At 39.0% G+C, this 57,799-nt stretch overlaps 1 protein-coding gene and 1 pseudogene across 7 annotated transcripts; one reads left to right on the top strand and one right to left on the bottom strand.

Annotated features, from left to right (window-relative positions):
* Positions 1–4,818: 4,818 nt before the first annotated feature.
* On the bottom strand, positions 4,819–45,279 carry CMKLR2 (chemerin chemokine-like receptor 2). 7 transcript variants are annotated; one of them, XM_033111485.1, is made up of 7 exons: positions 45,157–45,279; positions 42,822–42,974; positions 41,264–41,304; positions 33,954–34,004; positions 21,497–21,680; positions 16,158–16,228; positions 4,819–7,459 (listed from the first exon to the last, which is right to left on the bottom strand). In XM_033111485.1, exon 7 carries the CDS (start codon positions 7,429–7,431, stop codon positions 6,364–6,366), a length of 1,068 nt encoding a protein of 355 aa, XP_032967376.1. In that variant the 5' UTR covers positions 7,432–7,459; positions 16,158–16,228; positions 21,497–21,680; positions 33,954–34,004; positions 41,264–41,304; positions 42,822–42,974; positions 45,157–45,279; the 3' UTR covers positions 4,819–6,363. The 7 variants fall into 7 exon arrangements, with proteins under 7 accessions (XP_032967376.1, XP_032967375.1, XP_032967379.1 ...); XM_033111484.1 differs by lacking the exon at positions 45,157–45,279 and having other exon boundaries at positions 42,822–43,014; XM_033111488.1 differs by lacking the exons at positions 16,158–16,228; positions 45,157–45,279 and having other exon boundaries at positions 42,822–43,014.
* On the top strand, positions 24,756–27,191 carry LOC117025966 (phosphatidylinositol N-acetylglucosaminyltransferase subunit P-like; annotated as a pseudogene).
* Positions 45,280–57,799: the final 12,520 nt, after the last annotated feature.

Raw genomic sequence — 57,799 nt, 5'->3', positions numbered from 1 at the left:
CTCTCAATCTGATTTTCTTTATATGTGACTACCTTGAATGTGGGATATTGCTTAAATTATAAAGAAAAATTATTTAATCCGGTATGTATGTACTGATGAATAAAATCATCCTCGCTAAACAATTCAGTCCAACAGACCCCATTAAAAAAAAAAATCACTGGAGAAATTTTCAGGTTGTCATCATAAAAGCCAGCAGAGGGCAGCACTTCATTTTCTGGAGAACCAGAGAGCCTGTGGATTCTGGAAATGCTGCTAAGGAAAAAGAAGTAACTAGTGTGAATAGTAGCCCAAAATAATTCACAATCATTGACATGTTAAAGGGACTGCATACTAAACCATTTGACCAAAATGTTAACTATTAACAAATATTAATGACAAAGTAATGATTAAAAATTTACTTAAAAGAGTTGAAATACTGGAATAGTCAGTTCAAACCACAACTGTCTTATAAATCTTAAAAAGATAAATGATGAAACATGACTTTAAAAATCTTGACTCCACGGCCTTGAATAAAAAATAGATTTAATGGTATCTTAATTTTATATTTTAAAAAATAGATATTAACATAGTTCAAAATTCAAGAGGTTATACAGCGAAATCTTCTCCTGTCCCCCAGACCTCTTGTTCACCTCCATAAAAGCAACCAATATCATCAGATTCTTAGGTCTTTTCAGAGCTAGTCTAAGCATGTGCACAGACTAACTGCAGCATGCAACACAAACTGGGCACCTTGCATTTTGTTCATAGAAATGGACTTGGATATCTTGAAGATGATCTATATCTTGGAGGTTCCATATCAGTACATTAAAAAAAACTTTCTCTTTTAGCAGTTACATACCCCATTGTCTCATATCTTATTTAACCAGGCTATTGGATCTTTAGGTTGCTTTCAATTTTTTTGCTATTATGAGCAGTACTCATATCTGCGTGTGAGCCAGTATACTGAATGAACTGCTTTTGAGCCAGCAGACTAGGAAGGCATAGGTATACATAGAGAAAGACATTTTTTCCCCCCATTTCTGGCTTTGGAGTGGAAAACAAATTAAGAAGCCACCTCCTTTTGCAGGCCCCCTAAATGATTACAATTACTGAAACCTTGTTTTATTTTTCATATTCAGCATCCCCAGCAAAGGGCAGAGCACAGTGTGGGAATTCAAAATGATTCATTTTGTATCACTATGTTAGATGCTATAAAAATAGAGTTATGAAAATTACTATAGGGAGGTGGTTCAAACACACAAAACTGTGAAGTATGAGTCATTTTGTGATTGAGCAAGTAATCCAAATGTTCAGCGGGTCGGGAAGGCTAGAATTGAAGAAACATTTTTGAGAGAAATCGGGGCTTAAGCTGGATGGACCTTGATCAGTTTGTTTAAAAAAAAAATGTTCCAGAGAGAGAATGTTCCAGGAGGGTGTTAAAGGCAGAATGATAAAGGCAAGAATGAGAATAGACATTTGGGAGGCAATTCAACCAGTTTGGCTGGATTCTGCAGTGTCTGTGATTTTGTAGGATGGGGCCAGGGTGAATTTATAGGCTGGCTTGTTCTGTGAGGGCAGTATGGAGCCAGCCTTGATGGTTTCCAAGCCAGAGAATGACAAGATAAAGGCAGAGCTCTGATCTGGAGACGGTGTGGTTGGAAGCAGGTAAATAAAACGATTTATAATCCTAACATAAATGGGAATGACTAAATTATGGCATATACACTCAATGAATATTTTATAAGCTTAATATAATCACTTTAAAAAATAATGGAAACTGTAGCAACATTGAACAATGCTTGATGTTTTCATTGACTACTATCAAAAGATAAGCTTATAAACAAAGACAAAAATACAAAAAGTTGTATTAGTGTTTCGGAACATATGTATAATTTTTTTCCCAAACAAATATAATTTGGCAATGGCAATTATTGCCCTTAGGATAAAAAAAGTAAATAAAAAAAATACATACCTCACATACATTGTCTAATTTAAACTCCATTGTAAGTCTAGGAGATAAGGCAGACACTGTTATCACCATTTTTAGATGAGGCAACCCTGAAAGATGACATGCCCGAGTGTTCACCTAGTGAGATAGGAGGAACTCAAACCCAGGTGTTCGTGGGCCAGATGATGTGTTGGTAATAGAATGGGGAAAGTTCTTCATCCCTGAATTTAGTCCTATTTCATCAGTGTAACCCTGGCTTCATAGTTTCAGTTAGGGAGAGTGAGCAGATAATATCACATAAGGGTAAACTTAAAATGGAAATTTGAGACTGAGAAACAGACATTCACTCATGACATACTCTCTCTATGATGATATTAGTTGTGTTCAGGAAATGTGCCAAATGAGAGTGTTGTTTGGAATGTCATTGACCTGAATAGCTTTCAGGAAAGTAAAATCAAAGGAAAGTTTCCATAGACTTCCGAATACTCATCCCCTAAAGAACTACCATCCGTCCGTATGGAAGAATAGTGAAGAACTATGGATAACTCTTCAAGCCCGGCACACACTGAATCTTCTGTCCTCACTTTGTCCTTATAAAATGTGATTATTCTCTTTTCTGAGCACAGCCCATGTTTTCCAACCTCTGTACATTCGCTCTTGTTGCACCATCTACCCAAAGCAGCCTCTTTCCTCGCCTGCACTTTGTTAAAGTTGTAGTCCTTCTTCAAGATGCACTTCACACACCTCTTTCAGGAAGTCTTTTATTCTACTCCTTCCTGTCCCTTGCAGGCTCCCAGCACATAACACTCTTATAGCACTTACAAACTATCTTGCTTTAAGTTCTCTGTGTAGTTCCCTTACGCTTCCTATGAAATTTTTATGTTCATTTGAGGAGGAAGGGCTTTAACATTTACTAAGCAGTTGCTATGTCAGAACGTGCCAGGAGTTTCGTTAAGTATAACACCAGCTAATTTTGATCAGGTATTTATGTATAGGGCTAAGCACTGCTTTAAGTGCCTTAGGTAAAGCCCTATGAATACCTGCATCAACTTGTTTAATTTTCACAACAGCCCCATGTGGCAGGTGCTACTATTGTGGATTATCCCCATTTTGCAGATGGGGAAAACTGAGGTCTTGACATTTGAATTAATTTAGCCAAGGTCACAGAGCTACGATGTGTTGGAGCCATAATTTAAATCCAGGTATACCGCCTCCAGAGGCCCTGGGTCCTGCCCTCTAGTCCTAAGAGCTTCTTTTCATTGCGAAAGAGGCAAGTCAGTCTCACCAGGTTGATGCCCTCCTCCATGAGTGTCCTAGGATTCTTTCCTGCCAACTAGGCACTGAGCCCCCTCGCTTCCTCCCCAAATTGCTGTAGTGCCTGTCCTGCCTCCAGCCCCTCTTTTCAGTCATTCATGCTGCTTTTGGTCATTAGACCGCTGGAGAGCCCCACTACCCAGATTCCAACTGCCAGGGGAGGAGGCTTGGAGTCCCCAATACTGGGTCCAAGTGTGTGTCCTATGTTACTGTTTGGATCTTCCCTCAAACTGAGAATAAAAAATTAACTCGTTTCTGCTGGGAAGTGCCTGTACTGGTTGCTACTACTATCTACTAGTGGATTCTTGTCACATTCCCACTATCAGCTATTTTAAAAGCCACTAAAACTGGAGTTCTTAGCCTGGGGTCTAAGGACTCCCTGATATTTTATGTAAAAGCATTTTTCTGTAGAAAGGACCCGTGACTTTCCTTAGATTCTCAAATGAATTCAAAGTTCCTCTAAGACCTTTGCAGGCATGCCTCAAAGCATTTTTCTTTTTGGAAGATCCACTCCTCATATCAAACATAGGAACATAGTGAAATCCCATATTAAATACGTTTCTATATAATTATTAAATACTTCACTTGACTAATCGACATAAAAGCATATATTTTATAGACATGTAATTACAAGTACTTATTCATTTTGACTTTTCAAGTTTCCTTTTTGTATTCTAGAGCCAATAATATTTTTTGAGATCCCAAATATTTTTATGGGCCCTTGGAAAGCTCACAGGCCCTAGATACTGTGCCCACTGAGCCTAATGGGATAAATGGCTCTGCATGGGTTCTCAACTCACAAGGTTAGGAAGCACCACCCAGAAATGTAACTTCCAGAATACCACCTGCTCCTTTCATTTCCTTCTGGCCTTGGCTGTTTAATCTCCTTCCTGCTCCTCAGCTTTCCTCTTTCTCCCACAGCCTTGAGAGTCTCCATTTGCTCAAACTAAGGATGAGCCTATGAAGTTCTCTTCTTTCTTGGATCCTTCAGCTTTTCTCCTGATTTTGGAAACCCAGGGCCTTTCCTCAAGGGTCAATGGGAACTCAGAGTAAAATATCTGAAAATCTGGTGGTGAAGGGGGCAAGGCGAAAGGCTGTACAAAGGGCCAGACACTCACAACGAGCCTTTCTCACCCTGTCTTCCCTTAATCCATACTGGATATGGCAGAAACCTGGGAATCGAAGAACTTCAGGATACGCTTAGCTGTGCCATCCATTGTTTTGGAATAATTGCCAAAACCAGATTTGATTGTTTGAGGGGGTTAACAGGAAAGGACATAGGCAATAAACGATCTGGTATTTATTGAGATGAATGAAGAGATGAACTAAAAAAGGATACTAGTTCAAGAAATAACACCACACCCCTCACAACTTTCAAAATAAAATTGAGAAATTATGAAAAATTTAGTGTTTTTAAAATTACCGTGAGTAGCAGTTTGTAGTCACAAAAGCTGTAGATGTCAGCAGAGACAAGGGATAGGGACAGGAACTCTAGGGAACCCCAAAGACAAGGACATAGATTTCCAGTGTTCCTTTTCTTCGACAGTGGATGCCATCTGGTTCCTCTCTGAACAATCGACACTTCTCTTGCCTCTTACGGCACTTATTACTGTCTACTTTGTTTTAGGATTGTTTCGATGCAAGTTTAACCTCGTTTTCTAAACTGTAAGTAGAGGGATGCATCTTGGTATCCCTCACAGTAGCTATCTACCATGATTCGGAATGCCTCTTAGATACTCATCAATTTGCTAAAGGGATAAATGAATAGAGGTCAAAATATTATTACAGTCTAAAATGCAACAGATTTGCCTTGACTTAAAGGTAGGTTTTATTTGGCCTTATTCTGGTGTCTATATATAGTTATAGGAATAAAAGGTGGAAATATATTAATATGTCATACATGCTTTCTTTTCCTGAAATCATTCTGCAATTGGGCTGGCCTATCTGCTACTACTACCTGAATGTCAGTGTTTATATTTATAGCGATCTTATACATACTTGCACATACCCAGAATTTTCCAAAAACTTTTATATTTCCCTTGATATCATGAAGGAATAAAGACGAGAACATATCCCCGTCGAGAGGGAGGGTCTATGCCCCCTCCTCTTGAATCTGAACTGGCCTGTGATGGCTTTGACCAACAGACCACAACAGAAGTGATACTGTGTCAGTGTTGTGCATAGCTTTTAAGAGGACTAGAAATGTCCACCTTGGGCCCTTAGAGCCCTAAATTGCCCTATAAGAAGTCTAGCTACCCTAAGATGACATGTTGCAACAGATATATGAAGAAAGGAGAAAAGAAGGGAGGAGAAGAAAGAAGAGGGGAGTCGGGGGAAGGGAACAGAGGAGAGAAGAAGGATGGGGAGGGGTGGGCTAGGGAGAAGAAAGGAGGGAAGGAAAGGGAGCTGGTCAGCCAGCCGTCAGCTGTTGGAAACCTCAGCCCTTTGGGTCATCCCAGCCCACTGAGACTCTAGATATTGTGAAGCAGAGAGAGGACTCTCCCTTCTGTGCCTTGCTGGAATTCCTGACTCTCCGAATTATGAGCTATAATAGTGATAAATGGTTTTAAGCAACTGGATTTGGGGGCAGTTTACTAAGTATTAATAATCAACTGGAACAATGGTTTAAATTACTACAAGCAACTATTAGTTTAATTCGTAAATATATATACAAAGATTACATGAAATAAAGAAATGAAGTACACGTGTTGCATTTTAGACTTTGTCTAACAGGTGACTTGTGCAAAATTAAAGTGAGCTTAAGCAAACTTATTTTACCATTTTTTTTGAAAGGAGTGAATCATATATTTAATATAAACATTTAGGACTTTAAAAAGTTATTACAATTTTTAAAATATAAATGATATTGACTCAATAGCGGTGATTAATCCACTGTGGTGTAACTCGCAAGAATGACACAATTTAAGTTGCCGGGGGGAAAAAAAATGAAGATCTTTCCTAACTTTTACATCCACACAAAAATGTGATGCCAATAAAACTGACCAAAAACAACAACAAAAAGATATGGTCAGCTCTGTATAATTTGGAACCAATAATTTGAAAGCATCTGTCAGGAGACCCACACAGGAGAGCCTTACACTGATTTGTGGACAAGTAGTAATTCACTGGGCTGTTTCCAGGAGACACGGGTTCTTGGTTTCAGAGTTCCTGAGCTGTTCACTCACTGTGCCAGAACAGCTGACTTCCCACAATGTGTACTTAAGTATCTCAGCAACCGAGGCCTGAAAGCGTGCCTGGAACTTCTTACTAATTAGGACATAAAGGATGGGGTTCAAGCAACTATTGAGGAATGCTAAGGCAGTAGAGAGGGGGATTCCGGCCTCCAGCACCTGGTTGAAATAGCTACTGTGGTGAATGGTGAGCTCCCAAATGCTAAACAGGTGATAAGGAGTCCAACAAATCAAAAAGGCCATGACTACAGCCAGGATGGTCCAAGAATACTTACTGGAGACCAGGATGCTTCGCTTCTTCACCTTGAAGATGAGACACAAATAGCAAATGCTCATTGTTAGTAAAGGGAAGAGATACCCAAAAATAAATTTCACCCAGGTAAGAACATGGTGCCTCATCAATGCGAGGTCACGATCATGCTTGTGGAAATTGTTATAGCAAACAGTGTGGTTATTGAACTCCAGAGTGTCCCGGAAGTATAGGGCAGGACCACCCAGGAGAGAAGCCAAGAGCCAAACAAGTGTAATAACTATCCGGGAGCTCCTTAGGATTCGGTGCCGATGAGATACGACAGGATGGATCAATTGGATGTAGCGGTCCAGGCTGATAACCATCAGGAAAAAAACACTGGCAAACATGTTCAACTGGGCAATGAAGGAATTGGCCTTGCACAACCAGAGGCCAAAGGACCAGTGGAAATTCATGGCCACATAGGAGATATGCAGGGGCAGGAAGAGGAGAAAAATGAAATCCGCAACAGCTAGATTTAGGAACCAGAGAGTGGTAACTGTCTTCTTCCACTTGAAACCCGTGAACCAAATGACAATGGCATTTCCAGGAATACCCAGAACAAATACCAAACAGTATAACACCAGGGAAATCCAGTGGACAGCTTCCAGGGGGGCCTTCTCCTCCAAATCAGACTCCGGGGAGTAATATTCCAGGGAATAGGAGTAGTTCTCAAAGTCTTCAAATAATGTTTCCTCTAGATCTTCCATGACCTTGCAAAGTGGAGAATGAGGAAATCTACAGAAGCAAATTTAAAAAGAAAACAACGTTTAAAAGAACAAGAAATGTGCAGTGAATAAGAAACATAAAGATGAAAATATTGCATCTCATAAACTGAAAGAAGTATATTTCTTAGTAGCATGTGTGATTACTCTCTAGATGTCTGGGTCTTGGTGGACTTCATTGTGCACTGATTATTCTCAAAGCAGTGAGAGTTCATTTTTGTAAAGTACGTATTCAGTAAGTGCTAAATTAACATGATTGACTCTACAGGTGCAATTCCTCTGTCCCTAATGCTTGTAGGGCTGACCAGAGAGAATCTAACATTCAAAAGGCATTAATTAGGTTCTTTCTATGCGTTGTTTTATGGAAGATGCAAAACTAAACAAAACATGAATGCTTATGTGGTGATGACTTCAAAATCCCTATTTGTATCCTGACTTCTTAAGCTCCAGACATAGATTTCCAACTGCTTTCTCAACCCATCCACCTGGATGACACAGGCAAGCAGTGGAGATTTTTACCCACTATATTGCTCCCACGGGCATTTTTATTCTATGTTTACAAATGCAAACACATTCACCAGTATTATACCAATATGGAAGGCTTTTCAACGAAACAGTATCTTTTGAAGTAATCTTGACTATGGCCTTGTAATTTCTCCATTAATTGCATACGGAGTGCAGTTCAGCTTTATTTAGACTTTTACTGAAATTCCTTTGTTTTGAATTGATTTGAATTAATTCTTTTCTACATTTACAACAAAGAATTGACTTACTAATCAGTCTTATTTTGTTTATTTTTGTCCATACCAAATTTTATCTATTACAATTTCACCCAAAGTAAGTTTTCTTTTGTTGTCTCCTTCCCCATTCTCTTTCCCCCTTCTTTTGTCTTATCAAGGCCAGTTTTCCTGGGTTAAGACTTAAATGTCAATATTTCCATCAAAATAAAGTTTCCTGGGTGCAATTTCAGCTTTATCAATTTTATTTTGTATTTCTTTTTGTTAGTATTCAAAATCAAGTAGGAAAAAGATTATTAGTTGCAATCATTTCATGGAGCTACAATCAGTCATGGGGCAAATATGTAAGATTTGGGATTATAGTAGGGTTAGAATAAAGAGCTGAAAATATCTTGTGTTGTTCATAGGCATCTCACACTCAAATGACTAACACTGAATTCATCATCCGATCTTAAATTGCTTGAGGAATCTGGCAAAGCACAATTGAAAAAACAAATGCAATTCATTAGCATCTTCCCAACCCCAGACCCAGCCACCTTCTCTTTATTTTTCAAAATTCAACTCAGATGCCACCAGTTCTTGGTAACATTTTCTGACATTAGCTCAGTCCAGATAATCATAACTTTCAGTATAAATAATAGTCAGTGTTATTGGGAATTCACTAGGTACCGGGCATGTATGATCTAATTTGATGCTGGAAAGCATCTTACAAAGTAGGTAAGTACTATTATTCTTTGCATTTACAAGAAAGGCTACTGAAGCTTGGAGAAGCTTACTGACTTGCCCAGGATCACACAATCGATAATTGAAGAGTCGGGATCTAAACTCAGATCTGTTGGACCCAGGGCCTCAGCTCTTAACCAGTGCAACATTCCCCTCTTCTGTCACATTATTGTATTATTGTACTTCATACGCTATGTTGTCATCGTTTTCTCTTTAATTTCTGCCCTACCAAACTGTGAACTCCCTGAGAACAATGACCATCATTTCTATACCTTACAGTGCCTAGTACAAGTCTTAACACACATATCACATATCAGGTGCTTAGCATGTGTTTAATAAATGATTAGCTCTGCCACAAATCCTCTTTAGGACTGGATGTAATTTGAAAGCCTCAGGTGAGAGTTGGTGAGTTCACCCCTAAGTCAGTGTGGCTGGCAGAATCTCTCTGACCTTGACCCTCAGCTCCTTCGCCAGGATCGTGGCTTGTTCCTTGACACCAAGTCCTTTCCTTCATGTGTCCTACTTGAGTGAACAAGAATTGGCTTCTTTCTTGCTTCTCTATTCTTTCAGGCCTGGGATCTTACTCTGCTCTCTTTGCTCCTTCTGATGGCTGCCACTCCACAGGTTCAAATTCTTTCCAGCCACGTCTCCAACTCTTTGTCTTGGTTTTCTGTCTGTAAACTAGGTCACCCTTACCTTCCTGGTGCCTACGACCTGTTCTTTTAGGCTATTAGCAATTTCTGCAGCCAAATGTTAGTCTAGGCCCAGGTGTTAGTCTAAATCACCTTACCAAACTCTAGGCATTAGTAGAAGGAACCTCATTCCCCAAGCACAAAACCCCACGGAAGACCCCTAATGGCACAGAACCACTATCCTCACCAAAAGTCAGGAGCCTCCCACTTCCAATGTCATTACTGAAAGGACACCAATGCCCCATTGCCCAATTCTCTTGGGATGAGGAGAGGTACCTTAAGGATGAGTGATCTATCTGAACAGAATCTCTTCAAACAGAAAACTGTACTAGAGAGATTCCTAATCTTCCCGAAAGCAGATGAGATGATAAGATGCAAAGACAAGTTCCCGCTTGGAGAAGGATCTTCCAGAGAAGCTGAATGCTGCCCAGCTGAATCCTTCATGGGAAATAGAAGCTAAGAATTCCCCTATAGCTTAGAGCAGATGGTTTTGTGTGGTGGTGACGGTGAGGGGTGAGGGTGGGAAGGAGAAGAGAAAGAAGTAAGGCACAATTCAGGCTGTCCTACCAAGTCCCTGGGGCAGACAGTTAACCCTTGAGGGCATCACTATGTAGTGATTATACCTTGTTTGTATAATGCTTTATCGTTTACAGGCACCTCCAGATCTAATGAAGTCTCACTTAGTCTTACGCAAATATCTAGAGACTAACTGTATTAGTTTCCTAGGGCTGCTGTAACAAAGCACCCTAAACTGGGTGGCTTAACATAACAGAAATTTATTGTCTCAAAGTCTGAAGAAATCTGAAATCAAGGTCTAGGCACGGTTGTTTCCTTCTAAAGGCTGTGAGGAAGAATCGGTTCAATGCCTCTTGCCTAGATTCTGGCGGTTTCTTGGCAAACTTTGGCACTCCTTGGCTTGTGTCACCCCGATATGAGCCTTCATCTTTACATGGTGATTTCCCTGTGTGCGTATCTGTGTCCAAATTTCCCCTATTTATAGGGGCACCAGTCATATTGGATTAGGACCCACCTTAGGGGACCTTATTTTAACTTCATGACCTCTGCAAAGACCTTATTTCCAAATAAGGTCACATTGTCAGATACTGGGGTTTAAGACTTCAACGTACATTTTTTGGGGCCACAATTCAATCCATAACATTAACCTGGAGCTGGCAACCACCATGCCTGTATCCTGGTCATTCATTCATTCAGCAAATATTATTAAGTGCCCACATTTTTCAGGCACTATTCTAGTTGGTTGGGATTCTTCACTAAACAAAACAACTATGTCTTCCCTCTTAGATTTTTAGAACTTAGATTTTTACGAGGAGATACATAGTAAAAAATACACATTAAAAAGAAAAATTACGTAGCATGTTAAAATGTGGTAAGTGCTGTAGAAAATTGGGGAAAAAAGTACAGGATAAAGGAAATGCGAGAGGTGGTTTTGACTTTTAATAAGGTGGTCAGAGGACTCATTGAAGAGATGACAACAGCAAAGACTTGAAGGAAGTCAGAGAGTTAGTCATGGGGACATGTTAGGCAAGTGTTCAAGGCAGAGGGAACAGCCAGTGCACTGAAGAAATACCCTTTTTAACTATGGAGACTAAATATGGGGAGTTTTTGCAATTGACTCTGGAGCGCTGATAAGGATCCTGCTTTAGAAGAAAATGAGGGGTGGATCTGTTTGCACAGATTTAGACATCCTCTGCCCTTTATTTCATCATTTAAATGTCCCCAGGGGCAGGTGGCTTTAATGGGTGTCATAGGAGCAGAACTTGAGTTGTGATGATATCAGACCTAAACTGTTTTAGCAGAGTTAGATGTGCTCTGCCCTTTATTCCATAATTTAAATGTCCCCAGGGGCAGGTGGCTTTAATGGGTGCGGTAGTGCAGGTCAGGAGACTGGGATTTGGGGGGACTGAAGAGCCATGGATTTGCCTTCAGTGAACAGCACCTACTCAGTTCTAGCCAATTGTTTCCATGTGGGAAATGAGCACTGGGTTTGCCAGAGTTTTTGAAGAATGGTTGGATATTTATATGGCTAAAGTGAAAAGTTTCCAACTTCTACATGACTGTTCTGAAACAAAATAGCTGCGGGTCATCCTCAGCGCCACTCCAAGTTTGTGACCCCTGGGGCAGACAAGCTCTTGAAAACTTTGAGCTTTTCAGTGGTGAAGAAGGAAACTATACATTAAAAGGAAATAGAAACACCAATTGGCCCGTGTTAATGACTATGCCCCTTGGTCCTGGAGAGACAGCCATAAGATTTAAAGCTACTCAGAGGCCTCTCCAGAAACCTTCTCATTAACTTCTCCCAATGGATATAAGAGATTGGCTATAAGAGTTGGGACAACTCTTTTTTTCTCCAGGAAAAAAAGATGCCATGGACAAGTTCTTAACTTTATTGGGTTTCTATCAGAGTTATCAAGAAAGGCCCTGGTAAGAAAAGCAAAATAATAAATCCACACCTAGGACCAGAGCTATTCTTCGCAGCTGTGGCAAAGCTCCTGGTCCTGAAGAGGGAATGGTGAGTAAACTCCCTGAGAAATCACCCTCATCCTCCTTCCTGCCATCTCTGGTTAGAAGACCCCATGTTCCTGCGTCATCGTTGCTCTCATTCCCCCAGTTTGGGTCTTTCACCTCCTACCTGTAAGCTGTGCTCTGCCCTAAACTTGAATTCAACCACGTTCCTCGTTCAGAGCATAATTTGGCAATCTTCCTGGCCCATGGCCCTACTTCTACCTCATTCTCTGATTTGGGTGGCTGGGTTCTTGCCTCGTCTCTAGTCCTTGGCTCCTGGGTTCTGGTTTTGAATTGCTGTACCTTTCGTTCTTTCCAGTCCTCTGGAGAACCCTGACTCTGCTACCACATTTCCATGACTCTGTTTCTTCACTCTCTTCTAGGCTCCATGCTTGTGCTTCCACCTTGGAGAGACTACTCACCTACTATCCCAGGAGGCATTGTCCTGACACCAGTTCCATCCCTTCTTACCACCAAAATCTATACCAGTGGTTCTCAACCCAGGACAATTTTGCTTCTCAGTGGATATTTGGCGATGTCTAAAGATATTGTTGGTTGTCACAACAGGAGATGGGAGAGGAGGGATAAATGCTACTGGCATCTAGTGGGGAGAGGCCGAGGACGCTCCTCACCATCCTGAAATGGACAGCACCCCACAGGAAAGAATGATCTTGCCCCAAAGGTCAACGGTGCCAAAGTTAAACCTTAACCTACACATGCTGAGCCAGGTCTAAACTCCTTTCTTTTATCTCCTGCTGCTGGACCTGCCTTTTTCCTGTAAATACTCTCATCATGGAGTCCTGGCTCAGCCTGGTCTGGTCCATCCCACTACCACCCAACCATGCTTTAAAACGGTTACAAACTGTTGATCTGTGTGTTTAATTTGCAAAAGTGTTTAAAAATATTTGATGTGGATGCTAATATTTAAGTATCGGGAGATTTCACAAAAAGATTTCAATGCTGAGCTTCTCTTGATAGTTTGTATTATCTGTTAATAATGGACCTGCATTTCCTATAGCAGCACCTGCACCCCTCTTTAGACAAAGTATGTACTCCCTGATTTGCCATGGTCACCGTCACTTCCAAATCACTCATTTACGATACTCTCTAGGATGCTGTGAGAACTTGAATTTGCAATCTCTGCTAAAACTGTACCTTGCATATAGTAAGAAATAAAATGGTTGAAAAAATTAAAACTGTACACGAGAGTGCAAATGACATGTGTGATGATGCAATCTCAAAATAATATCTGCAATCTCAAAGAAAAATGTGGTCTACAAAGAAAGTTTACTATCTTCTGCATTTTTGCAATTTAAAGTTAAGGGCCTAAATTTAAGGAGATGTAGTTTTAAACTTGTAAAAACTGATATTCTGCTGTATCATCAATATGTTGTATTATACTTATCTATTAATTCTGGGTAAGATAAAAGAGAAAGGGCAAAAAGATATACAGAAAAAAAATATGGGGAAATTTGTCCTCAGTTTAACCATATTATGTGGTTATATATATGGTATATAGTCTATATATATATACATATATATATAGACTATATATATATACATATATATATATATATATATATATAGACTACATATATGAATGAAAACTCAGAAGTGAAACTGGAGGGATTTCTGGGCAACAGAAAGGAGCCTTGTTGGGCAGTAACCAGAAATGATGATAGATAGCGGGCGAAATTAGGTCTTTCAATCCAGGTTTAAAGGAAGCATGGGCATTTATTCCATAGGCAGAGTCAAACTGTCTTGGCTGGCAGTGACTTCCCACTGAGATGTCGTATAGGTTTCTCAGTTTGGAAGGGCTTGGAGGAGCAGAGTAACAATGCCAGAATGAGGCTTTTAGACTTGACTGAAAAGAGCAAATAGCTACTGTACTTGTCTTAAAACATATGTGGTGTTGAGAGGCAAATAAATAATTCTGACTGAAATGAAAACTAATAAAAGCCTACATGTTCAGAAAGTCGTTTCAGTAGTAAGTAAGTGGTAGGCTGCGTCGTGTACATGAATACACACAGGTCCACCCAAGTCGGTTGGAAATGTGTGAAAAATGCTTGGTGTGGAGTGAAGTTCTGAGAACCATCCCTGAAGTCTGTGGGTTGGCTTCCAAAGAATGTGAAGAGGCATGTTTACTGCAGAGATTCAGCCGCTGTGAGGACGCACTGTCACTTTCCTGGGTTACACTTACCAGATACTCAAGTAGCAAGTGTCTAGTGCTGGAGCTCAGAACTATTTATTGAATTAAACAAATTGGTTTCTGATCTATTCAGATTTAATAGACGGGAAAGCTGAAACTCTTTTCTGAGTAAACAGATTTTCACCGCAAGTGTTCTGGCAGAAAGTGTAGTGATAAATAGTCTCCAAAAATCCAGATGATCTGGGGAAAGGACATCTGGTAAAAATGTGTGTCATTAAACTTTTCAGTGTGGCTTTAAACAAGGCTTGTCTTTAGAGGGAAACATTTTGTTTATCTACCTTGACAAAACACAAAGATTCCTTCTGGCAGAACATCTGGTGAATGCAGAGAGGTTTCATTTCATTCTACAATGTTGAGTCAGATGGGTTTTCATTGACCACTGAAAAAATGTATACCTAACAGGATCTTAAGAAAATTTAGGCTCTAATCTACTTTGAAAAGAGAGAAAGATTCAATGTTGCTGACCTTTGTCAATGGGGATCGCCTGTGTAGTGTTCCCCATACACCCTGGTAAAAAAGAACTCAAGAGCTGAATGTCTCCTGTGAAAACCGAAGGGCTCCTGAGGGAACATGCATTTTGCTTCTGATTGATGACAGGAATGAGTTGAATGAATCAATGAACATGAAAGAGAAACTTTCTGGTAAAAACCATAGATGGAAACTTATATAGTCAGCACACTTTATTTTGCAAGGGCTGTCTTAGGGAAGAGAGATTTAAAAAAAAAAAAAAATCCATGTGTGTACGTGTGGGTGGGTGGGGCAGACATTTGGGGGACACTGATCACTATTTTCCACTATTTTCCACTATATACTTACCACACCCCAGATTGTACTCACGATGTTTAGCACCCATACACTATTTTGCTGCCCTTTGGATGAATGCTCTGTGCTTGGAAGGTGTTGAGGCATAGCAGTGTTTTGTAAAGATTCCCCATTTATTCACCCAAGGGAAGCAAAGGAGCTTTAAATGGAAACTTAAGGTTAGGTGTGATATTGACGGCCACTGCTACTTGGGAGGTAGTAGAACCGTGATTGTAGATCGCACGCTTCCACGCCAAGCTTGGGCATAGCCTAACCTTTAATAAAGAAGTATGTTGCTTATCTGTAGCTCCCATGTTGTTTATTGCTTAATGCTGGACATTAAGACAAATGACAATATTCCTTGGCATATTTGAAGAATGGGAGTTTTTTGGTTTGACTCGAAAAGAGACAACAAAAAAGGGGAGTGTTCTGGCCTTTGAATGTCATGCTTCAGCATTAGGATTTTATTCCATTGCCAGTTGGGAGCAAATAAAAAGGTTTGTAGGAGGGAGTGACATCACCGAATCTTTGTTTTTGTAAATATCATCTGGTAGCAGTCTGGGAGAATATTGCCACGATTGAGGCCAAAGATGGAAGGGCCTTAGGCAGTGAGAGTGAGAATGGAGAGGAGGGAGAGATATTTGAGACATTTAGGAAATTAATAGAGTTTTTCAGGAAGCTTAGCTAAACAGTATAACCTTCACAATAACTTTTCTTATTGAGTTGGCATTGAAAATGAACCTCAGATTAAAAAGCTAACTAATTTCAGTCATACAAATGTTTTATTCACTTTTAAAGGCAGTGGGGTTGGGCTAGAGAGTTTTTCTTTCATGAAAAAAAAGAAAGAAAAAACAACTGAATCAAGTGGAAATGAAATGAGACCTATCTTCACTCTGCTGGGATCAAGGTTTTTTCATAAAAGGCACTTGCAGGCTGACCAGCATGTCTAGCCCCCAACCCCATGCTTCACTTGGACAGTTTAAGAAGAAGGCACAGCACATATTTGAAAAATCAACGCCTACTTACACACCAGTTGTTCTAATGCTCCACCCAGAAGACAGTGTCAACACTTGTGCAATCTGTATGGCTGTTAATTGCTGGGAGAGAAGAGTGAAAGATTAACCTTGTGACAGATAAACTTAAGCTTAATTCCTTTGCAAGACCTTAAGATAACTAACACAGGTACTATTTAAGTATCAGGCAATAAAGTGGTCTCTGGGCTCTGGAACCAGAATGGCTCCCTTCAAATGCCAGTCCCCCTTCTTTCTGGTTGTGAAATCTTAGACAAATCAACTACTATCTCAAAATCTCAGATCCCCCCTCACTTGTAAAATGGGAATAGTGACAGTACTAAGTCATGGGGTTGCTGTGATAGTCACACAGAAATCCTCAAAAGGTGGTCTCAGTACCTGGCATATAAAGTGTGCTCAATAATTGCAAGTTGTTATAACCCGTTTAAGACTAAAAGCAGTACACAACGAAGGGGAAGGTAAAAAGAGAGTGGGATTTCTTTGTGTTACTTCATGAGAAGGGTAAGAAGTTTTCAGTAGAGATTTTAAAGCTCATTTTGTTGGGTGGCTGGTTAGCTCAGTTGGTTAGAGCGCAGTCCTCATAACACCAAGGTTGCCAGTTCGATTCCCACATGGGCCAGTGAGCTGCGCCCTCCACTACTAGATTGAGAACAATCAATGACTTGACTTGGAGCTGATGGGTCCTAGAAAAACACTGTTCCCCAATTAAAAAAGAAACAAAACTCATTTCATTTTGCAAGCTCCATATTTTTAAAAACATTGAATGTGTATGGAGTTCAAATCATTAGATGCCTGCCTTCTGAAGCCTTTGAGCAGGGGGAGTCCCTGTGTCTAGCCTCCAAATGCCATTATTATCCCCATCTGGACAAGGGTGGTATGAAAATAGAATACTGGAAAGCATTATATTCTCTTACTTCTCTCTTTTAAAAGACCTATTTGTTCACCTTTGATTAAAGGATATAGTCCAGGTCTTTATCTCACTTCTCTCCAAATATTATCTAGAGTCTGAGGAAGACTCACCATCATGGAGAATAGAATGTTTCAAAGCCTTGGTTATAGCAGAGAGAAAGCCCCTAACCAGTATTTCCTTGAAAAGGGATGTCTATGTGTACAAGGAATGTTTTAACAGTAAGGATGTGGATACTGAATTTGAAAACCTTGATGGCACAGGACCTCTATAACTTTATTCATGTGCAGCATAGGACTAGATACCTACTGGAGATCTGAATGGTCCCAATTTCTGTTTTGGATATTTTCATTCATATAAACAGCCAAAACCAAAACTTTACTCCTTTTTAAAGTCTTCTGGGCAGTGTTACATCTCCTGAAGAACTGATTGTGGAAGCAGCAGTAACCACAGGGTATAGATTACAAAACATCTCATAAGATACCACCCATGGTTTAAAAAAACTGTTTAAAGGTTGACTATGACTGAGTTTGTGTGAGTCTAGAATCTTGAACATGACCTGAAATCCCTGCAGAAATATGCTTCAGAAAAGTCAGGGACACGCAGTGGAAAGTTTGTACTGCTACCACAACTTACTTCTTTTTTCTGTTTCATCATTACTTGGCACTAAAGATATTTTGGATCTCAGTCACTTATTGTCAAGGACATTTACAGACATCTAGGGGCAATACCCAGTTTAGGATGGAAAGTAAATTTGCAGCCATTATTTTCTTATTTTAATTTAAATTAAGATATTTCCTTTCTTAAAGAAAGAGAAGACTTTTCTCCTAAAGGAGAGGAATGAATAGTCAGGAAACTTGCAGAATATACTGAAGTTGCAGCCACTTCACCAAACAATACTGTTCATCATGCAGAGAGGTAGTAAGGGAACTTGGTGAGGGGTGGGAGATGGGGGGATGGGAAACTTGTTTTGGTAATAGTAATGTTTTTTTCAACGCAGCCACAAAAAAGTGTGTGGGGGGGAACAACATTTCTAGAACTTCCTCCTATTCATATAAGATTATGCCTGAAAATATTTTTACCTTCTATTCCCCTTTGGAGGACAGAGAAGGGAGTATAGGACAAAATGTAGTAGTGGAAAATAACGCACAAGTTGAAAGACTTGCCTGTTGATCATCACCAAACAATGGGGGGCCAGAATTATTACTGTGATGGTTTAAAGACATTCATCATGAACCCTTTTAATTGTTTTATGGTAATGAAAACAAAGCTGGCAACCGCATCATTCAACTCTGTCATGGTCGGTCTGTATTAAGAGTAGCTTGCTGAAGTCTGCGAAACAGATCTTGGGAAGACCACTGGAACACTATGCAGTGCAAAAGAAAGGGCTCAGGAGACTGTGGGAACTTCAGATGATGTCTTTGCTGGAAGGGTTGAAGGAATCGCTGAGAAAGAAAGACTTAAGGAGTCCGATAGCCGTCTTCAGATACTTGAAGAGGAGGAAAAAGTAAGTCATTTATTCTGTGTGTTTCTAATGTTGGAGCTAGGGCAAAAAATGTTGGCATAATTGCCAGGAAAATTTTGGCTTAGAAGCAAAAAGGTATAGGTGTTTAAACTGGAGAATTTTAAAAACTGACCAAATAACAAACCAAACAGATACATCACATTGGGTGGGCCGTAAGGGGTTTCGGGCACAGCCTGAACGACTGCTGGGTGGGGATTTTCTAGAAAGTATTGATGCATGCGTAAAGGGGGCCTTTAACATCATCCTTTAAGGGCAAGAATTTATGACAATAGATAATATGTTTTGAACCGTTATTCTCCACTGCTTAGGAAACTGAAGATAAGGAAAATTAAACACCTGAAGATAAGGAAAATTAAACAAAAACCATTCAGTTGGCAAGTTGGCATGGTTAGAATTCTTACCCAAATGCCCATATTCTTAACCTTTAGACACCCGAAGCACAAGAATCGTTTCTCAAAAGTGTTTAAAGCAGGAATGACACTGAATTCAGAGAATAATTCTACTTTTTTTCCCCCTGAGAGTTGTACCTGTGGCTGAATGAAAAAAACAAAACAAACAAAAAAATTAACTACTCTTCCCTACAAATGAGGATGACTAAATAGGAGGAAGCTCCGAATCATATAAGAAAAAGAAAGCTACTTTGGTTCTTTCTTAGACACTTCCTCACCTCTCCCACCTCCTACCCCAACCTCCAGGCCCAGTGGAGCCAGCTTGTGAGAACAGTTTTTAACTTGGTGCTCCTTCCTGTCATAGCTACATGTTGGTACTGTGTGAGAGGCCCACGCTTACCCAAAATCTATTCTATCCCTTGAGCTGGTTCTGACTCTACTGTTAAAGTCACTGCAAAATGTGGAAAAGTAAAGAATCAAATTGCCAGACCAGGAACCTAAACCAACTCCCATCTAGCCCATGGCAGCTGGATTCTGAGGACATTCAGGCAAATGCATATTCTTTAGTGTTTCATAGCAGGTTAAGTCCCCTTTTGGTCTCTCCTGGTGAACTGGACCACACATGAACCTAGACACCTGCATTTGCCCAAGAACTTCTCCTTGCCACCTGGAACCCACAGTGAATTCTTCTTGGCCTTCTAAGGGCAAGGGTACTTTCAAATAGTGAATATCCAGATCCTGGCAGAATATTTCAGGCAAAGGACATGGGTGAGAAAGAAAAAAAATCAAAAAGGAGAAGAATCCTTTTAAGCTACTTCCAAGCAAAGCCCTCCAGCGACTAAACCCCACTGTGAGACTCTCTGGGCTCCATTTGGTCCTCCGCCTAAGCAGAGTCCTTGAAGGAAACCGGGTTCTTTATGGGAGGGAGCCGCATCTCTTGAAGGTTAGCATGACCCACTGTCACATCTCGAGTTTTCCCCCATGCTCTTCAGTCTCAGTTTCTTACTAAAACAAAGGAGAGCTATTTTATCTCAGTTCACTACTATGGGTAGTTTGTGATCTATTTCTAAACATCTGAACATTTCATTCTATACTCAGGGATTCCTTTACAATTATCCCAGCCCTGGGAACATTTTCTTGTTGGTTTTCCCACTGATCCACCCAAAAGTTCAGATTGCATGACGTAGGGCCAAGATTAGGGTGAGGCAAGTGAGGTTGGGTCACGCAAGTGAAAGGTCAGGTCCTCACTTCGCTTAAAATTGTGATATACTGTTCAGCATGGATTTTTTTGCATTAATTTTGATTACTAAGTTTTTGGCACCTGTTATAATTTTGCCTCAATTGCCTCACCCTAGTTCCTGCCCTGCCATGACACTTGACCCATTTAAGTCCGCGAGTACTAGGTAGCCTGGTGTGTTGAAAGAACATTGAAACCCAGGAGAGATGGTTCTAAGTTTTAATTCTGCATGTCACTGACTGCATGGCTTTGGATGAGTCACCTTCCCGCTTGGGACCCCAGGTGGCTCATCTGAAACATTTAGTTTTAAACATTTATGAGAAGCTCAAAGATGGCAGGACAATGTGTCCCAGCCCTTTTACTACTCTCTATGCCTCCAGATAGCACCAAATCCAGTGCTTTGCACAGAGTGGGCATTCAAAAAATGTCTTCTAGCAAATGTTTGGTTTTTGTTTTTGTTGTTTTGTGTTGTTTTTTTTTTTAGCATATTGGAACAAAAATATGGACCAAGGTCCAAAACAAAAAGCTTACACAAATTAAAAACATTCTGCAAATGAAAACAAAACCTCCCCAAATAAGACTGTTGCTCCTCCCTCATTCTTCCCAGAGAAAAAATAATGCATCTGAAATCATTGCCCTTTCTGCTTCACTTACATATGGCAAAGACTTAATGCCTTTTTACCCCGGCCTTTTTAAATATTCTATTCAAATATTTCAGGTTATGAGCGAACCAGACTTGTGTAATCATCAGCCCTCAGGGATTTTTTCCATCTAAAGATACCAGTACCACCCTAATGAGTCACATTTGGTAAAATGTAACATCTGTGAGAAAAGGTTATAAACACGCAGCAATGCCCAAAGTAGCTGTAGAACTGCAAAGGATACAGAATCTCCACTTCTTAACTAGTTCTTCATATTTAAATCTGCATAACTAGAAAGTAGGGGGAGAGAACATTTGTACATATAGCTCAAACCCCTTTGCCTTCTTTACCTGACTAACAAAGGGAGGGAGAGAAGGAAGGAGGAGGGAAGGAAGAAGATACTGGTTCAGTGGTAAAACAAATTACTCTGCTTTAAGAGCTCCTTTCTTTACTCTTAACTCATTTTATATTATGCCAGCTTTCCCATTTACTTACTCTCTGGACAGTGGTAGAAAATCGAGAGAAGAACCACTTCTGAGATCTCTTAACCGTATTATTTTGCAAATTGGCTCTGGACACAGTAAGTACACAATAATAGTTTTTAATATCTTACTTTCATATTTGATAATACTTACCTTGTCTCAGAAGCAAAGGTCTGGTACAGGAGGTCTTCTAAAGGTCATTAAGGATGGTGCTTCATGAGAAAGAATGGACATATATCTGCAATGTCTCTGTCCTCGCCGTATTTTGGATAACTCCAAGCCAAGTGCTTCTCCCAGTACTCAAGTCTAAGAAAGTAGTCAGAAAATATCTCGGCACCTATACAAGTAATACAAAAAAACCTTCATTGAAATATAACGCAAGCAGTTTACTTCCTGATAAGGAAATTGGAAGGAACTCAGTAACAAACCACTTAATACAGTACAATTTCTTTTTAAAAATTCTGATTTCAGAGCAGGTTCCTATATCCTTTCTGCTCATCACAGACTTTCCCTACTAAGGCAAAGTCAGACAAACTACTTCAACCTAAAGTCTGAGTCCCTGAAACTATATTTAATCACTTGTGTGACTAGTTATCAAAAGCAAAAAGCTCGGCAATTCTAAGCTCACCTTTAAAACCACCTATTAACAGTAACCACAGATACCTTGAGTTGAAAACAGTTTAGCTTGCCTTCAAAATAACGTTTTGAAGGTTCTGAAAAGAGAAATTCACAATGTCCATTCTATTACTTCTTTAAAAATCGAATTCTACTATAATGACCTAGAAAACAGGAGTGAACAGCAGCATCCAGCTTGTTCTTTAGAAATGACCTGTCTTCTTTAACTTCACTTACGAAACAACACTTGCACTGAACTTTATGCCAGTGAGAGTACAAAGCAAATCATCTTCTCCAACAGGTTTTCCTAGCTGATAATATGCTTAAGCAGCTAAAGGCGCTGAACTATTTTGCTAAGATGCATTTAGTAATCCTACATTAAAGGGATATGTACTATGGACCAATGGCTTGTTCAGTGCCTTTTCACCATCCATGAGGAGAGAGTCAATGTCATGTACCCAGGAGGAGTCCCAATCCAGCACCTTCACTGGTATTTCCACGAGAAATGCACCATTCACCAAAGATACTGAGACTAGTGACCTTGACATTTAGACCTGCTAAATTTCTGCCCAAATGTAAGCTTTCGCCTTGACCAGGAGTTCAATGTGAGTCAAGGAAGAGCTTAAAAAAAAAAGAAAAAAAAAAAGGTGAATTTGCCCTTGGGCTTTTTAATAGAATTGGGGGAGCGTTTCTCCAGCTCTACTTGAACTGGTCAGACTGCACCTGGGCGTGCTGTATTCTTTCCTGGGAACTATAATTTAAGAGGAACAATGATAAACTGGAGCATGTCTGGAAGAGAGAGAACAGGATAGAGAGAAAGCTGAAAACTACAACGTATGAGGAGCATTGAATGAACTGGTGGAAGCTGTTTATACTGGAAAAGAAAACTTTTTTCAAATGCTTCAAGGGCTGGCATACAGAAGAGGGAACTGTTTTATTTGGCCAGAGAGTAGAACTAAGAATATAAGAGAAAAAGACATCAATGTGAGACAAAACTTTCTGAAGATTATAGTTGTTTAAAACTGGCATTTATTAATTTAATAAGTATGGAGCTTGTACTCTGTGTTCTAGGCCCTGGAGAAACAGTGGTGAATAGCAGAGAACCCATGGAGTTCCATTCTAGGACCAAGCTGTGTCAGATGATGGCACATTTCTCATACTTCAATATTTTAATGAGGTAACCATAAATTGAGGGTTTTGTAGCAGGAAGTCAAGGAATTAAACGTGACAGGACTTGATGTCCAAAGCTCTGTCAATCCTGAAACTCTATGTTGTGGTTACTCGAATGTTATACTAGATGCAGCTTGATGGCTCTCCTAGCCATTGGTCAGGATGCAGTTCTGATTCTGTGGCTTAGCCAAGTCTTCTGTCAATCGATGCATGCATTGCTGCCTCTGCTAAGGTTTTTTAGAGGGACTGGGTGGCATGGAGGGTAAAGAGAGAGGACACTATAAAATTTCTTCCATATGTAATCTACTGTGGAGGAAAAATAATTTTTCTTATGCTCCATATTTACCCATAAAGATCTGATTACCATTTCTATTACTTTTATTCTTTTTCAACTTGTCATTATTAGTTGTGGAAGGGGAGTTCTACCTTTACAAATCAATTTCCACTAGTTAATCTCTTTGACTAACGATCATAGAATCATAGCCTGTTACAGTGGAATGAAATGTTATAGATAATCTAATGAAGCCCCTTCATTTTATATATGAGAAAACAAATTTAGCAGAATACTTTAAAAGAAGACCTGAGTACTAAAGACAGAAACACTAGTAACTACTAGAATTTTAGGCAGAATACCTATTTTGGGCCTGGAAAATTTTATAAAGAATCAAGTAGAACACCTAGAAATTACAAAGTTAATATTGAAATTTAATTTAATGAATGCATAAAGTAGCAGCTTTGACCCAGTTGAAGAGAGAATGTAAACTAGCAGATCTATCTGAAGTTATCCAAAATGTAGCACAAAGAGGTAGTGAGATGGAAAATATGAAAGAAGCTAAAAATGAGTAGAGAGCAAATGTCTACCATCTATCAAACCAAATCCAAGTTTCAGAAGGGGATAAAGCTTTGTGTTAACCAGGTGGTTAAAAGTGGGTCCACAATCAGAAGCTGGTTTATATTTGGGTATTTTGATCATATAATAATAGAAAATTATAAAATAATGCCCATAATATTCCTGATCAGGACAGAGGCTGATTTGGGTAGCATTCAATATGGAAATTTTCAGAGGTATCAAATGTTCTCTGGAGTGCTGAGGGATACCTATTGTTCTATCTCACTAGCATCCACAGGCTTGGTCACATCTTTGGTTTGGGAAGAAGGTCATCTTTGAAAACAGAGCCCCTCTGTTCTTCACCTGAATATGGAGCAACTCATTCCATAAAAGAATAAAATTGGAAGATGAGAACTCATCCTAGAATGAAATTAGGACCATAATTAAAAGACCCTTTGTAAAATTATGAAATGGTGGTACATGTTTTATATTGATCATGTTTCTATGACCGACTTTTCTCTAGTGATTAATAGTAACAGATATCTTAAGAGAATAATACATTTTGTAGAGCAAAGAACACGGAAGTTGGAGAGATCTGTGACAAGAGAAGTGGGTAGTCGTCAGCTTCGGAGGGATAGGGAAGTGTCTGAGTTTCTGGGGCCCCTCTAAGATAAGAAGAGAAAATGGGAGCTGGTTGAAGCCTGGCCCTGAGGCTGAATAGGAGAAAAAGGCAGTGGGATTCACCAGCAAGGAGTAACTGCAGTCTACATAACTCCTTGCTCCTTACTATATTCAGATATGGAACGACAGTACAGGTAGAGCCTTCCTAAAGACCACGGCAAAGTAATAGCTCAAAGTAACAGTTGGGTAGTTTCTGGCAGTATGGTTATCTAGATATTCATGTTTCTGGCAATATGGTTATCTAGATATTCTTTAAAAACTTTTCACTCGGAAAACTCTAAAAACACTGGACTAAATGTAAAAATCATCTTTTTAAACATATGGCTGAGCTGATAAGAAAGGAAAGCAAATCCTAGCAGCCTGGGCTGAAATGGGAGCCTGAATCTAGAGAGACATTAAAGCTGTTGCTTGTCTTGTGGCCCATGTGGTCTTTCCTTTGTGGTTACCACCACACAAAGCTCCAAAGAAGGTAAAATGCGGGACCTGGAAATTTCCTTAAATGCCTGGAACTAATAAGTCTCCCCGTTTTGGGTGAAAGGCTCACGTGCATGTTGGGGGCACAATTTCAGCTCTGCCTTGGACGTCACTTTCCACGTGCACAATGCCTCGAATCATCCAGATGAGAGCTGAGGGCCTTTTCAGGTCTCAGGAATGCAGAGCCTGGCATGAGCACAGTCCTACACACGCATGCGGCCTTCTTTATTCCCAGGCATGCATCATTGCTTTCCAAAGCCCCTCTGTAGGTCTCATGCTCCAGTTTTTATTTTTAAGCTTTTGGTTAGTCTAACGCCTTCCTCCAATTGGTGTCCACCTCCTCAGGCAACTATGAAGTTAAATAATTGCCTATAATTATTTTTCACAAATGCTTATGGGTGAAAAGCTTTTCACACTGGGTGAGCTCTGAGTTAGGTCAAATATCCCGTTTTGCAAGTGAGGTTTTCCAGGGAGCCACCAGACAAGTCATGTAATTCTCTGGGACTGAAGCTTTGATGGCGCTCCAGCGCCTTTCCACTCCTTCCAGGGGCTGCCAGGCTGCTGGTTTTCACCTAGAATGCAGGCTGGTAGTTTTTAAGAATATCACAAAGCAGAAATGTCCAGGACGGACTAGGGCAAGTTAAAAATGCCACAAAGCTCATTTCTTTTACTGAGATTGAGCTTTCTTTCTTCCTTTTCCCTTTTCTTTTAAAATAAACACTCCCCAGATTTTTGCTAGCCTTTGGGAGTTCTGATAAAGTGGATTCTGACTGTTCTGCCAGTTTCTTGTTGCTTTTGTGGAGGAAAGAATTTTCTGAGGTCTTTCCTTTGCTGTTTACACTGATGTCACCTCGATAGGGAGTTTGAATAGACATACTTTGTGCATCTGGAAACCCGTCGGCCCAAATAGCACGGTGTTCTTTTTTAAAAGTATTAAGCTTGCGAAATCTTAGAAAGGAAATATAGTCCACCTCATAATTAAACTCTTATGGAAAAAAATGTGCATTTTCCCACCATCTCCTTTTCCTTCCTAAACTTGCTTTAGCACTAGAGACTACAAAAGTGAATGAATGAATGAATAAATGAATGAATGTATCAATAAATCAATTACATTTGTGGCTCATCAAAAGGTTAGTAGGTACAGAGACTTAAACACAAAAGGCACTCAAAGATTGGTGCTGAATCAAAATAGATTGGCTCAAAACAGGCAAAATTTCCTGTTCTCTGTTATATCTTATCCTACTCATAACATTAAATCTTGAGTTTTATATTTATCCCATATAAAATTGCATAATCTTTTATAATGAAGATTTCCCACTTCATTTTTATGGAATATATCTTAGTTTGGTTAGAAAACAAGTCCTATAATATAGTTTACAATAAATTCTTTCCATAAAAAAAGGAACAAAGGAGAAAGGAGGGACAGAAGAAAGAAGGAAGGAGAGAGGAAGATACTTTTGCCAGTTGTCAAGGTGGTGGCCACCGTCAATTTTTAAAAGTATTGTGGGAGGGTGGCAATGCACCCTGGCCTCTCAGCCATTCACTCAGTTTTTCCTCTCCCTGGCCCTGTGGCGCCTGGGTCAGCGTGCTGGGGGACTCCGGGCTGAAGTGGCCAAGCTGTTGGGAGGGGCCCAAGTGAACTCTTGAAGGACTCAAGATTGTCTAAAGCCATAGGGAAAATGTGGGAAATCCATCATCGCCATTGCCAGAAAGAGTAATTCATGGCTTTGTTCTTTTTTAAGCTCCCAGTTTGGCTTCATACTATATCTTGTGTGTGCTTGTATTCCTGAGTCTTGGCTAAACTCCTTAGGCTTAACCGACTGACCTCAAAAGTATCGGGCAGTTGCATTGCCTGTCTACCTCCTCATTACTATAGTAATCGGCTACGTACTCTTATTTGGAATAAACATGGTGAGTATCTCTCCACTCAACTCTGTTCATACAATCACAGATAGCTATGCTCAAAGTCAACAGCATAAGCAATACCAAGAGGCCATCCCAGCATTAAGAGATATTCTTATTAGTGAGGTAAACCAAATGTTCTTTTTTGCAGCCAAAGAACTTTATACCAAACACTAAATTGTACGTAGAGTAGTAACATCAAACATTTATCATAAGTTTTTGACATAATAATTTTGATCATAATTATCTCTTATGAATACCTCGTATTGAAATATTTTTTAAAATGTAAGTTAAATTACTCTTAGATTAAGTTCTCAAATATTAGTTATTAATAGACAGAATACATAAAATACTTCATTACCATATAACAGACTTTTTAACAAATATTGAAAAAAAACTAACACCTAGCACAGATATAATTATTTTCCATCAGAAAATTTATAATTAGCTCCATTGAAGGACATTAGTTAAAGAAGCCTATTTGGAAACAACCCAAAGGGATTCCTGTGTCTCATATCTTTCTTTCTTAATTTGTTATAATAAATGAGTCATAATATTTTAAGAGGATTAAAGCAGCTTATAATGAGAGTGTGACATTTAAAGGACTTACAAAAGCTTTAGTAACAATATAATAGGATTGTAATAAAATATAATATGATGGGATAAGATAACATGATTCTTTCATTTCCTGTTCTTACTAGCAAATTACAAAAGAAAAAAACAACAAAAAAACAACGAAGTAGCTTTTAATTTTGTTTCATTCTTTGTTAGAGAAAATGTGAAGGTTAAATAGAAACTGGCTATGTATAAACACATACACACACAAATATTGAGTTAACTCAATTTTATAAATGTGTAATGAAAATGCTATAATAAATCATTTTATGTCCTTACTTCTCTAATGATTCCATTTAATTAATAATGACTATAAAAGCAGGCCTTCAATCACTACTCTAACAAACACAGCCTGTATCTTTCAAAACTGTTTTATCTTCAATAAATACTTAAAATCATCTAAGGAAAAGCAAATGGTATTTTTCTCAGTTCTTATGACATTAAGTCTTAGGACTTTCACATGTGAAAAGTACTCTGAGAAGTAGGAAGTTTCTTAAAGACATCAGGCATAGACTCTTCAAAAAGTCTTTGTCACAGAAAAACAAAAAGGAGGATTATTCCAGATTAAAAGAGAAAAGATCCAAAAACTGAATGTAATATGCGGTCATTGATTGATACTAATTTTAGAAAGTTATAAAAGATATTTTGAGAATAACTGGGGAAATTTGAAGTGGATTGGCTATTATCAAGAAATTATTTTTCATTTTCTTAGGTGTGATATTGTTTTGTAGGAGAATGTTCTTTTTGGGGAGATGTATGCTCAAGTTTTTAGAGCTGAAGTCTACAACTTAATTTCAAAAGATTCAGAAAAAAATATATATATCATAGTTGTCAGGCTGGGAATGTATAACCTGATTCTAATCATGAAATGTGGTGAACAAAAATGCATTTTCTCCTTCAAGGAAAATCCTGTTGCCCTTGCTCCTGGGAGAGCAGTCAAGAGACAGCCTCCAGATAGTAGCCATTAAGGGACTGCTGCTACTACACAGAGACCCCTGGCCCAAGGTCATGCCCTTCAGTGATCATTGAAATGGATCAAAGGCATGCCCATTTTGGACCAATGGGAGACAATTCGGAGAGGTCCATTTTAGCATCAGAGGTTCACCTAGAGTCACTACTGCTGTCAGTCCTACCTTGTAGTTCAATTTCTCCCCGTGCTCAGTTATCTCCTACCCACCCACCTTCCACACACAGGGCACAACCTAATAAACATGTGATCATTAAACTCTATTCCAGAGTCTTCTTGGATAACTCAACCTGTAACACAAGATGGACATCAGATAACCTCCAAATGAGAAACATTTTTTTTTTTTAAGTTTCGTTTTCTTGAAAAAACGCCAATGTCATCAAAGTCAAAGAAAGGCTGTGGAAATGTTTCATATTAAAAGAAACTAAAAAGACATGACAACTAAATGTAACATATGATGCTGGACTGCATCCTGTACTGGAAACAAATGCCCAAAAGTGCATTATTGGATTAGTTAAAAAAATTGCAATACGGATTGTAGCTTAGTTATAAATATTGAATCAATTTTAAATTTCCTGTGATTGATAAGTATACAGTGGTTATGTAAGAGAATGTCCGAGTTCTTAGAAAACAGACACTGAAATGTATAGGGGAAAGGGGACACGATATAATCAACTTCCTCTTAAATAGTTTAGAAAAACTACATAGATACATATACAGAGAGAATATAAAAGCAAATGGGGCAAATTTTTAACAATTGGTGAATCTAGGTAAAGGGGATATGAGAGGATTCTTTGTATTTTTCTTGCAACTTTTCCGTAAGCTTGAAATTATTTTCAAATAAGAAATATATATGTGTGTTTATGTTATTATGTTATTTATATATATAGATACATATGTATACAACATATAAATGACTACAAATCAACCAGATATAGCAAAATGTTAACAATTGACCTAGATTATAGATATATGGGTTTTTTTCTGTACTATTCTTTCAACTGCTCTGAATGTGTGAAATTTTTCATTAAAAAGTTGGGAAAAAAATAAGGGCCAGGATGTTTGCTATTGCTTAACTCTTTAAGGTTGGAAGGCTGTACCTTCTGAAGCACTGTGCCTTTATTTTCAGGTTGCTGCCCAAGTTTAAAGGTTACTCTATCTGCGATTAACTGAGAACATCGATTAGCATACCACTTAGATTCTTCAAGTTTTCCCCTCTATAAGGTAGAACTCTTTAATCATTAATTATTTACCTCCTTACTGTAAGAAACCCCATAAGATATAAATTCTAAGTACCAAATCTTTGTCTCTTTTCATTCTCTGCTGTATCTGTACTTGCTAGAACAATTCCTAGAACACAGAATATGCTCAATAAATATCTGTTAAAAGAACAAGTGAGAAAGACTGAAAATAAATGTAATCTTGGCGTAGGTTAACAAGTTGACCTACTAAACATCAACTCCTACCATTGTGACGAAACATTAAATTTGGTTTTACTTTTTGCTTGCTTCCTCTTTCGTAATGCAAGTTGGGAGAATCCAAATTCTAGATTTTAGCAATCAAGTCGCTCATCTGGAGGAACTTGGGGGAGGAAGTAGTAAAGGTAGTGCTGCTGGATTCCTAGAGGGAGAGGCAGAGAGCTGTTTGAATGCAAGCCCTTCCTTCCGGGCAGTTAGGTATAAAGTGACCTGTGACCTTGAGCAAAGGGGTGTAGCCGCAGCTCAGGGCCTAGGAAGAGAGGACTCACGACATAGCATCGAGCTGCCTTGAGATCAGGGGGAACCAACGCTCCACCACACTTGAAGGAGAGATCTGAAGGCTCTATGAAGGGACACATCAGAAAATATAGTTTCTTTATGAGCCAAGTGTCAGTGTTCACTCAAAGAGGCCGGAAATGAGTAAAGCTGCAGGAGATAGATTAGCCAGGAGTCAGAATGCAGAAATCAGGGCTGGAGCAAGAACCAAGAGAAATCTACATAGTTGCGGAAATAGGGTGCATCAGTTTACCAATAGGGTGCTTGTGTTAACCACAAAACAACAGCCTTCCCATGATCATGACTTCCTGGCAAACCACTGGGGTCTTGCTGATGGTGCTGGTGGCGAACCGGACTCAGTCTTCCATGGCAAGTGTCACCCTGAGACACAGGCGACTGTTGTTTCAGGGATCCCTTTATAGTCTTGTCATGCAGGGTCTCAGCTCCCGCTCCCCGCACAAGAACGCAGGACATGGTGAGGCCAAAAAGGAACACGCACGGAGCCATAGACAGGGGAGTCATACCACTATATTCTCGCTGGTGGCTGGGTTGGAGACACAGGAAGCAGGAGCCACACGATCCGCAATCTGCCGCCCGCTTCTCTGCCAACCAACCCACCAACCTCTGTTAACTGCAATCTGCGCTTGCTAGCGCAGCCACGGCAGTTATATCAGTGGCTAACGGCTAACTGGTTACAGCTGACGGCCAACTAGTCACAGCTGACGGCCATCTACTACCTGAGCCAGCACCTTTCCACGTGAGGTCAATAGCCTGGAAACTGCTCTCTGGGACTCTGCCCCCATAAGTCTACTTTACTACACTATTTCTACTTCCAGCTTAGAATCAGAGAAAGTTGATCAAAGTCTAACCACGAGCCTTCAATTTTTCATCTTTATCCTCCTGTCCGGCCCTCACCTTCTCATTGTCAAATCTAGACAGCTGCTTGCTTTATTTAAAATAATTGTTTACATTTGTAATTAGTTATTTTGCATTGAATAATAAAAGTTATCTTTTTAACTAACACACCCAGCAAATATCCGAAGTGTTTTCAAGGTGGCATCTTATACTGCTTAAAAAGGACCCCACTTCCCAACCTCTTGACATATTGTATTGTAATGTTAGAATTAAAATCAGTCGAGTAGTCTTAATACAGAGGTACATTGTAAGATATGATTTAAGATATGTAAGTGTCCTGAGAAACATGATTAATGGTTGGGTTCAATTTCTGATAGTTTACCCATCTACAGTGAGAGCGTTATATAATGTTTCTCCATCTTTGTCTTAGAATTATTTCATTGAAAAATACTCAGCCATTGGCCTATCCCAAGGTTCGGCCTGGCAGAGGACTTTACTACGGGTATCACCAGTGTGGCCAAGAGCTAAGTTAACAGGAGGGGAGTATTACTTCAAAAGCAGACTAAGTTAGTACAGCAAAGTAGAGGCAGTAAAACATTAAAGAGGTTTAAGTAACTTCCATGGAGTTAGCTATAATTTTGCAATAAATTCTGGAAAGAAGCTATTCTACTTTCATTATGAAATTTGTGAGTGTTGGTTTAATATTTTCTCTATTGAATTCCATATGAAGAAGGATAACATAATTCTTTCAGTATATTTAGGGCTGGCCAGGAAAAATTGTGAAAGATTTTGAAATGGGCAAAAAGATTCCTAGAAATCCTACCCCGTGTGTCTCTTCAGGTTCTCAATGCCTTTGAGGTATTTTCCAGTTGTGTAAGTTGTAGACAACTTATATTGCTACAAATGATCCTTGTCCAGAGAAATGCAAATGAATTGTGTCTAGTGGAGTGTAATTGATTATTGCCCTGTGAGGACTGGCCGGTTTTGCAACTGTTGATAAATTCATTTCAACATTCTTGATGGCCCACATATTTGTGATACTTGGACTTCTCCTTTTAACCCATGCAACATTTTACTGATTCTCTCATTAACTAATGAGTTAAATAAAACCTTTGAAACATGTTAATTTTATGTATGCTTACTATGCTTACATTAACTTCCCACTGTGTTCTAAGTTCGCAAACTTAATTGTCCGACCTTGTATTTGTGAGTTATGATTTACCTGTTTAAAAATTATCTTTTTAAAGTTTGTTTTCTACCTTATTGAGATTAATTGACATATAATATGTTAGCTTCAGGTGTACAACATAATGATTTGATATTTGTATGAATTACAAAATGATCACAACGGGTCCAGTTAACATCTGTCACCATACATAGTCACAAATTTTTTTCTTGTGATGAGAGCTTTTAAGATTTACTCCCTTAGCAACTTCAAATACGCAATACATATTATTAACTATAGTCGCCATGCTGTACATTACATCCTCATGACATATTTATTTTATAACTGGAAATTTGTACCTTTTGACCCCTTCACCCATTTCATCCATTGCCCACCCTCTGGTAACCACCAATCTGTTCTCTGTATCTTTGACCTTGGTTTTTAAAAAAATTATCTTTTAGTACATCTTTAGTCAAAAGTGTTGGTCTGACTTTGGGAGGAGGATTGACAGTAGGGAGAGAAGGGTAGGGATGTGGTAAAGTTTTTTTAAAAATGTATATGAAGTTTCTGTCTGGTCCATTCAATTTCTAAAACCAAATTTACTTTCCACACCTAGGATAATGATAGAACTGAACGTCAGGATGGGGAAGCACTCACTTAGACAAATGTGGTGCTTGGGGGTGGGTGTTTAAGAATAATACCAGGCAAGCCGGGAAGGCCTTAAGGGAAGACTTCTGATTCTACTTCAAGTCTGATATTGCCAAGTGAAATTCTTTCTTTAGGGATCCCAGACTCTCTTTCCCTCATCCCTACCTGTTCTCTTTTAAGACTGTGTGTTAGAAGTCAGGTCCTTAATGTGACTGTTGGAAACAGAAGTGGGGGGGGAAGGGGGAAATGGGGTGGGGAGGAGGACCAATAAGCAAGATTAATGTAATTGTTTTGCACAGCTAGGATGTTTAACACAGTATTCAAATACGTGCAGCTTTCCTTTTCTCTCTTGCTTGCTCTCTCTTTTTTTCCTTTTTCTTTTTCCTTTTTTTTTTTTTTTTTAGTTAGACTGAAACCACGTTAATCCCTCAAAGGGACAGAGGAAGGAATCTAAGCCAATGTTCCAGCCGTCCCAAAACTACAACGTAATTGGTTAAATGTGGCACTTTGCCTGATCAGCACAATAGTTTGCGAACACAAAATGCCTTCTTTGTCCTGAGGATACCGTCTGCCTCACCAAACTGGGATGAAGAGAGGTCACAGCAGCCCCAAAGAAGTTACAGTTATATTTAATCTGTAACTGTCCTTGTCTCAACTCTCCCTTGGGATATCTAAATAATTCTAGGGTGTTTACGTGGAGTTGAGTGTTATTTCTACATTCCCCTCTCCAGTCTGTTTTCTTTCTCTTCTGTCACCCTGGTCTCTCCAGTTGTTAAACTTCCTTCTTTCCTCCCCGTCCATCCTCACCAAATACTTCCATGTAATCTAGAAACAATCACAAACATTTCTGAGCAGTATTTTATGGCCGTTAAGATCTAGAGCCCTGGAGTCAGACAGACCTTGGTTTCTAATCGCAGTGCCCTTTTTTTACCTACCTGTGTGGACTTGGGAAATTAGTCAAAAGCTCGAAGCTTCAGTTTCCCCATCTGTAAAAGAAGGATAATAATATCTAGTTTGTTGGGCAGCCGTGAGGATGAAATAAGGCAATGAAGTGCAGCTTAGTGTCTGACAGTCATCTATCATTATGACAATTTCTTTCTCTATCTCCAGTCTCCTATTTCCTATTTTCCCTCTATCTGTAGTGCCCTCCTATTTCCTATTTTCTTATTTATAGATACTACTTCACATCTTCCCCCTCCATCCAACATAGATACTGACAGGGTTCTGGACATGCTACCCCAAAATATGCAACTTGGCATCTTGACTATTTTAAGCTGAAGGAATTTGAGAAACAGCAGGAACAGGAAGGCTTTTCTGACCTTCCCCTGAAGCAGTTCATGAGACCCACATGTGAGAGGTGCCTCCCTACACCCAGGGGAAAGGAGCATCTTTATCTCCGAAGATGGAGGGATGGACATGGAGAGGAATCTGACAAAACAGGACTTGCTAGATTCTCCCCCACCCCCTTTACTACCCTTAGCTCATATCTCTTTGTCCCATCACATATGACTCCACTTTTCATCAAACACTCAGGTTTAACTGTTTCTTCAGGTCTTCATTATGAAGCCTACTTTATGAAGGCTCCCACGTCATATAACACTTATATTAAATAAATTTGTATGGCTTTCTGTCTCTTAAATTAATATAAATTTTATATATAATTACACTTATATTACATTTATATTTAATTATTTATAATTAACATAAATAAATTAAAATTAATTTGTTCATCTGCCTTTTGTTATAAGGCCTCTAGCTGAGAATTTAGAAAGGTAGAAGGAAAAGATATTCTTTTCCTCCTTCCAATGCTGAATCAAAGACAGTGGTCTCACGTACTCTATCATTTTTTTTATTACAATCAATTCCACTTTATTCACCTATGTTCTGGGGAGAAAAACCCATCAGTCAACAATGGACAGTGTCTGGCTCATAGTAAGACCTGAAGAAGTGTGAGATATCGTTGTTCTTATCTTACTTTATTAGTCCTTTTATTAGGATGCATTATGAAATAATTCACAGAACTAACATGACTTTGTTGAAAAGTAGCAAATTCTTGGGTTTCCAGCTTATTTAATGATCAATGGTTCTAATCAGAGAGCTTGCTTGATTATATTATTTGTAATTAGGTAACATTTTGGATTTATGGTTCATCCTAAGAGAAACCATCAGCTGAAAGATACCACTGTGAGCAACAACGTGGTTTCCCCCTGTTAGAGTAAAGCTGCATTGGGCTCGTTCTTTCCAAAAGGAGGATATTCCAATCCTGTGATAATGTTCTACTAAAAGAGTTTATTTATTTTACATCAAATGATGTGTGTTGATGAGTTCATTTTTTGTGAGGAAGATTGCTACAACATAGCTGGGCTTCTTGCTATCATCTCACTGAGTTGCTGTAATCCAGCTGGCCAGAGAACACATCAATTGTCTGCCTCAGCAAGAAAAACACCAGCTCTTCCAAAGAATTTCTGTTGGGGCATTCTTTTAAATGTGATGAATGAGTTATTTACTGATCGCTTGAGAAAAATGTAAAAAAGGGGAAAAATGGTCATTCTTTAGGAAATTCCTGAAGGGCAGGCAGTGGATTCGAGCAGGTTCCATTTGCCATGGCTAGAAAACAGATCTAATTTTTTTTTTTTTTTGAAATCAAGCTTTTACTTATTTAAGGTTGAATAAATGAGTGAATGTTCTTGTAAATATTTTAATAAAAAGTTTAAATGGAGAGACACTCTCTACAATCGTTTTTTTCCCCTCCCTGTGTTCTAGGAGATGGCATACATTTCTGAGGAGATCTGAAAACACCACTTTTATGGAGGGTATGGCGCAATATGATCCTTCCGCCTAGATAAGCAGTTTCAAGTGTGTGGTGAAATTCCCTTTCCCCATTTAATCTCAGAAAACAAAAGGCAAACGATGGAGAAATGCCATGTTATACGTGAAATATCATTCCGGAGCCAGGCATCCCTCCCAGACAAAGGAGGACTAGCTTAGTCATTTTACTATTTTCTACATTTCCCCCCATCTCCTTGGTCAGGGCACGTAGAGAACTGTAATTAAGTACACATTTTGTGTGTATGTTGATTATGCTAAAATGAATCCAGAGGTGAATGGGTTCATTTGGAATAGAGTTAATGAAATGAAAGCCCATCTGGAGCAGAATGACAATCAAACAGAAAAGTCATGTTTAATATTATCTAAAGCACCTGGGCAAGAGAATAAATAATTTATATCAACTTAGTATTTTTCCATAAGGTAACCAAACAACTGATTTGACTAAGCTTTTATTTCCTGAATTTGCTGGTGGTTTTGGAATTAAGGAGAAAATCGCCAACAGTTTTAAAGGGCAAGCTGTATTTTTAGATTTCCCGAATGAACTCTTTCCTGACCTCCACAAGCCTATCCCACATTTTAAATTAGGATCTCTGCTCAACACACTTGACTTACAATTTTACTTATATACTTGAATGCTTATTTGATAAATGTCTCTCTCCCACCAGACTGCAGTTTTGCTTACCTTTATACTCACAGAGCCTACTACAGAGCCTGGCAAATAGTAGACCTCAATGTTTATTGACTGGTAGAAAGACAGCTCAGTGGGTTTTGATAACAGGTATTCATGCTCATAGGCAGCTCAACAATCATATTTTATTTTTGTCTAAGAAGGTGCTAAAGGAATGTTGATTACCTAGGAAAGCTAGCCTCCTTTCTGAGAGGTGTTAAATCTGTCCAGCCACTTAATTAGAGCAGGTCGTTTGATGGACAACAGGTCCCACTTCCATGGAAAGATGATGGAGAATGTTCTCCAAAGTATTAAGAGCAAACTAGTTCCCTACAGACCGTATAGTTGTCTAATCATTTATTGCTTATAATTAAAACCAGCTCACCTAGCTACATTCAAAAGGAAAAAAATACTAAGCACATCTAATTATATAAAGCATTTAACACATTACGGTAATACCTAACGTTCCCTGAGGATTTGTTAAGTGGCTAAGCAACTTTCCATGCATTTTCACATTGAATTCTCACAACAATCCTGTGAAGTACTATTATTATTCTATTATTTCTATGAGGCTAAGGAGAGGTTGGCAATTAGCAAAAGTGGTGAAGCCCAGAGGAGACTTCTGGGATTGTCTGGCTTCAGGGACTTTCTTTTTAACCCTTGTCCCCTCTATGTAATATTTATCTGTTAATGTGTTTATCTTCCTTGCTAAACTGTGAGAGCCTCAAGGGCAGGGACTATGTTTTACTGATCCAATATCTCAAGTACAGAGCAGAGTGCAGGAAACATAATAGGTGCTCAATAAAAGTTTAGTGAATGAAGGAGGAAGTGCTTTCTCCATCATCAAAGCCATAGTATGGTTAATATGGTTTTAGTGTTAAATAGATAACTATATAATGTGCATTAAACAAAATACACAAGTCAACAAATTTTTATATAATAAAATAAGTATATATAAATGTATCTATTTTTACTAAATTAGTAATCCCTATTTTTTTATGTTGAAGCATAAGGAATTGCCATTTTGTTAGGTCAAAAATGGTCAAGGTCAAATAATCATTTTTATATGGTACAACCTAGTGAAAAAAAAATCTATGTCAACTTTTAGTTATATAATTAAGCAGAATACTCCACTACTAGATTTCTCCTACTCAGATAGAGTCTTATCATTGTAAACCGCCAAAGAGAAAGTTTTATGAAAAATTAAGGATATCTGTAAGCACTTTCTTCTGGTTCCAATATCTAACTTAATATACAAATTTGCATGCCAGGTAAAGATAATTTGGTCCCGCACATATTTATTAGACTTGGCTTGGAGTCTCTGTCTTTTCCAAGCTACCAGGTTGCATACCTCCTTTCAAAGTTCTGCTGCATGAAATCCTCCCTTTTTTATATTAACTCTGCCTTTATCCCAAGCCCTGATGCACCCTCTAGTGTTCCTCAAACATTTTTGTAATGACTATACTACATGTGTCTATAATGATCACTTTTTGTTGAATATGAAGTCTATTGTATTTAATTATGTAAAGCATTGGCAATGGACTGACTAAACCCAACTGATTCAGTTATTATGCTAGATGACTGACTGGTTGACCATGGACAGCTCTTTTAATAACTTTTTTTCCTTGCACAAAAGAAACACATTAGAACTTCAGAGAGTAGCCCTGGAGGCTATTTTAAGCACACATGAAATCTGCTTTGCTTCTATATAATTGCTGAGACAAAAGTATGACCTCTCCCTATTGAATTCTTTGTATGTTAAATGTTATGAAATGAATTACTTTCTTGCCTTCACCTTACTTGGAACTTAGTCATCTAGGGATTGCCTTTTTGCCAGTGATACCAACAAGGCCTCCTGTTTTTGGTGTTCTAATAATGTCCACCTAAACCACTGATGGGCCTGAATTCTTTTTCTACTCTGTTTCGGTCTTTGGTTTAAAAACCACACTCTACGTCCACTTGGGAATTTCCCCGTCCTAGTTGGGTCAGCCTGGCTTTGAGCGCAGCTTTATTATTGGGGTTGGTGAAATTCTGAAATATGTAATCAGCGACACTGGTATTACAGGTTTTCAGGACTTAAATGAGAGGCTTCATTACAGAACTGAGTTAGATATGGATTCCCTAGCAGAGAGTAGTCAGCAGGGTTGTCGAAAACAGCACAGCGAGAAACGTAAAGTGCTATATACATATATTTCTATTGTAACCTGCAAATTTCCCCAGTTGACCATGAGGACAAATGGGAGAGCATTTGTAGTTTTAACTCAGGATTCAATGGGGTGTCCCCAGTGGTACCCACTGTGTTTGCCCAATAAATATACCACACTTGAGAAGAGTTCACTAAAAAGTATTTCCGGGGGCTCCGGAAGGTGAATTCCATGTTTGTATACAAGTGTGCTCCTCTTGGGGGCCAAGACTCTGTCAGGTGGACTGCCACCGCACCGGGCTACTGGCCTTGTCAGAGGTGGGTAGAGCTTGGGGAGGAAGTGAGTGTAGAGAGCTAGAGAATTCTCTTATGCTATGACATTTGTTGTTGTTACAGGAGACCCAAAATAGGCCTTTTGTGCCCTGATGTTTTAGTGGCAACAACGCTTCCTATTGTCACTCTTATGCTGTTCTCACACCCCCTCTCCTCTCAGAAGTCAAAGTCTGTTCTGGGCTCCTCCCTCCCAGCAAGGTCTTCCACGTGGGGCTCCCCAGACCAGGGACTTCTGGTGGGTGCACTCGTCGGGTGCTCAGTCAAGTCCAGATCTTTTCATCTCACTTTGACTCCTGAAGGGACGCCCAGACCAGCCTCACCTCCTCCATGACCTGTGAATGTCCATGTTCCTATCCACGTCCATCTGTCCCTTTTCTGAACTCCATTTCCTGTGGGTACTACACACTTTGAAAACGTTCTTATTTAATAACTTAATGCTGTCTCCCAGACAACACAACTGGAAGCTTACGTAAGGCAAGAACCTTCCATTCAAATTCCTGTGTCTTCTTCCACCACACTAGCGGAGGGTTCAGTCAATATTTGCTTGACACATCATGGTGGCTTCTGTTTATTCATGACAAAGAAACAACCTCCCTTCCCTCCAAAAATGGAAAACAGCATACTTCCAAATAAGGAGCCATATTTTCCAACTTCCCTCTCCCTTTGCTTGAACATGGAGATAAAAACTGAGATTTGTAAAACAAAATGTCAACCATTCAAAAGCTCTCACATGCCTTATTTACTTGTTTTCAGGAATTCCTTTATCACAACCACGTCTTTTATTTGCATTTATCCTGTAGAAAATTGCTGGATGCAGTGTTTCACACACTCAAATGTACACGGGCTAGTTCATTGTGTGTGCTGAATAAGAGGCCAATGAGACCAAGGTCAAATGGTTTCCTCTACCATGGGTCAGTTTGCTTCACACAGCCAGAAACTCTTCTATAGGCAAAGCCAGACCCCATTTAACCACTGCCCTGCCACCCTTTAATTAATCATTGACCAATATATTCACTTGATTGAAGGGAAGGCTGCATAATTTCTAGCAAAATGTTGTGCCTGAATCATGTATAGTTTTATTACCATTTTCTTTCTTTCTTTATTACCGTTTCCTATTAATATGGTTTCCTTTAACAACGAAGAGCATTTTTCATCTCGTTTGAGTATCAATGGAATAATCAGAACATACTATGATAACTGAAGAATATGAAAAAACAGAGTCTGAATAAAAGATGTGTCTCAAAAAAAAAAAAAAAAGATGTGTCTCACCAAATATTTATTAGGTATCCACTGTGCTAAGTATCCACTACATGTATCGCATTGAGCAATGACTTAAATGGTTAAAAAGGTGGTGGGAGGATTGGAGAATTGGAGGGAAATTAGCCTCAGATTTCTTTTAGAGGAAAGGAAATTGAGGTCCAGAGACTTTGTTCTGCCTCAAACCATGAAACAAGTTAGAGGCAGATTTGGGATTAGAGTTCTGGGGAGATAGGCAAAATCAAAATAACAAGTGTAAAGATACTGTGCAACCATTGATTTGAGGCATATTTAGAAAATGTCCAATTTAAAAGAATGCTAGGTTAGTAATTTTCATTTAAGTAGGTATGTTATTTTTATCTTTTAAAATGTTATACTATAAGTTTTTCTTGTCTAAAGTTAATGTCACCAAAGAAACCAGGTGAATTAGCACTGGAGTCCCTACCAGGTTGAAGGATTTAACTTTTTGTGGTAAATACAAAAATTGAGATCAGAAGAAAAAAAATAGATAGGAATTTTCAAAATTATAAAGTTTTTAAATTATAAAAGTAATGGACAATTAGAGGAAGTTTGGGGGAAAGAAAGGATGTATCACCTGAAAGGGTCCAGAATATGCCACTGTGGCATAAAAATTATTTTGAAAAGGCAATTAAGGTCTCAAAGGAATTCAGTTGTCATAAATCCCCTCCCTACGAGCAACCAGAGTAAAGACGCACCACACCTAACAGACACATCATAAAAACAATAATATTGCCCACCTATTCTCCTAAGGGCTCATTTATCTTACCAAAAAGTCATTTATTTTCCCATAAATGCCCTTTCTCCTCCTCCCTTCCTTCTTAAAAAGTCCCTTGTTTTCTGACTGTTAAGTGTCCTTCTCCCCCATCACTTCCGCTATTAAAAGGGTTTATATGCCTCAGATTCTAACCATCCCTTTGAGTCACATTTTTCTATGAACTCCTCTATGCACACTAATAAAAATGTGTGATTACATTTTTGTTTTTTCTCTTACTAACCTGTCTTGTCAGTTGAATTCACAGGACCTCAGGAACTGCACCTAAGAGGGTAGAAGAAAATATTGTCCTCCGACACACCATTAGCATATCATCAGCTCAACACAACTATTTTCAATTTTGCACATTTTCTTCAATTTTTTTCAACTGCATTTATTCTTTACATAATTATAATCATTAACATTATAAACCCCATCCATAATGCTACATAACCCTCCAAGTTATGATTTTTCTAATGACTGCAAAATATTTCATTGAGATGATATATAAGTTTTTTTAAAAGCCTCCTGTTGGATATGTAGATTGCTTCTGATTTTTTAAAGTTATAAATAATATGGAAAAAATTTGAACATAAAGCTTTTCTCCTTTTAAAATTACTTCCATGAGTTGGCTCCAAAGTGCTGTGGCTTTGAAAAGGGAATGTCGTGTTAAATACCTTTCTCAGGGAGATGATAATTAGTGGTAAAGTAACAAGAAAATGTTGACAGTCTTTTATAAACTAAATAACTTAAGGTTCAGGTAAAATCATAACGGCCATGAAAAAACTTAAAAGCCATTTAGTATCTGGAAGACATGTAAAAATGATGAGAATTATTCAGTAAGAGGAATTACTTGAACTAGGTAATTTGAAACCCAGAGAAAGGTCTTCCCCCCCACCCATGAAACAAACGAAAAAACCAGTGAATTAATTTAGCAACAAGTTTGTGGAAGCTTTGGTGAATGCGTTTGTTTTAAGTGAAAAATGCCAATTTAAGAGAGTAATTGCAGATGAAAGCTCTGATATCAAACCTTGATTTGATTTTCATTAGCTTTCACTTGGAGGAAATGATAAACTATTAGAAACAAGCAATTCGTGCTTACAGTTATCTGACTACTAAAGGAACAATCGAGTTACTTGAACCTTTCCTCCCAGCTACTTCGCTGCATTTAGCCATTTGTCCTTCATTAGAGGGCCCAAGACCAACTATTCTAAAAGGCAATTGATTAGGAGATTTGAAATAGCAACAACAAAGAAATGTTTGATTTGAAGAACCACAAGCCTATTCATCTTAAAAAGAGAAGGGGAAAAAACAACCAAACCACATTACAACACAATTGAGAACTTTTTTCCCACCTTGTAATCTAAGAAGGGCAAAATCAATTTTCATCTCAGAGTACCATTTTCTCCTATTAGATTTCTCTACAGTGAGCTTTCCACAAATGATGCTTGATCATTTCTGAGTCACAACTACTTAAAACCCACATTTATGAGCAGTCATTTTCTAGGTAAAAGCTGAGGAAATTGCAGAAAGTTTTTTGTGCCCTCATGTTCTCTCTGTCAGTGTTTTAGATTTAATCAGCAGCTGTAGCAAGCCCTGTTATGATTCTTCCCTCAACACTTTTGACAGGACCAAAAATATGAACCTGCACATACAGCTTTTCATAAACTATCAGGAGTCCTTTTTCTTTTTTGCCAGCTGGTAATTAGTCAAAATACTGTTTTGGAAATAAATCATGTGCAGGAATCCTCATCAGGTCACTTGCAAATGTGTCAGTTTGAGAAAAACAAAGAAGCACTTACCAGTTAATTTTCTGTGAGGAGAGAAGCTATTGTGATGCCTGGGTGTAACCTCCCGGCTGCAGTATGAAATGGAGGGTGGTTTTCAGAACGGCTACGTTGTACACTCTTTTCCCTGCCTCCTCATTTGGCTTTTATCTGGCTTTTGAAATGACACTGTAGAGGAGAATGATGTTGGGTTTCACTTGAATGTGGTTCTTCCCTTCCACCACCCTCCATAAAAAATTCATCACGTATTCCAGGAGAAAAGTAAGCAATGCACATACTGCACAAATTAATTCTTTTGCTCAGCATGTATGTGTGTGTAATGGAGATTTGTTGTTTTTTTTTTTTTAATGGAAATCATTACTATTGGCTGCAGTGCCGCAGGCTGAAAAACAGTGATGGGGGAGGCAGCGATTACTCCTTTGTTTGGGTGGGCTTTTGCTTATGAAAAATCAAGTTAAATTGCATTCCAAGGACGATATGAAAAGAGCCTTAGAAATGTCAAAAGAGAGCTTTTCAAATGCACTGGGTTTCAGTGTATTTCTGATAGTGAAGAATTGGAATCACATTATTAGTGAAGTATGTATTTTGATTTTTATTTCTTTATTTAGATAGGTTGAGAGAGAACTTTCCAGACTAAGGAAATTAAAGATTTGATTTTTATCCCTCATCTCATATCTGTGGGCTGCATCTGTGTGTCTGAAGCAGGACTCAGAATTCAGAAATTCACGGGGTGAGAATTCTGGAGGCGAAGGGTAAACAAGCCTTGATGTGGTTAGCTTCCCTCTGCAGGGCTAACTTGATTATTTTTGTAAGATGTAACATCAGCTTGACCACGTGATATTGGAAATCGAACATTATTAGCTCCTAAAACAGTGTTAGGCCAGCTAATTGAACATTGTTTGAGGAGCACACGATTTTGTATTTGACTGCCATGAAACGCTGAGAGGGGAGCAGAATGTGCCACCTCAAAATATGCCTCTGACACAAGGATTAGCTTGAGGTGATTATTTTTAAGAAACTGCAGACACAGAAGCAGCTCTGAAAACAGTAAAAGTTACCTTTTTGTAAAAGGGAAATCTACATTTATAAAGGAAATTTGCATTAGAAAGGGGGCCTGTACCGGCAAGAGAGCTACTGCTAGAGATAAGTTTTTCCTCTGAGCCACTCATTTACCAGTCAGGCCAACCTTTGTTTACCAAACATTTCCTCTTCTCACCTTCCTGTGAATTGCCTTCCTCCCTTTCAACCAAGACCCCATTCCTCCCTTTTCTTAGCTGAGGAGCCTTTATAGTCCTCAGTCTTCTGGTGACCATTCCAGCCTCACCATGTGGGCCTTCTGAATGTATGTAATTAAAATTGTTGTTTTTTTCGCCCCTCCTGTTAGTCTTTTTTACACGGGGTCTTAGCCAAGAACAATGAAAGGTAGAGGGAAAAATGCTTTTTCCTCTTTTCCAAGACCAAGTCTAGAAAATGTGAAGCAGTAATCCGCACGGCGGGGGGTACGGGTGGGGTGGGACCAACCTGGACTAACCCTGGGCGGTGGGGGGTGGGGTACGCTTTTACAAACTACAAATATCCCCGGGCCCCTAAGGATGTACACTCTCCCACATTTGCTCCCAATCCCTTGATTCCACAGAAGTACCCACGACTAATAAGCTTGGCACATTTCCTTTCAGTATGATCCTAGCCTAGATGTGCTCTTTGAAGGAGGTGGCTGCAGAGCTCTCGGCTGGAGACTCCTAGCCAGTCACCGGGTCCCATGCCTTTGGGTCAGGAATCTTCAGCTTTACCAGTAGTGAAAGGCTACCTTCCGTCATCACACAAAAGCATAATTTCACCCACAAAGGACATCTGGAGGATTTCAAGAAGTTTTGGTTACTCGGCATGGTTTCTGAGTTTAGTTTTTGGTGGTACACGGGGAGGCCCTGAGTAGCGACGGAGAGAGTCGAGAAATGACATGCAGCCGAAATTTACTACGCGACAAGCATAGTTTAAGCACAGTACTCACTGAAACTCAGGAAAGTGGACACATTTTCATGTTTCAGTTACCACCTAAAACAATGGAGTTGAAAGGTATGATTCCTTAGCTTTGAAATTGGTCCCCAAAAATCAGGAACAGTAATAAATCTCTCGGCTGTGATTTTGAGAAGCTCCCCTAAGACATGTAACCATATATATATATATATATAGTTACAAGCCATGCCACATACATATAGTTATCTAACTAACTATATGTATGTGGCATGTATAGTTAGTTAGATAATTATATGTATGTGGCATGGCTTACAATTGATCTGTTATTGAAAAGTAGTTGAAGCTGAAATGCTCAGATGTGCTAGAGATAACTTACCTGCGGGGGGAGGGGTATGCAATGGGAGCAATGGACGCTGGGTGCACTGGTTAAGCTGGTCAATCAGTTCATTGGAGATGTATTAAGAGAGGCTCTACTGCAAGTTGCAGGGTGGGAGTTCAGTCCCAGGCATCTTACTCCAAATGCCATCTCCTAAAATACATGTTGACGTAAGAAATGTCCAAACCTGTAGAGAGAGAATTTTTATGAGTTTATTCGAGCCAAACGGACAATTGCCAGGAAGCAAAATCTCAACGGATTGAGACAATGCTCTGGAGAATGGCAGTTTTGTAACTTATTGTATACATTAGAATCAAAGGAGGAGACAAAGGTTCCTCCGTTCAAGGCAATTTACCTGATATCTGTTGGTGGTAGATTAAGGTAGCAACAGAAAGCAAAGTGGGAGGGGGGAAACTCTGGGATTGGATAAAAGTAAGATGGGGAGATACAGACTCCTTTTACACTGGTGGGTAGAGGACAGATAATAATTCACATTTACAGCACACAGAGATGGTATGTGGGGGATCTAGATAACATGAGGGGTTCTCTGGTCCCCTGCTCTGGTGCAGTGGGCTGTGCCCTGAGGGGTCTGGAGAAGGAGATTACTCAGACATTTCAAAGGTATGTTATCTTAGATGCAAAAAGACAACAGACAGGCTCACTTAAGGTAAAGACTGACCTTTGTCCGGGAAGCTACAGGCCTAGGACATGACTACCCGCCAAGACTCACTTTTAGTTAGGAATTTGTACATTCAGACCAATTTGTGAAAAATGGGAAAACTTCACTGGTTTTTGGTTTTTTCCCTCTTGTCATACAAGAAAGAAAGTGACTGTCTCCTTGTGTAAGTGCCCTTCTTAGGCCTATTTTCTTCAGGATAGGCAAGGTTGGAGATTAGACTTTGGGGCTTTGATTGATTGGGTTGAACAGTGAGGCTGGAACCATGCAAAGCTTTTTCTAGACATTAAAATGGGCCTCACAGTTGCAGACTCAGTGGCTCTGGGAGGTCACATCAAGGAGCCATGCCAACCTGGCCATACAAGACAGCTTCCATAAAGGACAGATTCTTAAAGGCCACTGAGGACAAAGCCTTCTCCACATTCTTGCTTTGAATTCTCTATGGCCCCTGCAGGAACTGAGCCTTCAGGATGCTGAGTAAATCTGTTAGAGGATTTAGCTCTACATCTTTTTAATTAAGATACACACACACACACACACACACACACACACACACACGCTCTAATTACCTGCGGAAATGTGGGGAACAGCTTCTATTGTTATCTCTAATTTGAATAAACCTTCCCTTTTAATATGTCAAATGCTAAATCAAATGAGAGCCACGTATGAGGATTTAGATTGGTTTTCTTAACGACAAATCTCAGGGCCGGAAGCTTTTGGAAGGCAAAGCAAACACTCACCTCTCAGAAGGTGCCTCTGCCAGGCAGCTGCAGGAAGAGACGTGGGCAGAGGCTTCAGGTTCTGGGTTCTGAATCTTTATGGTTAGTAATTTCTCTGGGAGAACTGGTCGCAGCTACCCCGAGTCTTGGAAGAAGTTCTTCCTCTTTTTGTAACCAAGGGAAGCAAATAATCTTTGAACTTACTGCCCTAGAAAAAGAAATGTGGTTTGCCACTGGTTAAATAAATCTGGTGTATATCACTTAGTCAACAGACATCTGGGTGACACCATCCTTGGCCCTGATTCAAGAGAAAAGGACTGCTGTGGGAGTTCAGGCTGGTTCCAGCCCTTTAATTATGCTACTTTTCTTGTTAAACTGCAGATTATGCACATGATGTAAGTGTATCTGGATTTTTCTAAAATGTCACATTTTGGGAAAGGACAAGGAACAGAGAATAAAGCATATTTTCCTGACTTCTTTAAGTGGTTCAATCACTACTTGCATTTTTCATTAGGAAATTGGTAGCCCGGGGCATAGTGCAGCTGCTGAAGTGTTTTGTTTGCGCTGCACAGTGTTTTCTAGAGTTTGAATCATTTAAAAATCAGGAGATCTTACATGGCCATCTAGGTTATCAGCTCCTCATGAAAAAATTGCCAGATGGGTAACAGTGGGCCTGTATCCTACAAGGGTATACAGTTGGAGGAAGCTGAGCACTGCCTACTCCCAGTACCTGACCACTTTGGGCAGGCATTACCTTACGCCCTGACGCCCTTCACTCACCCACGATGTCCATCTGGGCCCTCCAGAATTCTGCACTTTCAACCCTCATGTTCCTTTTGAATTCTTTTTCCTGTTGAGTTTCTTCAGTTTAGGAAAGTGGAATATACAGAAAGCTAGGTCATCAAGCAATCATTTTTATTGCATAAGGAATTTTAGGCTCGTTCATTGAAAAAGTATGAATCCCCTACGTTTCTCTAATACAACTTGAATGCATTATCAAATATAATTCAATTAACAAAACCAACTTAACCAGCTTAACTATGGAATGGGGAGCAATCTGCCCAGTGCAGGCAATAAGGGAGTAAATTCCCTGTCTGCAAGGAATTTAAAAACAAAAATAAAACCAAATAAGCCCTTCTGCTTTTTGTGATCACCATGTGTCTGCAATTGTAAATAAGGTCAGTGATGAAATATTCCTCTCCTCAAAAAACCTTTTACTGGCTTATGTTCTAAAAAAATTGCTTCAATTACTATGAGTTTCAAGTATATATACTTATATATATATACGAAATTTATTTTTAGTAGACAATGTGTGTTACATAAAAGGTAATTCCGTATTTTACTTTAGTTACTTATTCTTTAATACTCAATGTATTTCACATGGAAGTTCACTGAAAACACTCCCATTTATAGTCACCCCAGTACCACACGTGGACTCAGTTAATCTTTCTTTTGAGATTAGGTTGGTAATGGTTCCAAATCTTTGGTGCAGTTTGGGTTTCCCTACACTTAAACAATAGATTTGAAACACATAGTAACAACACAATCATGGTAAAGATGAAGAAACAGAACTTAAGGACTTTCAACTTCTTTATTCCATTTCACCACTTGGGGTTTTTAGTTATATTTAAAACGTAAAACTGTGAAACCAAGAGGGAGCTGCAAGGTGTACCATCTTTTTTGTTTGGCAAATGTAAATTTTAGTCTACAGATGAACTTTTTAAACCTAAATTTGGATAATGTTTTTTAAATTAAAATTCACTATAAAAAATTGTCTTAAAATGAAAGATTGATTTAAGAAGTAATAACATTACAGCAATGATGTGATTTAATAGTTGCCTAAAGTGTATCTTCAGCAGACATATCAGTTTTATTAAAATTAAGTTATTAATTGCTGATGTAGGGAAGGAAAAGGATCTTTCCCCCATCCACCTAAGGGGGACCCCGTGACAAAAAACAGGTTAACAAGAGCAAAGCATACAAATTTATTTAATGTACGGATTACATGACACATGAGAGTCTTCTTAAAGAAATGAAGACCTGACGAAATAGTTAAAACTGAGTGTTTTTACACTAGGTTTGTTGAAGAGTGGAAAGTCGTGAAAAAAATGTGATAGAACAAAAAAGGGTATGAGCTAAGTATAGTGAATTGGGGGAAACAGCAAGGCCTGTTTGTTCAAATTCCTCTTGATATCTGGAAGATAAGCGTGGTCTTTTCCTCAGGTATAGGGAGGGCATCTCTCACACGAGGGTTTTATGACTTGCTTCAGGAAAAGGTCCGAAGGTTCTTCCTACATATGCTCTTCTCAAATTCCTTCAGCTTAAAAATACTCAATATGCCAAAGTGTGTATTTTGGGGTATCATGTTCTGAACCTCGTCACTGGACAGTTATTTGCACAAAATATTATTATAGCAGAATGTAACCAAGGGATCTACAGTCAAATTGGCAGTTAGATATAAAAAATGTTGAAGAAATAGTTGTTCATTTTCCCTCTTCTTGTACTGTATTATTTATTTATTTTTCATTTTTTTCCAGGCATAATTATACAGACAAAGTTTCAGTAAATGAAAATTCTCACCATCTGTGTTTTTTTTTATGTTTCAGTTCATGATAAAACTGAAAATAATTTGGTCATATTGAGGAGGGGGAGCTACTAAAAATTGATATGTTCCAGGAGTCAGTGTTTAGGTACACTACTGCCATGGCACACAGGGACCGTCAAGGTAACGTAGGAGAGGAAAAACTTTTCCTCTACCCTCTCAGGTTCTGTATCTGAGGCCTGTGAATTAAATGGACAAAAGAGAGATGAACAGGAGAAAAAGTTTATTTCTCATGTACACAGGGACTTCACAAAAAAGAAGTTAAAACTCAAAGAAACAGTTAAGTCTGAGAGCTCATAAACCATTTTAACAAAAGGTAATAAATTGTGGAGAAATGACTAGATAAAATAAAGGGGATGGTTGTGCTTCTAGGGATGGTATATGAGTATTATGGGAAGATAACAACCAAGAAATGTATGGTAGATAAAAGTTTTTAGTAAGTGCTATGATCTGAATGTTTGTGTTCCCCCCAAATTCCTATGTTAAATCCTAATCCCCAAAGAGGGAAGACAAAGAGTTCCTCCTATGTCTGCCTTTTTTTTTTTTTTATTGGGGGATATTGGGAAATAGTGTGTTTCTCCAGGGCGCACCAGCTCCAAGATGTCTAGTTGTGGAGGGCGCAGCTCAGCTCCAAGTCCAGTCGCCGTTGGGGGCACAGCCCACCATCCCATGCGGGAATTGAACCTGCAACCTTGTTGTTGAGAGCTGGCACTCTAACAAACTGAGCCATCTGGCTGCCCCTCCGGCAGCTTGTTGTCTTCAATCTAGTTGAGGAGGGCGCAGCTCACTGGCCTATATGGGAATCAAACCACCATCCCTGTTGTCCAAAGCTCACGCTCTAACCAACTGAGCCATCCGGCTGCCCCGTATGGCTGCCTTTTCTTAAATTACCTTCAGCTCAAAATAATCCTCATGCCAAAATGGCATGTTTGGGGTGACGTGCTGATTGCTTTGAGTATCCTCTTGAATTCAGCAAGATATGTTTATGCCCACCGGATTTATTCTGTTGGGTTGGAGTGCTCTGTATTGAATTTTTCAATTTTTTTTCTTTTTTGGAAGTGTGGTTAAAAAAAACCCACTTGATATAAAATTTATCATATTAACCATTTTTGAGTATATGTTTCAGTCGTTCAGTATTCACCTTGTGAAACAGATCTTCAGAATTTTTAAATCTTCCAGATGTGCACCTTTATACCCATGAAACAAGATCTCCTGTTTTTGTACTAAATTTTAAAAAGAAACTGCAACTGACAATTTCTTTAGGCAAGGAAGGACACTTCAGCTAAGTATCCAATATGAAGAAGGGCAGTGTGAGAAGTGAGGGAGCCCACCTCACAGTGGCACTGTGGGGAGAAAGGACAGTACAAGCCGGTCCCGACAGGGACAGCCTGATTTGCCAGGAGTGGCAGAGAGGTCCAGTTGGTCCCTGGAGAGGCTGAAGGGGGCCATTATTTTTACCAGGACTTGAAGGGGCTTGGTGTCCTTGCACTGAAACTGACCATGGAATGAGATGTCACCTGCTTGCTTAGGTTTTCTTGCTCTGCAGTCAAGGTCATGCCATAACACCTTCCACCCACCCCTTCAAAGTAACTTTTAAAATAATAACTTTTTTCAATTAAAAAAATGAGTATGTTTACCATAGAATATCCAGAAAATACAAAAGAGCATAAAATGACAACTCAAATCACCCTTAGCTCCACCATTTTGAGAAACCAAACCCATGGCATTTGGGCATATTTCTATATTTTAAAAATATTTATGCGAGATTAGGTTGTACTCGCAATTTTATAACCTACCCATTTTGCTTACACCACGAGCAATTTTCCATGTCATTATATATTATTCAAAAACATGTTTTTAATGACTATAATATCACATTCTACAGATGTTCTTTAAGGCATTATTTTTTAAGGCATTTTAAAATGTGGCAACTTTATTTCTATCCTAGAACACAAAAGGACAGTGCTGTCACACCTGTCTTCAAAGCAATTCCTGATAAATCTTATGCTGAAATAAAGCATTATCAAGTTGGATCCCAAAGATAAGCACATTTTAAGAAATGTTAAAGAGAAACATAAAACCCTAGCACAGGCTGCAATTTAGGCAAATAGAACCAGAACGTGGTATTATCTGTCAACAAACAACTTAGAAAGCTTTTCCATAAAATTAAATAATGATGTGATGTGTTATCCGGTACATTTGTAGCAGTGTAATTACAATAATGAGACATATTTAATATAATGAGACTCTATATTTTAAAAATGTTAAGTCATGCCAAGCATGCTATTTGGTGTTGCTCAGCTATTAAGCCATTTTATATTTTCCATTTCAATTTTATGAGGCCCAGGAAGCAAAGTGAGGAGAAATTTTTGTTGAATGATAAACATATTGAAATGGAAAAATGAAAGCTTCTCTTGCATCCTCCAGGTCAGTTAGCAACAGAGTTGCAAATTTGTAGCTCCAGTTATAGTCCACCAGACCTTTCCAATGAACACAAATTTAAGGCATTTTAAAGCATAATAAAAAAAGCATACTTAATATTTTATTTTTTCCCCCTGTCAATTCAGCTATCAAAACATTACAATAAATGTCACACTTGGAAATTAACCTGGAAAAAATCCCAAACCATTATGGGACCAATGCACATAAGGATGATTATGGCCGAAACAGCAAAGGGAAATGGCACCGAAGGAATTACTTATTGGAAGAAAAAGCAGTCAGATTGATTAAGTAACATTGTACTTTGACATCAAGGGTTCAATTCTGAGAGAGGCTCCAACCACCCATTTTCCAGGAGAGGTCTTTCCTCTCTAGAACAGAGACCCTCCATTTTGTGATTAGGCAGTTGTTTCAGAGGGAGAGGGCAAACCACCGCTGACTTACTGCAAAAAGTTGGGCTTTAGGAGAACCTCGATTTTCATTCCAACTGCTCCCTCACTGACCGGCTGAATGATGTGTGACTTTCAACAAGTTTCTGAAATTCTCCAAGCCCTTGTTTTCTTAGCTGGGGAGTGGAGATCATGCTTTTACCTACACCAAGGTGTTGTGAGGTTTCAATAAGACAGTATACGTGAAGCACATAAAAGAATAAGGTCTCAATAAATGTTTATGTTATTATCACTTGCCATGAATCATCCGAGGTGCTTTCCAGTTGCACTATAAACGAAGAGATATTATTTCCTGTTCACTTTATGGCAGGGACAAAATTGCCTCCTCAAAATCCATTCCTTCCTTCTTTCTTGTCATCAGAACCACAATTTTATTTAGGACAGCAGTGTATCCACATAAAACACTACATGTCCCATCTGCCCCTGATGCTGAGAATGGCCACTAACATTTATGTAGAAAACATTGGCTAGGGCTTCAAGAAAAGTTGGCCCTGCCTTGGAGGTATGCCTGAGAGAGTTGATAAGATAGTGAAGCTTCAGCAGCTCTTGTGGAACTATCGGGAGCAGAAGTGCCGTAGAGAAGTTACAAAATAGAGAATCCTAGCAATCTCAGCCTTGAAATTCTTGAGGCATTGAAGGAATGCCAGCAACCTTTTACCTCCAAACATACTGTTTCTTCAGAGAGAGAGGCTTTTCTATGTTTAGGTCACTATTACTTTGAGTTTGTTTTTATTATATGTCGCCAAACCAAATTGTAACTCACACGCACCACACCATGTTAAAATCTTTAAAGAATAATGACAACTTCATCGTTCAAGATATCATTATAAAACTGTCTCCCTGTGTGACATAACCTGGGTATGTTTGTTTTTGAAACAAACAAATAGCTTAACTGACTAAGAATCTACCTCACAGTGTTAGTATTAAGGACAAATGAAAAGCAAGCAAGCACCTAAATTGACTTGCCTAAAACAGTCCTTAGGATGTAGGGATTATTTGGTTTATAGCGGCTGCCATTACAAGACTATCACAAAGGGAAACGAGTTAGAGAAAACCGTGTCTTATCTTTGGGGTAGAAATCAATGGACATTCTGTATTATTATTATTTTCCTAAACTCATTGTCTGATGAATTCATTATTCAGGAGGATTTCGGCTCAAAAGTGATTGAGAAGACAAGGCCTGAAGGAAAGTCAATAAACCTCATGAAACTGGAAACACAAAAGGAGTGGCCTTCTACTCAAAGAGAGAGTGCCAGGCCACAATTTGTAATCGGATGTTATGTTTCTGGGATATGAGAGAACTCGGACAATTGTATCCGGTATCTAAGTTCTGAACTGATTATATCATTGTTTGATGTGCAGGTACGATGTACAGTCAGAAAAATGCAGCTGTGCCTTGTCCTGAGAACTTGGCTTATCATTTCCTGACTCCCTACTCCTAATTGCTGGTGATACAGCCAGCGTACAACAACATGAAATAGGAATGAACTCAGGGGCTCTGTGTGAAGTTTTTCAATGGTGGAAACATTTACATGAACCTTCATCCCAACCTATGATGGTCAATGTAATTAATGGGTAACTCGGAAACTTTCACATGGACGTCATTGCCAAAGTCCTGAGTGAAGTCATAATTCACAGACAGAGGAGAATTGTTTTATTGGCTCAGTCTGTTTTAGCATCACACTGTTGTGTTTTGTTTTGTTTTGTTTTTGATGTTTTATAACAATTTATTAACATTAAAAAGTTGTTTGATCTTCTATCCCATAAGCATCCATCCAGCTGCCTTTCAAGTGCTAAGCTGCATGACTGCTACTGTCATAAATGTCCTTGAAATCTTCAGGGTAACGGAAGGTCTTTGCTTAAAACTCCTTGATCCAGGCCTGCAGCCAACCCAACTCTTCACACCTTTATATAAAAGCTCTCCAAAATCTATCCCTCAAGCATGCCATCCAAGCACCACAGTGTTTTTAATTAAGCTGTAAAAGAGCAATAAAATATCAAAGACAGCTCTCAAGCAACGCACAGTTATCTCATCTTAGGTTTATTTTCACTGGATTTAGCAGAGAAGCTCATCTCAAAATTGTTGGCAGTATCCTGAGACATCTTATTGTGCAGCCGCAGTGTCCAAGATGATGTGCAAAACACATAAAAGATGAGATTACGGCTTTCCCAACATTCGTCCCTGCTTATCCAAACTATGACCTAATTTAATTGGAAGGAAACATTTTTCTATGGCAGCCATTCATAGATATGTCATACATACCTAGTATAGAATTGGTAACCACACTCTAAAATTATAAATCATTTTATGACATTAAAAAACAAGCTAACAATTCTAGGCTTTATATGAGACACGCCTAAATCAAAGAGCTTATGCTGCCTCCCATACAGTGGAGGCTTCTGCAGGTGAAAAAGGAATAAAGAATATATCTATCTACTGATGTGGAGTGTTCAGCAAGATATATTTTAGTATAAAAAGATGGGTCCAGAACTATGTTATAGTATACTATCTTTTGAGTGGTGTGTGTGTGAGTGTGTGTGTGTGTGTGTGTGTTGACAAAGATTCTTTGCTGGACCAAATTTTACTCAAGCTCCCCTGAACCCTCTCCTCAACAAGAATTCTTCCAGGTAGAATTCAGTTTTAGCAAGAATCCTGCTCAGTCAGTTTAGGAGCACTCCCCACAGTGATAACTAGGTTATAAATATGCTAAAGTAGCTGCCTCTTTCCCAAACACTCAAGAAAGCCAAGCAGTTTCCTTGGGACTATGCCCCTAGGTTCCATGTCAAGGCCTTGGACCCTTGTTGGGATTATTCACCCTCCCTTGAGGGAGAGAAGTTCTTTAGGCAGCCATTCATAGATATGTCATACATACTATGTCATTCATAGATATGTCATACATACTATGTATGTATGCCTGAGAAAATCATAAAAGAGATCTGTGTGGTCCAAATAACAGCATCAGACTCAGAAAGAATTGGATAGTAAAAGCTGGAAGTTTAATCCATTTAGATGAACTCTGGAAACACCAAGAAGGCTGCTTGGTGGCACCCAGGTCTATTTCTCAAGTCTCTGTGTGTGGTTCACACATCATGACTCACCATGGAAAGAATGAATTGCAGGATATATTAGACAAACAGAGCTTGGGCCCCTTCCCATGGAGAATGGGGGACTCTTGCTAAATGGTCTTAGCGACATTCTTGCTAATACCAGATTTTTAAGGAAATGCACAGATGGGCCTAGGATAAGGTTCAGGAGCCAGACTAAAGTAGTCAAAGACTCTTTGTCAGGAACCATATTTGTTTTAAATAACTAAAAGAGCAAAACTGAATCAAACGAAGAGAACACGGGGGAAGAAAAATTCTCCTCTACTCTCTTTGGGTCTCCAGTGGGACCTAAGAATTAAACTGATGTAATCCTGACAGATTAAAAAGAAAAAAAACATAAAATTTTATTAAATTTTATGTACATTTACATGTACATGGGAGCTTTCGCAAGAAAATGAAGATTCAAAGAGCTGGAAGCCTTTACATCCTTTACACAAAGTAACAAGAAATTTGTGAAAAACTGGCAAGACAAAGTGGTTTGGGCTAGGGGTAGTAAAGGATGAAGTAACTAGAAAGATAAGGGATAATTTAACAAAATTTGTTTGGACAGATTTCTTGGCTTCAGATTCCTTGTCTCTGGTGATAAGCGTGTCTTTCCTTCTCCTGGCACAGGGAGGGAACTTTTTACATGGGCGACTTATCTCTTGCTTTCAGGACAAAAGAGGGTCAGACTGTCCTTCCTGCACCAGCTGTTTCTTAAGTGTCTTTAATTCAAAGTAATCAACATGTCGAAGTGGCATATTTGGGGGTGGCATATTCTGGTTTCCTTCAAGAACAATCCTTAAAAATTGAAAGTGAACTGAAGCTAATGAACCAACTATATATCAAGTTGGTGGCATATCCATACAAAGAAAAGAATTGCTTCAAGAGACTTTAAAACACAATATTTCCCCCCCCCCACACACACACACATCCTTGTGGGATATGATTTAAGGACAAAAGAACTGCAAAGCAAATACATGGTGATGGAAGGAGAACTGACTCTGTGTGGTAAACACATAATGTGATATACAGATGATGTATTACAGAACTGTACATTTGAAACTTATGTAATTTTCCTAATCATTGTCACCCCAATACATTTTAATAATAATAAAAAAGAACGGCAAAGAAGTTTTATATTGCAGTCGGGACTTACTATTAGTAGAGATATTGGCATAGCATCAACTATGGAATATCCTTGCTTGAAATAAATTGAACCAAACCTAATTGCATCGCTAGATCTAACTACCATTTTGCTGGAAATGCAGGGGATGGAGGAAAAGTTAAATGGCATTAAGAAAAAGCAATCAGCCACATCCAAAATATAGAACATTCTAAAGGATAAATGATTGTCCGACAAACTTACGGTATAGGAAGAAAGGGGTATTATAAAATAAAAGAGATTTAAAGGACATCATAACCAACTAAAATCTTATTGGATCTTATTTGAATCCTGATTGCCTTTGTGACAATAAGATAAATTTTAATATGCACTGAGTAGTAGAACAAACAAATCAAGGAATCATTAATTTTATCAGGTATGACAATGGAAAGGTGGTCACGTTAAAAAGAAATCCTTATTAGTTAGCAATGCATGGTGAAGTATTTATTAGTTCATTGAAACGATATCTGGGTTTTTGAAATACTCCAGGATCCTGATGCTGAGCAAAAGGATTTAAGGAAGAGTATGGTCGTTAGATAGAACTGCTTCATCGATTACTAGTACGGCAGATTACTAGTAGGGAAAAGTATTCTTTGGTTTAAGCAGCAAGGACGTCACTGGCAACCTTAAGAAGAGCCAGGCCAAATGATTTGGTGTTTAATTAGTGAGGAAGGGGTTTACGAATGGAGAAAGTAAGATTTTACTTTTAAAAAGCTAGAAAGATACTAACAAAATAATAATAGTAATTGTAATAGTAACTACTGGGGTTTAAGAAAGGTTGGTTTGCTGACTTCCCTCTCCCCCTTTTTTTGTGAAGAGATTCTATAAGGAGGAAAAGGAGATCTCTCTTTTACTTTCCTTTATTCCCAGTTCAGTCACTAACAATGCTCTCTTTCCCTCTGCCAGTGAGACAGGCAATTTTTCAGAGTGTATATGCGCCTTCCCCCTGGGTCCTGGAGTAAACTTGGAGCATAACTTCCAGCCAAGGTATAATGGATGTGTATAGTTAGAGCAAGACATAAATCTTTGTTATTTTAAGCCACTGACATTTTGGGGTTGTTTATTATTATAGTATAACTTAGCCCATCAGACTTAGGGATACTTTTTTAAAAAATTATTTATTTATTTACGAGGCTGGACAATTAAGTTCGCGAACTCATCCTAGAAAAAGTGCTACATTCCTCATTGCTGAATATCACTATGGTCACCTTCAAAGTACTCCCCTTGGGAAGCTATGCACTGATGCCAGCGCCTAGTCGACCCTTCAAAGCAATTTTGGAACTCTTTTCTGGAATGGCCATCAGAGCTGTCGTCGTATTGCCCTTGATGTGCTGAATGTCATCAAAATGTCTTCCTTTCAATATTTACTTTATCATCAGGTAAAGAAAGAAGTCACTGAGGGGCCAGATCAGGTGAGTAGGGAGGGTGTTCCAATACAGTTGTTTACTAGCTAAAAACTCCAGCACAGACAGTGCCCTGTGAGCTGGTGCATTGTCCTGATGCAAGAAC

Source organism: Rhinolophus ferrumequinum, chromosome 8 (assembly GCF_004115265.2).
Source record: "Rhinolophus ferrumequinum isolate MPI-CBG mRhiFer1 chromosome 8, mRhiFer1_v1.p, whole genome shotgun sequence".
NCBI classification, from domain to species: Eukaryota; Metazoa; Chordata; class Mammalia; order Chiroptera; family Rhinolophidae; genus Rhinolophus; species Rhinolophus ferrumequinum.
The sequence above is the reverse complement of the archived record's forward strand: the minus strand, read 5'-3'. Positions and strand labels throughout refer to the sequence as shown.

Excerpts from the sequence above, each read along its gene's own strand:
- CMKLR2 (XM_033111485.1), bottom strand. The coding sequence starts at position 7,431 with ATGGAAGATCTAGAGGAAACATTATTTGAAGACTTTGAGAACTACTCC.